The 59,122-nt window shown below is 38.2% G+C and overlaps 1 long non-coding RNA gene across 1 annotated transcript; it reads right to left on the minus strand.

The window, feature by feature from the left end:
* Positions 1 to 23,985: 23,985 nt before the first annotated feature.
* Positions 23,986 to 25,281, minus strand: LOC122837348. Its single transcript, XR_006371759.1, has 3 exons — positions 25,106 to 25,281; positions 24,957 to 25,037; positions 23,986 to 24,883 (listed from the first exon to the last, which is right to left on the minus strand). It is a non-coding gene; the product is annotated as an uncharacterized LOC122837348 (long non-coding RNA).
* Between the last annotated feature and the right edge of the window lie 33,841 nt (positions 25,282 to 59,122).

The following is a 59,122-nucleotide window of genomic DNA, read 5'->3' on the forward strand; positions in this document are numbered from 1 at the left end:
TACCACCACCACCCAAAAACTCCTTTTATCCTGGTGTCACATTTTTCTTTGCGTTTATGTGAATGTGACATTTCAAAATATAGCCCCAGGCTTAAGGTAGCTGTACATATTAGTCTTGAGAGATGCTTTTATGGATGTGTAGTGTGCCAAGGGGCAAATATTTCACACCTAAGAGGGAGACTGGGAATTACTAAAGCTTAGCATCTGAACTTTCCTGATTTATCTTCAGCAGAAACTTTATTTTATTTTATTTAAAAATTTTTTTACCCGTTATTCATTTTCTGAACGTTCATAAAGCTGCTTCATGCTTCTGCGGCGTTGCTTCCCCACTGTGACTGATAGTGAAAGGTACCGACTTCCGTCGGTTTCCAGAGTTTGTATTCTGTACAGATGAGCATTTGTGTTAAACATTAAAAACCACAGCCGTGTTAAAACACGTGGACAAAACAAAGATACATTTTGACTTTATCAGAACAGCCAGGAGTCGGCCCTGTATTTTATATGTTTACACATTGAACCCCTGATATTCATAGTTATGACTTCATCAACAGGTATAAATCCTCCTATTTGTGGGATCATTCTGATTCTCACAGTTCATGATTACAACCAATGCAGCCGTCTGGTTTTATGAAGGTGAAACATCTTCATCAAACAACAGAAGAGTAGGAACCAGATGGTTGCACTTTTTTTAGGAGCATCAGAGTAAAGAGACTGAATCCATATCGGTGTGACACCTCTCACATTTTAATTTGTTAAAACTCCTTTCAACAACCTGTGTATTTTTCTTTCCTCTTTTCAAATAAGCACATTTAATTGAATTTTATCAGATAAAATTAAATCAAAACACATGAAAGTTTGGAACTGAAGACAATGTAAAAACATGTAGGGGTATGATTCCTTTTGGAATATTAAACAACAGTACTGAATATCATTGTTATCATAGATTTCTCCAGCTCTGTGTGTTTTACTTCAGGACTCTCTAAGCACTAGCATGAGCCATGAGGTCAGCAAAAATAAAATCCACAGCCTAAGGCTGAGTTGTAAGCTTTGCAAATGGGCCCTTTTATAAGGATTCACTTCATTCTAATTCATGTAGTAAACAACAGGCCTTTTATCTCCAGAGTAATTAAAGAAAGGCCCTGACTCCTGATTAGGTTTATCTGTAGCAGAGTAGAAAGAGAGGACAAGCACTGAGCTCTGAGCTGATTATTGCCATTCAACCTAATATTTAAAAACTGCTCACCCTGCATTAAACTTACTGTCAAACCAGACGTTCTGCTGGGCCAAAGCCACATCTTGCATAACAAAGACTCCACATATATGAACAACAGCAGCCCACTCAGAATCGGACGCAGATTAAGATTTGAACCGAAGCTGAGGAGCACATGCGGCCCTTTTAAATAGTTTCTTTTTACTGAATGACTAACCAGGTTCCTAATTTGGTGTGACATAATTAATTACAGCCAATTAGGTAAACAGATGGGACACAGAGTGAGTGGAAAGGAAATGAGTGTGAGATCATTAAGTTGTGTGGGTGGGTGGCTGGATCAGGCTTCACCACGGGCCCACCGAGGAGGCAGGAAGAGCTGCAGCTTAATGTGAGACGGAAGAAAACCGAGGCGTAAACAGATGAAGGTGGGGCAAAGATTAGGTTATCTTGACACTAAGCAGCAAATATTGGTGTGAAAGAAAACATCTGCCATATTGAATAGACGTTAATGTCTGTTCCACTGCGGAACAACAGAGTGCACCAAACTCCAACCCCTCCCTCAGAGTTAACGTGTTACCCTCTGAATACGATTCATGCAATCAGTCAGTGCTTTGTGACAGATATTAGAGAATGCTTTAGCATTCTGTCTTTTTCCAACTGTGAACCATAATGGGTCTTATTTCCATACAGGCAGACCAACATGAAGGGGCACATGATGGTGAGCTGGAAATAATCTGAAAAGTGTTGCGTTTGCGAGCCTGTGTAATCTAGAACCTCTTAATCTAATTAGTTGACAACAAATGTTGTGTTGTTTGTAAAGTTACACAGTATGAAAAAAAATAACAGCAATAATTCAAGTTATCAAGCCTGTCGGAGAGAAAACAATTCATGTTTTAAAGTAAATATATCCATTTATAAATGTCACAGTTTGAAGTATTTAGCCACCTAAATTTTCAGCATCAGGCTAAATATTTAGTTTGTGAAGTAAATATTTAGCTACAAATCAAATGTTTAGTTAGCAAGGTAAATGTTTAGCTTCAAGATAAATATTTAATTTGCAAATTAATTATTTAGCTTCAACTTAAATTCATTAATTAGTTAAATATTTAGCTTGCTAAACATTTAGCGTTTGTTTACAAAGTTTACAAATATTTAACTTTTAAACCAAATATTCAGCTCCAAATTAAATATTTAGTTAGAAAGCTTTATATTTATCTCCAAGCTAAACTAGCTTCAAGCCAGGAACCCAGTTAGTTTGTTGTTCTGACAGCATGAGCAGATGTTACTTTAAAATCATGTTTGTTGTGAGGAGGACAACTGAACTATTTCTCTCTACATTCAGTTTTCTAAAAGCAAGTTTTTCAATCCAAGCCGTTTGTCTCAGTATTAGAAAGAAATATGTGATAAAGTGGATAGTTGCTGGAAATGTGTCACTTCCTTTTTTTAAATAGGAAGGTGGCACAAGCTGCACGTTTTTGTGAACTGTACATTTTTTTTTAATGTGAAATAATTTTTCTCTGCAGTGTCTGTTCTGTGTAAGAACTGAAACCATTTTTGTAAAATGTTGCTCATCTGCACGACATCAGATCAGTGGGGGTGATAAGCAAGTAAAGATTCTGATTTGTTCTCTTTTTTTTTTTAACAAAACTTTGAATAAACTCTGGGCTGGAAAAATATTAAACTAATTATCCTGAATTCTGCAGTGAACTAATTGTGGCAAATTGAAATAATTGCTTATTTCCATCTCTGCCTCCTGCAGCCTTGTGGATTAGCATGACTTTTACATAATTGCTAATATCTCTGCACTCTGTGTACCATCCAAAGAAAAGGTCTCTAACCCGACTCCGGTCTTCTACGTAACGGTGGCATTAATGAAAAAATCAGGAGCTGCAGATACATGTTGATGATGATGATGATTAATCCAGACAAACCAATGACTAAATCATTACTCGTTCCTGATCCTGCAAAATCTGCCTTCACTGTCTTACATGCTGAATGGAGCTGTGCACGACTGCAGTGCTACAGAGAGTCCATGTTACCAGGCTGATGCATAATCAATAGGACAAGCACTCTCCAAATAGGGTTTTAACTTTTATTGAGCACGCAGAAGAATGAGTGGCCCACTCTGTGTCCATGTACCGCCTGGATCTCCGACCTAACTGCATTCCGTCTGGGATTCAGGCCTTTTTAGTGCTGACTTCTGCCCACTATGGTAAAAAACTGTTGGCCGGAGAGTGTAGCGGTCTCCGATCGATCCGTGACTGAGGAATCAATCTGCTCTGCCCTTAAAACCAAACAGTTCTCAGGTAGAATTGAAAGATCCTGCATAGGAATATTTCAGAGATTGGTGAGCTGCCGCTTGTTCTTCACTCATTATTTGGTTAAAATATAGATTTGATTGTGGTCCAAAAAAGTAGGTCTGTAACAATAAATCACAATTTGTTCTGAACACAGCTCTGTATGGATTTGCCAGAAAAATAACAACATAGAAATGAAAATAAAACCCAAAAACAGGCAGATGTTTTTGTCAGTGCGTCACAGAGTCATAGTTTAGCAAATCACAAATAATTCTCAATTCTTTCTTTTCAAGTACGAAGTCACAGCACCCAAGTCCTGAGTTTTCAAAGTTTTATACTTTTAGTCTTCAGTCTTATTCAAGTTAATCATCAAACTAGTAATGGAACTAGGAAAGTTTTTGCCATCTACTGTGTGCTTGTTTGTCCACAGTAATAAAAGAAAAATCATGGTTTGGTATCATTTCAGTTTGTTTCAATCAAGAAAATAAATTATTATTATTTTAAAGTTTTTACTTCAGTCAGCAGTAAACTGGGATTTTTTTTCAATTTCTGAAATTGTTTGATCTTATATTCTAAAACTTTAAAAAGTGAAAGTATCCAACTGACTGGAGAGATGACTGAATATTTTAAAATGAATAATACAAAAATAAAGAAAGCAGACATATAAAATATTTGCAAAAAAGAAATTATTAAACAACATATCCTCTAAAAACAGACATTGTAAATGCTTAGCAACTTCTACATATGAATATGAGAATATAAACTATTTCAATCACTTTGGAGTTGTTTTGTTGTTTTAAATCTTCCAGTGTCCCAGCTGTACCTGAATGCAGCATGAGCAGCTGTTTGGAAAAACACTCCTAAATAATTGTTATTTTGTTTGCATTTCCTTTTAATTCCTGTAAAGCACTTTGCATCGTCTTGTTGCTGAAAATGTGCTATATAAAAAAAATTACCTTTCATGAATATTTTTCTGTCATGTATTTTATATGTTTACACATTGAACCCCTGATATTCATAGTTATGACATCATCAACAGTTAAAAAAAAACAAATATGCTTTAATGTGCAATATTACACACAGCAAATATGCAACTCCTTCATAAAACAACCAATCAGAGCCAGAGGGAAGGTCTCAGTGCTGTCAATCACTCTAGTGTGTGTGTGTGTGTGTGGGTGTGTGTATTTGCTCAGGGAGTCAGGCTGTAGCGAGAAGGCAGAGCAGCTCAATTTATTTTTACAAATTATCTGTTGTACATAGTGATAGTTTTAAGAAATGTGTAAAAAAAAAAACATATATTTTTAAAAATAAAAAGTACATATTGTAGCTTTATTAATTGTAAAACATATAAGGAAACAGTAGCTATGGCAACACATTAGGAAGCAAAGGATTCAGGTGAAAACTTTCAGGTGAAAATTTGTTGTGACAAACACCCCAGTCAGCACATTGGGCTCACAGTGACAGTTACTATAGTAACAATCACCTTCTTCATGTTACCATGGTAATAGGCTCAGACTTTTCCCTCTGGAACTTAGAGCTCCTTTCGACTGTCAGGTTTACCTCTTAGTTTTCTTCTTAGTCTGAGTTGGAGAACTTGTGAGAATATTGCCCAAACATGTTGATCCTGCGACTGATAAAGAGTCACTGCTCATGGGTAACTTTTATGTACACTGAGAGGATGAATAAAAGAAAAAATATATATCCAATGAGGTTACAAAAAGTTGTAAAAATTTGGATAATTTAGTTTTTGCCATTAAATCCCCCCAAAATTAGAAAAAGTTTAAAATTTTTCATTGGTCTTTCAAATCATATTTCTGTCAGAAAACTCACAAGAATACAAAAAACAAAAAAACAAAAAATAAAAAAACTATGTTTGGCATCACTTCCTGTATCCTTGGAAACACATCCTTCTTTTGGAACAACTTTGCTAATCCTAATGACATTGACCTCTGCACAGACCTTCATTAGGCTTTAGTAGCTGCTTCAATAGCAGTTGGTTCACAACTTTGTGCCTTAAGACTTCAGATTTTTCCCAGATCAGGAGATCTGGGAAATCAGCAAATCATAGTAAGATTTTTCCTGGGGTTTTTTGTTGGTTCTTTTTTAGGTACCGATTTCATTGTTTCACCTGTAATTGTTGAACAAATGTGCAAAATTACAGCTTTACTTTCGTTGCATTTTATCTGACAATACCAGCCAGATATAAAGAAAAGGATTTGCATTTAATCTGAATAAATCTCACTTCTTTTGTCCAGTCTGGAAGATTGTAAATAACAAGTTTTACACTCATCAGCACTCTAATGGGGTCATGAATGGTGAAGAGGTCAACTCTTGTTCACTAATATAACAATGGCATAGCAGATATGAGTGGAGGTCGATCTCACGCCACACAAGTCATGCAAGTCATTTACAGATTGAAATCAAACACAAGTTCTTTCATATAAGGAGACTGGCAATCAGCCAATAATTGCATGAGAAACCAATCACACCCTACTATTTTTTTCTGCAACTATCTTCACAGGCATCCCCATCTCATAACATTTACGTCATTTCACTGAATAGGTGGTTAATCTTTGGGACGAGCAGGTCCTGAAGACTTTCTTCTCCCGACTTTCTTCTTGTCCCGAAGAAAGTCAGGAGGAAACCATCCTCACCACTTTTGTTCAATGCACAACTAGTCTCTCCCTGGAAATAATTTAAGTTATTTAAAATAGTAGTACAGTGCTGTCAACCTCCGGTTCTCAAGATCTGGGGTCCATCAACCTTTAGCCATGTCCCTGGTTCAACACACCTGAATCAAATGGCTGAATCACCTCCTTCCTATGCAGTCATCCTCTAGAGTCCTGCTAATTATTTGATCAGCTGCGTTGAAGCAGAGACACGTTTAAAAAGTGTCAGAACAACGGCCTTCCAGGAGTTTAACCCCTGTGATGTAGTGCATCAACTTACTTTTCCTCGTTTGGTATCAGATCCATCTGTCACTTCATCACTTACTCTTACTCAGGCCTTAAAATATGTACCTCTACCATCCAAACATATCTGTCTTGCAGAAATTGTTTCTTTAAACTGATTACAGGTATCGGTTGCTCATCCATTCTCCACTGTGATGTGTCCGTGCCTCTCATGTGGCTGAGAAAACAAGAACCCTCAACCATCACTCCACACCTTCCAGGGACATCAGATCACCTCAGTATTTGCATTATAATTTGGGGATCCAGAGCCTGCGAGCCTTTTCTGACTTCCTCTGAGTTTTCTCCAGCATTGTCAAAGTTTCATACTTCCTTCTATCTATGTGTTTGTATCAAACGAAATGACGAAATTCTTTCAAAAGATGACAACAGAGTTGAGCTGACTGAAGAATTAAGCAGTTTCATAGTGAAAAACCCAAACGAACACAAACAGCTGCACAAGAAGGAGATTGTATTAATAGACTTTTTTCTTTTTTTTTTACCATAAACTAATCCATGCTTTCCAATCCCCACAGCCTCTGTACCTAAAGCCCAGACAGATCTGCTGGGATCACCTCAGGATTCAGCTCCCTGAGCAGAGCTGCATCCCGGATCTCATCACTTTCTATCAGCGATGTCCGTTCAGCAGCTGCAGCTCGCTGAGAAAATGTCACCAGCAGAAACCCCTCAGGGTCTGGCAACATCAGCACACACACACGCACACACACACCCGCATACACACCAGAATGTAAGGCAACATCCTCAGCCATGACAGCCAATGTGCATTGCTACATAGTCTCACTGATCCGGCTGCTACTGTCAGTGTGAGCTTGTGTGGGTGTACAATAGGTATGAGAGTCGATCAGTAACAAACAGCAAGAGTCTTGATAAGAGTCAGGAAAACAGGAAAAACCTTCAGTTCAAACCAGCTCATTACTTTTAGAGATGATTTAGCCACAAAACGAGGCGTATTGTGGAAATTCAAGGACCTGAGATTTTAAAGCACTGTGTGTAAATTACACCCTGAGGGCTTCCTTAGCTCTTGCAGAGTTATTACAGCATGTGTAGTAATGAGGATTAAGTTCTGTTAGGATCTGTGCTGCTGGATGCTCCCAGCAACAATAGCTGAGAGTCGGAAAAGAAAAACAGTTATTTTGTAAAATGATAACGTACCAGACATAAGTAGATTTAGAGTCCGCCCTGTGCGATGAAAACCATAGTTACATAATTGTAATGCAGACGCTGATGTCACAGTTTAAAGTAGGACTCTGGAAAACCCCAACCACACATTCCTATTAAAATATTGCAGTTAAACATTGTTTCAGAACATTTGTGTGGAAATTCCAGGTTTTCTCAAAACCTTTAAATTACAGTAAAACATCTTAGCGCTGAATAAGACCCACAAAGAAGAAACTGTCTCTGTCTGTTAAACCATACTGAGCTGCAGCTTCTGTCGTGAATGTTCCTGGAGTGCGGCTATGTCGAGGTGTCAGCGAGGATGAAGAATCACAACGGAGTAATCCTTTCAGGGGAACCATCCAAATGGACAGAACCAAAGGCTTTAAATTCTCTTTAAGTTACAGCAGCAGCAGCCAAGGTGCCTCATTCCAGCCAGCTGGCTGCCAGTTCCCACAGTGGTCAACAGGGCGCTCAGCTGAGAGGCCGGGGGGATACAAGGGAGCAAAAAGGCAGTAAAACTCATTTGTTTTTTTAAAATCAGATGTGTGAGGCTGACTTCAAGTGGCTGGATATGAAATGCTGTTCTCTCTCTCGCTGTACATGTGGTTCTGTATTGCTGGCCTGCTGCCATGCCTGTGAATACTACAGCTCAATGGGGGACCAGTGGAGACAAGCCATGGAGACAGTGCATCTGTAGGCATTTTTGTTTTCCTGTCCAAATCAGCAAAGACAGGTGGGAATTTTCCAATGAAATCAGATGCAGCTCGATTTCCACAGACACTGGATCTGTGTAGGACTACGTAGATTCTCTGCTCTCTAAAGAGGCAGAATCGTGTGATTTCAAGGCACATAGTGCAGTTTTACAGCACAGTCAAGTAATTATGTTACATTCAGTTGAAATGCCATATATATCAAATATGACTTACAAGAAGGGCTGCGCAATGATGCAGTTGGTAGAGCTGTTGCCTTGCAGCAAGAAGGTTCTGGGTTCGATTCCCGGCCCGGGGTCTTTCTGCATGGAGTTTGCATGTTCTCCCTGTGCATGGTGGGTTCTCTCCGGGTTCTCCGGCTTCCTCCCACAGTCCAAAAACATGACTGTTAGGTTAATTGGTTTCTCTAAATTCTCCCTAGGTGTGAGTGTGTGTGTGAATGGTTGTTTGTTCTGTGTGTCTCTGTGTTGCCCTGTACAGACTGGTGACCTGTCCAGGGTGACCCCGCCTCTTGCCCAGAATGTTAGCTGGAGATAAACATCAGGTACCAGCACCTCCTGACCCCACCAGGGACAAGGATCTTAGAAAATGGATGAATGGACTTACGAGAAATTTTATTTTGATATTTAACGCCAACAGTCCAGGTATGTTTCTGATGAAGGAATAACACTAATATGGTGTAAAACCCAAAACACTTGATTTTATATAAAAATACCCTTTAAAACTTAAAAATTCATAAACAACAAACATTTTCCTTCTGCTAGCAAATAGTCAACATTCACTGTGTGTAATCTAAATATCTTAGGCAGTTCAGTTTGAGCTCTAGGACAAATCTAGACTGATGTCGACCCATTCTTACTTTTTAGGACTTTGCTGTTCTTTTACCACTTTACACCACTTTGTCTGGATGTTTGGAAGACCCTAAAATAAAATGCACTTCATCACGTACCTGTGTCAAATAAAGCGCAAGTTACATATGGAATTTAAAAAGCTCCCAGAAAAACTACAACAAATACAGCAAATCATAGTAAGATTTTTCCTGGGGTTTTTTGTTGCTTCTTTTTTAGGTACCGATTTCATTGTTTCACCTGTAATTGTTGAACAAATGTGCAAAATTACAGCTTTACTTTCATTGCATTTTATCTGACAATACCAGCCAGATATAAAGAAAAGGATTTGCATTTAATCTGAATAAATCTCACTTCTTTTGTCCAGTCTGGAAGATTGTAAATAACAAGTTCCCAGAGCGAGATCTCCGATCCGACTCTGGGAAACAAGAAATTCCACTGAACAAAGTCACAAACCACAAACAAAGAACAAACAGGAAATGAGACAAACACACAAAGAAGAACTGGGAAGGTAAGAGAATGAAGCGGATGGGATGGAGAAAGTGACAGAGAGAGATGCTCTCCAATAAGATTTTTTTTCTCCATTTCTTTAGCTGGAAGTGGGTCACAAAGGGCTGGAGGTTAAAACTGTGACAACAGCACTCTGTTTGCGTCTTTATTTTTAGCAGAGGAAGAAGTTTTGTGAAATTAGTTTCTGGGAAGAGAGAGCCAGGCTAAGTGCAGCGAGAAAGAAAAAAAGGAAGAATTAAAGTATAATAGGAGAGAAAGTCACAGTGCAGACATTATGTAAATGAAAGAGTTTGGGTCTGTGAAATGACTTGAATGAATAATAGTTTGCTCAAGCCCAAAGCGCTCCCATGCTTTCTGTCGCTCTTCTCCCTGGAACTATTAAACGTGTTTAGCTTCGGCTTTGTGAAGGTGTGGGCCGAAAAAGCTTTTCATAACCTGGATGTTTAGCATTTCTGAAACCTTATATTACTGAGGAGGTAATCATAAGCAGACAAGAAACCAGCCCCTGCGGCTGCACATTTTGAATTAGAAGCCAGTTTTCTATAGAATCTTCATTAACTTGGAGACAATTCGACTCAGAGGTTAGTCGGGATCAGATGTGTAGGTGTTTAACTACCGGCAGGAAGTTTCACAGCAAAGGAAAAAGTTTCAATAAAACTAAGAGAAATATGAAATTGTTATGTCCTGTTCATTTATTTTGAAACTCTGTCACTCAAGATTCCATCTGACTGAAGCCAAACTCAAGCACAGAATTAGAGCTCGGATCTCTTTGGTTAGTTAAAAGAAATTCCACCCAGTAAAGTGGTTTGTAAAAAAATTCCCCTTAATAATAAACCCAAATGTTACCTCAACTAACAGGCTGAGCAGGAGATGCTCACACTTCCATAGTGAAAAACATGGAGGGTTAATAAGCTTGGTGAGCAGATTCATTCAGTCCTGATCTGAAATATTGACCTCTACCAACATGAGGCATTCTGATTGGTCACAGTTTGTTTCAGAGAGTAAAAGAAAAAAACAATGATGATGAAATTATGATGTATTTTATCATAATTATAATCGACTTACTGACATCAAATGACCAAATTATTCAATGATGAGATCTTAGGAAAAAAAGTATCAATATTGATATTGATATCGATATCAATACCAGCAGCGTGTTTACTTGATATAGGACCAAGATCAAAAATACCAGCATTCCACAGCCTACCACCTGCAGGGTATAACTGTGGGGGGTTTTTAAGAGCCTCGCAGCAAAAACACAGAGACACTGAGAAATTGTGTCTCTAAAACTACATTCTTTGAATTCAGTTTTCCAAAAACTAAATTGAAAAGCGTTTTGAGTTGTACTACTTCCTGCCATATTTTGTTGTCACATTGCAAATCAAATATTCTGGTCTCACTGAGCAGCAATGCACATTCAGTCCTGTTTGTTGTCTTTGTTGCAGGTATAGAATACATTTTAACTCATTAAGCACAGCTGTAGCAACAGGAACCCCTCAAATATTGGCAGCTATAAATATCTGTGTAAGTGGCACCTGCAGGGGGCGAACGGTGTGGACCATCAAATGGAAAACAAAGACGCAGCAGCAGAACAGTGACATGTAAAAAGGCTGAATTGTGAATATAAATGATTGTGTTTACCATGCATGACTCACCCCTGCTTGTTAAACTCTGACAAATGTTTTGAGTGGTGAGCGGATGACATTCACTGCCTGCGGTAATCAATGGCTGGCTCTGATGTTGCCACTGGATTAGACTATTATAGATCACTTGCATATTCCTGAATATAAACTGGCAAACCTGCAATCTGAGTCCCGTGCGTCCCCACGTCTCTGCTGTGCAAGCCAACATAATTAAACAAAGAGTAATCCTTCACGGTGGCCAAGCCAAAGCTAAACCTTTCTCTGGTTTAATTCAGAACTGTTTTAATTAACGTGATAAACGCTTAAATTAGCTCCTGAATATGTGGGTTTTATTTTATGCTTTAGTCTGTCTGTTGGTTGTCGACTCATTTAAACTCACATTTTCTGTTCAGGCCTGTTTGACTCTGACTGATTCCTTATCTTTGCGTCTTTGTCCGTCTTCCAGAGGTGAGGCTTAGATTGTTCCCAGTCAGCACCATATTTGCCTCAACAATAATGACTCACTAAGGTTGCCGATTAGCCGCCGCAATATAAATTTCAATCCCTTTCACTATTCTCTGACTTTTGAACCCCTCTCCAACGCTAGCCCTCCACCCCTCCGATAAACATTTGCTGATAGCAGCACAGGCCTCTGGGCATTCACCCAAATCTTCTGTTTGAGCTAACACTGCTAACGCTGCATATGTCCTCCCATGCTGCGGGATTAGAGGGGAAATTCCATTTGGTGTCAGAGGAATGATCTATCAGAGGCCCCCACGCTGCTCTTGCCATTCACAAAACACATCTCCATCGATTGCCAATGTGTTTGCTGTAAGGCCAATGGTACCAACTCTCCAGTGCTTCCAGTAACAAACAAGTATTTGTCCCATTGTGTTTTCCTTTTTAGTCTGCAGATGGAGAAACTTCTGTCAGCTGTTTGGAAATCAGATTGGCAGTTGATAGGAAGATTTGTGACTGACACTTCCACCTGGCCAAGATCACGCAAATATCAACCAATCACTTAAATAACTTTCTAAGTGATCCCTGAGATGCATATAAAAATGGTAATGAGTCCCATAAAACTTCAATCAATGGAGTGTTTTTAAAGAGCATCAGGATAATCACCCCATTGTTGACTACAGAGCATTTACCATCTGACTAAACACATTATCCAATATATTTTATGTTGATCAAGTTGCTTAACAAGTGTTATGCCAGGGGACATTATTTTATCACAGCCCTAGAGGATAACATTTGCATTATGTTTAAGGATATTTTCCCACCTGATAGCCTGCTGGACTAAATTACAACATTTGTATTCTCAGTTGGTGTGGTTTGCTTTCTCACTGTGTTGTTCTGGTTCACCCCTCACTAAGGAAAGAAACACAAAAACCTCTGAACAAGACAAAGTCCTTCTTCCCAAAAAGAAGATAAAAATAGAGGAATTAAAAATAATGTAATCATTGTTAAGTCGATCTTACAACTAACTCAAAAAAAATCTATTTCCATTTTGACTTTCAAACTAAAACTCATGCTCAAGTTAAATGACCAACATCTACTGAGTTTTCTTGAGCAGTAACTAGAACCACAGACATCCTGTACAGTGGGCAAGTGAAGTTGTTAGGAAGTTTGTTGTGGGATTACACATCTTTTCTAAAAGTAGATTCAGATTTATTTGTAAATTGGGCAATTGATGTCGCAGCAAATATAAAGACTAAAAGATTAAGTATCAAAGATTAAAAAATAAGGAACAACAAAAAATTATGAAAAAGATTATAAAAAACGTCTGTTTATTGGAGCTTCAGCTTGGGCGTCAGCAACGGAAACCTCTAAAGCTAGAAGAAAAAATGTTTGACAGGAGAATGTGCACAAGTAAAAGCAATGTAAGAAATGATCAATCCTCCAGTGGACTCCCCACACCAGCTGAGCAAAACTAATCTGGCTCGTTGTCAGACGTCTCTTACCAAAAGACAAAGTCCAAAGTGCTGGAATCATAAGAAACCTGCTGTTCATTTACAAGTAAGAGTTTCAAAGATTCCAGACAGATCAAGTGATGTTACACTGTGACATGACTTGGATGTTACGTTATGTCCAAAAAGGCAGACGAAAGACTTCCTGACATGCTACACTGTTTGCATGATTATTTTAAACAACGCAGTCTCAGTGATATACTTCCAAACCCCAGCGTTGTGTCAGAGTGGTTCGGTTCACGCCACATCGTCTCCTTTTAGCTTCAGATGTTCTCATCTGAGATGAAAGAAGGTGGCTTTGGGAAAGATGGGGTAAGATGTTTATTTGACTGCTCAAAGGTTTCTAGCGACCCCTGAGCTGCTGCTGCAAGGCGAGTGAGGATGCAGAGGGTTGTAACAAGCAAGGAAATGAGGTCAGTGTGTGTAAGCAAGAGCAAGGTGGAGAATAACACTGATGTACCAAAGTTAGTGTGGTGTTCTCTTTTGGAGAGAAACAGAATGGGTGAAAAAAGCTCAACATGAACTCACTTTGTTGAAAACTACACAGGGGTTTCAAGGTTGGTGTTACTTGATAAAGGAAGCCAAACAACACGGTCAGCACGCTCTCTGCCCCACCATGTGAAAAACCTGCACACTTCCAGTGAACAATGCTGTCTGACTGTTACCACATCCTTCAGTGGTTCTGTTTCTTCTTTACTTCCATGACTGAACCATCCTAATTGGTCTTCAGTTTTATGACTACATTCAGAGGGTACATGTTTTTCCTGGCATGTTTGTTTCCCTGACAACTCATTCTGTCAGTTTGTTTTTCTCTCCTCAAGAGGTCAGATCCTTACGATTCTGACAAGATTGAAAAGCCCCAATGCTGCAATCCTTCCGAACCCATGATTGTGACTTAATGCTTTGTTTCTATACCTGATTCCATTAACCACAGAATGCACAAATTGAAACACGCCAGTTTAAAAACAGTTGTTGCTGTACAATGTTTTTCAGCTGGATTGAAGTAGATATACTTCATAAAACTCCAATGGAAACACTTTTTTTGTATCACGAGTCACACGATCAACTGCCGAATGATACTAGTGATTAAAACAATAAAGAAGATGACAGGAAGTAGGAAGTAGTATTAGGATTGTGGTTTGCTTTTGTTTTATTTTTAATTTTTTGGCCAACGTGCAGCTGGCTCCACCAGAGCTCTCACAGCATCACAGTTCATAAAAAGTTGTGTGTCATTGCAACGGATTGAATCCAGAACTCTTCTGCTAAAAATCTGACTACATTTTCCCCAAAACGCTGCACACATATCAACTCCACCGCCTGAATAAGAGCTGGACTGCTCTGGTTTGCTGACAGATGATGAGCGTTAGCGCCATGGCTGAAATCTGAATATATCTCATGCAACTGTTTACATCCATTGCTGCCATGATTTTTAATGTTTGTTCATGTGTGATTTTAATTTTGCTTTCTTTTAATGTAAACACCGCAGTTGCTGAATTGTGTTTGTGGGGTTGAGGGGCTGACACTGGAAGAACAGCGACAAAGATTTGTGCACATTTGTGATGGAAACACAGCTAGTGTGATCCATCAGTGGATACTTCCTGTTATCCTTCAAACTCCATCGTTACCTAAGCTTTACTGTCTAACCTCTGCACACACGTTTGGTTTGTGTGAGCTCTCAACAGCAGCGGCTCTGCTGTTGTTCCTGCCCATCCTGCCTCTGCTCCACCATGACAACGGAGCTTCGAGAGAACAAGATCAAACTTTAAGTGTTCTTTGCTGCAGCTGCTGTCCTGGGGGGAGAGTGTGGCTTTGGAGGAAAGACAGGAGCAATTTGTATTCCCCAACAGAGGCTACTCGACTTGTTGTCACTGTTTTATCCTGACTGAAAAAGGTTATATATGAGAGCAGAGTACTTTGGTGCATCCACTCTGGTCATTTGGGTTTGCCCACAGGCTGGGGATATATATTTTTTTATCTTTGTTTGAGTGTGAGCACGTGCCTCTGCTGCTCTGTGTGCATCTGTCACAACAACATGCAAAGACTTTTAGCATTTCACAACTATTCACAGCAATCGCTTTGGTGTTTGGCTACTTTACACACCAAAGTTTGTTAGGTAAAAGCCTTTAACACATGGGAGAGAAAAGAAACATCCAGTGTGGCTGAGCTGGAGCAGGAAGTTTGTAAAGTCAGATTATTCCACTGTGTGATTTAACTGATATCAGGATTGGTTGATGTTGAGGGCAAGGCTGAAAGTAAAAGAAATTTGAGTTCTTGGAAGCCAGAGTTTGGCAGCTCTGTTTGATCAGTACTGAGTGATATTCAAACAGTGGGCATGCACTCTTCACTGTACAACACGGTGACCATCTCTATGATTAGAGAACTCAAAAAGGTTCAACAGTCTGATAAAGAAGGCTGGTTCTGGTTCGGTTCTGGGAACGACTATGGAACCCTCTGGAGATGATTAGACAAGGAAGGATTCTTAATAAAATCAAGGAAATTAAGGACATTTCTGACCATCTTCTTCATGAGACTGTCTTGAGAAAACAGTATCTTCAGTCAGAGGCTTCTTCAAATTCACTGTAATACAGACTGCTACAAGAGATTATTTTCTTGGTGACAGCCATCACTATATATAACAACTCTTTGAAGACTTTGAATTAATGAGCTACAACAACATTTAATTTCCCTTTGGAGTTAATAAAGTATTTTTGAATTAGATTTTGAGTTGGTCATATTTAGGCTTAACACCAATCCTAAAACCTTCGTCCATCCTCCTGTGCACAATGGCTGAAACTCACTCATATGGAGAGAACTGGTCTGGGATCAACTCAGACATGGACGATTCTCAAACAGTTGTCAAACACTAGAAACTTGATTGTCTCATAGAGACAATCTAATTTGGAGGAACACAGAGAGCTGGTAAGTGCCTGGTGCAGACCTTTACTGTAGCATTTGCACTAAAGGGAAAATGGGACATGTGCCATGAACCATATGCAGGCTGGGTAAAATGAAACAAATATATTTTGAACACAACAAAAATGATTACATGTTTCTGGAGGGAGAAGTATAAACAATTGATCATACCCTGCAACTGTTACCCAGGAGATCATGCTGCATAAGAAGTCAACACTCCCCCTTTACAAATAATGGAAGTGGCTAAATACAAGCAACATAGTGAGTCAAGAGTCCTTGACAACACGGGGCGTTTTTTGCTATTGAGGTCTCAGGACTCAGTAAACCACCCCACTCTAAAAAGAAACTGAAACAAAGTCATGGGAAGCAGGTAGGAGGATAGCTTTAAGGTGTGATGTATGGATAGAGAGGCTACAGATTCATATGTCATCATAACTTTGGCTTCTCTAATGCATGGGAGCTACTGTGTTGTGTGCTCCCAAAGACAGCAGTGAATGTGAGTCTCACTGGTGCAAATGTGACTAATAGCAGATTGCAAAGAAGGGACCATAAGCTGCTGATACAGCTTCTCTATCTTATGTAAAATAACATAGCAGACTTCTGATTCATGGTCAGATCAAATCACAAAGTGCATTGAAACTCCTGCTCAGCAGGGGGCACAGCCGCCTGAAAGAAGAGACATACTAACATGGAAGCTAATGCTAATGCACTAACCTTAACTAGTGTTGTTTCAACAATTTGGTTACAGTTTACATGTTCAACTGGAAGTTTAGAAAACATTTAAGTATATAAGTGTTTTAGAAATGATCTGGGGCGTGTTGTGGTGGCTTAGGGGAGGCATTGAGTCCTCGATGCGGATCTGTCGACATTTAACGCATGGCTTCCCCGCTCTCCTTTCCTGTTAGCCTACTTTCAAATAAAGGACACTAGAGCCCACAAAAGACCCCCTGGAGGGGATGGAAAAATATTATCTGGAAACACGTATTTAGGGGAAGCCAAGTGCACTAAACATTTTCAAAGGTAGCACAATGCTAAACAAAACATGAGCTTCGCTATTAACATTAGTAGATTAGCGGAAGTGTGTTACACCACATTTTTATTCCATACCAATATTTAGAAAAAAACATTTAAGGATCTTGATGACCTTTAACCTTTTTCAAACTGGAATTTACTTTCAGCATTCATTCATTTTCTTATTCAAATGTTGTTTGGAATCAGAAGACATTTTCCATAGAGATTCTCCAGTGCATGCAAACAGATTAGTGAATAATATATCTACATTTTCTGGCTCAACAACCTTCACAATTTGAAGTCATCCTCTTTGTTGCCATCTATAATTCATTGTGTTTGCTTTTACCTATCCTTCTTCTTCTTGCTTACTTAGTCATCAATTCCTTCTTTCTGATTTCTGAGTGTTTGTTTCATGTCACTGTTTCTTCTTTCCAAACTTTGCTTCCTCTTTTTTGGGTCAGATTTGCACCTTGAAGGATTTGCAGCTTTTCTTTGATCAGTTGTTCCTTTTGATTTTTCTTTCCTGTCTTATGTGTCACATCCCAGCCATTAATCAGTCAGTGGAAGTAAAACCACGGAGGCTGTTTGATTTTGCCTTTCTTCTGTGTGGTATACGTCCTGAGAAGTTGTGTTCACACCAACCCTGGACAGAAATGCTGAGTGGACGAATTACTGCGAGACATCAGGAGAACTGAGGGGAGCTTTGTGCACAAGTGTTCCTTGCTGTGAGGACGTTCTGTGTTGCTAAAGATTTAGATGTGATTAATTAGGTTTATTTGCTGTCTATAAATACAGAATTATGGGCGGTCGACTTGTGAACCTTTGGGGTTTGGTGAAGCTAGCAAGAGGTTTTGGACGACCAATACCAAGACTGTTTGGTCGTAACCTGTCACCAACAAAATGTGGCAGACTGAAAATAAAAGCGGTGTCCCTGATACGTTCTTATGCTTATATCCACACTTTATAGATTTTTACAGTAATACACTGTTTTAATAACAGTACACAGTTTGGTTGCAGGTGACAATTACAGGATCACATCTGCAGTATAGATAAAGTGCTAACCAGAATCTAATTTCAATGAATCAACATGCTGCTCGGTGGTGGTGGTGGTGGGTCCATGGGAGGAAAGAGGAACAGGTTAAAAATCTGTGTTAAACTGAGAATCTCCCACAGTGAACAGACTCTTCAGAGCCTGCTAAGCATATGGCCTGATTAATATTCCTTGATGTGGTAAAGTGTCATAGTTGTCCCATTTATTATTAACAAGATTCTGACCCTCAAACACTGTGTCCTCTCTGCTTCAAACATCATCATGTCGTTTATTTAGAACCTTAAAGTAACAGAGCCGGCTTAAAAGGAGTCTCACTAAAAATCTCAGTGCATATTTTACCCATTCTGTATCACTGACAGTTAATACACGATTAATGGCGGAGCACGCAATCATTTCTGTTGAGCAGACTGATGGTCTTTGGATCTTGTAAATCCATAAAAGCCAGAAAGGAGTTTCCCATCAGCCTCTCTGTCTCATTGACATCAGCGTTGTTGTTTTTGTCGTTGTCTGCAGTATTTTTGGAGATCTGTTCTACATTTTTTTCCTCTGGACCCATCTCTCATTTTCTTATTGCTCTTCCATTGTTCTGTCTTTCTTGTTCTTCATTGTTAGTCTTTTTCCTGTTGTTAGTATGCATTTCCTTCTGCAGCTTTCCCATGACTGAAAATGGACAACCACTGAATTTTGACTCAAGACTGATAGAACACTTCTGCTTTAGCCTATGTTGTGAACAAGTGTGAAATACAGCCAGACTACACCAAAAATAATCATTATTATTATTGAAAATAAATATTTTTAAGCGTGAAGTGCTCTAATACTTCCTGATAGTTCACCCAGTGGGCCAAAACTAGTAGATAACATGCCCCCCCACCCAGCTTGTTCCAGATTTGTGGTGCATAGAAGCTGAAAGCTGCTTCTCTCTACTTAGTTCTACTTCTGGGGAAGGCCTTGTTTCCTCAGTGTGCTTCTGCATGTCCTGAAGTTATCGCCCAATGTGATGATGTGTCCAGTCAGTAGTCTTCCCCATTGTTTGACTGGGAGGTTTTTTTCTACCAACATGGTTGGCAGACTCCCACATTACTGTCTGCCTTGTGATCCACGTCTCAAATGGCAAAACATGACATGTAGATCCCAGGAAACTTTGCAGGTCTCTTGAAATAATTAGCTTTTCAAGGTGTGGAGTCACATGTTTCTGACATTTAACGTTTTGAGAACATTCTAGTCTTCTGAGACTCTCAATTTTAGGTTTTCATTGTCTGTAAACCATGAATATTAAAAAGATAAGAAGTAAAGGCTTGAAATATTTCACTGTGTTGTGATCAGTATGTAAAGGTTTCACTTTCTGAATGGGTGACAAAATATTTAAACTTCTAGTGGGTTTTTTTGTGCTGTATGTCCATACTAGCAATATTTTATTATTATTATTATTATTATTATTATTATTATTATTATTATTATTATTATTATTATTATTATTATTATTATTATTATTATTATTATTATTATTATTATATCTCAAATTTCCCCAAATGTTGTGACCAACTCTAAAAACTGCTGCATTTTCCCACCAGGACAGAAAATATCTCTGCCGTCTCCTGGTTACTGTCTACTTCAACATTTTCCATGAGCTAACTTCGGAAGACCCCCTCAATCAATTTATGTGTGCCAACCTTGAGAAATCATCTTCCAATCCTCATCTACCTGGCTCATTCTGTGTTGTATTTTTTAAATTTATTTTTCATCTTCTCGCCCACTCTGTCTCCCTCTTTGATATGCAGTACCTCGCCCAGATCACCAACATAGCTAATGAGCATTTGAGGCTTTTGGGTGACTGAGTGTGGCTGAATGAGACACCTTCCCATCCTCGCCGCTGTGCTCCAACAGGCAATTATTCAACGACAGGACAGTGTAAGGGCTACCAACACTTTGCCCTTCCTGTGTGTAATTAATTCTGTGCGCTGACAGTGCAAATTATACCCTTCCTCTGGCGCACGCTCACACATACAAGCTCCAATAAAGCCATATGGATGGAGATCAAATTGTCGAAAGGCCCACGCACTTTCTGGTTTATAATGGATTAGCGCTATCTGTCATGTGTCATGACACCGATTATGAGAAATGAAGTCTCCACTTGGGGAAAAGCAGCTGCCTTCCATGGGAAATTTGTTCCTCTGTAAAATGATGGAAGGCTCCAACTCCTTTCTAATCGACCCTTTTTTATCCTTCATATGAAAAAGTTTAGCCTTTCCAATCTGACTCCTTATTAACATTTGGATCTATTTTTATAATATCTATTTACTACTACCCTGCGTGTAGATTCCTTGGCATGCTTTGACTTCAGTCTCTCTGTACAACCTGTGGATCCACTAAGAAAGGTTTTTGCTGGGAGGAAATGCTCGGTTTCTAACTAATGCCAAAAAAATCGTTTCTCATAAGATTCTCAGTTAACATCGATTAAAAGTATAACACAAACCCTTTTGCTGTCAGTCCTCCATTTTTTAACTGAGCGGGACGTTCTGACATCACCACGCAGTCGCTACTGGACCACAATATAGACACACTACAAAAGTTACAAATGGAGAGATTCAACCGGCCTTTATTGAAGGCCAACATTTGGACTCACTTCTTCACTGAAGTCGGAGCTTGACATGAGCTTCACCTTGTGGAAGGCTCCCAAAATGAAGGTTAAGCACTTTGGGAGCACCACAAATAACAGCTCGATATCTGGGCAGACGATGGTCCACAGTGACATGTACTGGATGACGCCGTTACACTGTAAAAGAATGAGTTGAAACTACTTAATTGAATTGCTTCAACAGGTAGCAAGTTATTCAATTAAGTTTATTCAACTCAATTAAGTCTTTTTTTTAACTGAATTCATTAAGTGTGTTTAAAATGACAAATTGAAGTCAAATAAGTTAGTTTACTTCAAATGAAGAAGGAAACTAATAAATTTCTTTTTTTACCATGGTTTTTTGGTTCAGGCAACTTTTATTTGACAGCAGTTAAACAAGAAAGTAGGTAATGACAGAAAGGGAAGACATGAAGCTAAGGTCATCAGGTTGGAACTGAACTTCATAACGGCCTCATTGAGGACTGAGGTCTCCTTATGCCAGTTGTGTTTTTTTCTCTCAAAGGTTTTGTTGGCTCTAGTGGCCTTTGTTTGACAGGAAACAGGGTAATGAGAGAAGGGCAAGACATGTAGCAAATGTCACCAGGCTGGGAATTGAACCTGTGACCGCCACCATGAGGACTAAGGCCTCAATACGTGGGTGGTGTTATGCCCCTGCACCACCACAGCGCCCCGGTGGGAACAGGATCTGTCCTAATGAAGGATGCATCATGACGTCAGATATAGGATACAAACACAGCATTGAAATCTACTGTTTCAAATACACTTTTGAGAGTGCACGCTAATCCATAATAACATATTATATTAATCTAGAATAGGATTCTAAATTTGTTGCTGTCTCTCTTCAGAGGTGGGTAGTAATGGTTACATTTACTTGAACAACTCTTTTGGAAAAGGTTTCAGAGTTGTAGAACATTTTCTGTCCTTTTTACCGCTAAAATAGAAACAAATAGATTTTGAGGCCTGAATGTAAAAAGATTAAAGAAATTGACTTCAGCAACTGGGCACATTAGGCTCTTAGATTTCTGTGACATATGAGCTAATGTTTATGACAGAAAAATAGGTAAAGGACCGAAGAGAGGATTTTGGACACAAAGACTTTGTCTTTTCAAATGCCAACCTTCAAATATGTCCTCCACCTAGATATCTTCCCCTGTAGCCTCTTGTTCTGTCACCTTCTTTCGTTGCTCTCCCCTATGAAACTAAAGAGGTCGTATATATTAGAGTGACTGAAATATATAGATTTGTTCACCAGCGAGTAACGGCCTCCATACAAGGCTCGGGTACGGCGAGTGAAAAGATCTCCCTGAAACATTTATTTAAGATGGAACTTTAATGAGAGGAAAGGGTTGAAGAGAAGTGGCCATGCTGTTCTTGGTGGAACTGAATGTGTGTGTGCGCGCGTGCGCGGGTGTGTGTGTGTGTGTGTATGTGCCTGTAAATGAGTGAGACAGAGAGGGAAGCAAAGAGAGTCTGGCAACATAGACAAGGAATCATACAAAATTCATAGCCAGGGTAAAATCTGACACTGCTGTCTGGGGACAGGAGGTGAAGAAGGATGAGAGAGCTGTGTAGTGGAATGAGAGCGAGATCAAGCGGAATGGATGGAGGATAATGTGGGTGGAAAAGCAGAGGAGGGAGAGTATGGGGGGGAGGAAGGGAAGGAAGAGGGCCAGAAGCAGGGACACAGAGGATGAAATGTACAGTGTGAGAAAGGAGAGAACAGAAGTTGGTCTTTCATTAATATCGCTCCAACAGAAGGTACAGGAGGCATTAAGGAGCCAGAAAAATCATAATTAACATGGGCAGCCTTCATAACTCTGGAAATCTTCCTGGAACTCCCTGCAGAGCTTCAAAACTTGTTTGCTTTCACCTCACAGAGGTTCTGATACGGAACGAGGAGGATCTGCGGTTCCTCCTACCATCCAAAGAGACGTAGGCAGGTAGGACAGGACCGCAAATCACAGCATATTCAGCTGTGAGAAAGGCCTAGTCAAAGTCCATATCTAAATCTGATTGGAAATCTGTAGCTGCATTTCCATTACAAATGTGGGGAAAAACTGATGCTGTTGATTTTGAAAAAAGGAAACAAAAACAATTTTGTGATGTTTCCTTTAAATAAGAATCACAGTTAAAATCACACATGAATAAGTTTGTTCATGCTATAAGTCATTAGAAAACATCATCTTCCTACCACTGCCTGTCATCTTCTTTGTCTTTTCTGTCAGAACTAACATCTGGTTGTTGATCACGTAACATGTGAAATCCCCAAAAAAAAAAAAAAAAAAGTGTTTCCATTGCAGTTTTTTGATACAACTGACAAACCTTCTGGTCCAAGCACAAAAACTTTGAATTGAAAAACGTGAGTACCTTTGAAGTTGAAGTTTTTTTGTGTTCGGAATGAAAATAAATTAATCTTCGTAAATCCAATTTGTGCAATCTCCTGCTCCAACTGGAAATGCAGCTTGTAGAGAACTGATGCTTTCAATCAGACTTAGTTTCCAAAACAAAGTGTTGAGCCTTTTTGTTCTCTAATCCAACTTTGTACATTCTGAGAAAAATCTCAAAAGTTGAAAAAGTTTTCAGATTTATGTGAAAAGTGTTACACTTATAGATGGTAAACGAAGGGGAAATTGATTGGTCCTTCAGCTTTACAATTATGGCTGAGTACATTTTGTCATGCAGTGGATCTTCAACTATTTCAGGTTCCGTATCACAAACTCGCATACTTGAATATTTTTCTGTGAAACAGAACTCCACAATACTCACTGAAAATTTGCCTATTCATGATTTTTTTTTTCATAGAGCATGTCTAAAATATTTGAATAAAAAAGAGCATCCTGGGAAGCTGGAAAACAGGCTGTTTACAAAGCAGGAGTGACATTTACTCTCCTTGGCGCTGATTGGCTGTACCCTGAAGAACAGAGACAAGGAAGACTGTACTAGCTTCTTCAGTAGCGCCAAGATGGTTTCCATCTTGTCAGTCACATTTCCATGTGAATGTTACTGACATTAAAGTGTATTTAGCAATTAAGCTGTTAAAACGGTCAGTTATAAAAGTCGAGTTTATTTACATTTCTGCAACAAGGCATTTCAAGAGCTTTATATAATAAAAACGTAAAACACTAACCGGTTATGAAACGAGCAATAAACCTTACATTACATAACATCGAATGTCAAATATTTTAATCAATGTTCAAGTTAATTATGAATCAAAATAATGTGGCGAGACTAGGTTGAAATCGGGAAATTTAAATTTCTGAACCCAAATAAAATTGCTTCACAGCGCCACCTTGGGAATTTCACCCAAGGAATATTACTCCCCTTTTTGATAGGACACACAAGTTCGCTCATGCGTGGATTAAGACATCTGAGACAATTTTAAAATGTACAAACAGCTTTTTATTAGATGCTTCTTAAAATATTCTTTTTAAAACCAATTCTTTATAACACTAAAGGGGAAAAAAAGAAAAGTAACTACAGTAGCTGAGGTTACCGGCGGAAGGGGGCCACTATAGGACGGTATCCACCCAAACACAGCAAACAAAACCCCTGTAAAGCACCAGACGCAGTGAGACAACCCAAACTCAGGAATCACGGCACACACAAAAAAAGAAGACACCGTCACCACACCAACACCGCCGCCGGGCCTCAGCACTGCCAACAGAGAGAAAAAAACAATTAAGACAACAATCCAAAATATACAACAAAAAGAAAACAATATCAGCCTAACTGTATAAATAGTTATATCAAACCAAAAAGGCTGAAACAAAAATAAAGAAAAACAAATTAAAATGTCCGAATCTGGTGCGACCCTCTGGCCACGCCGCAACAGGAGGTGAATTGAGCGCGCCGGTGCCGCAAGCCAATGCGCACGCCAAACACCACTTCAATTAGGGCGTGTAGCCGCCACCACAATCCGAGGTTGATGATGCGCAGAATCCGGGATATCAACAGAGCAGCAATGGTAATATGGGGAGACCTGTAAAGGTTAATTAGTCACTATTTAACAGAACTGCAACAAATTGGCGCTAACAATGAGCGTTACTTCTTACCTCCCAATCCAGACAAACTCAGGTACGCGCGCACACACACAAACCGACGACGAGGAGGAGAGCCGCACAGTAGCGTTTTGCCTATCATCACACCTGATTTAGATCTTCTGTGAACAAGCAGCAATAGTGCAAAGAGAGGGGAGACCTACCACCACAAGATCAGAGCAGCATGCACCTGCTGTTATGCCTTTTGACTGTCAGTCCCTGAGACGCGAGTCACAGCCAAGCTTGAGGAAGACATGTGTGTCCGATTGGGCGCAGCGGCTTCTTATATACCACGCCCACTTTGCCCAACCGGAACCTCGCACCTGAAAGCTATTTGTATAGCAATATATGTATTTCTATACCACTACAATAACAAATGTTAGCCATGATTTAAATGAACTCAGTATTTCGGCAGCTTTGCCTTTTTCTAGAAGTTTATTCCAGATTAGAGGAGCATAAAAACTGAATCCTGCTTCCCTAAATGTTTTTATTTGGGGTCCCAAATTCTGATGGTCCATTGTATCACATGTAATCCTGATATGAACAGAGTTTTGTTGTCCTGTGTCAAAATGTGTGAAAGTTTAAAGACGCATAAATATTTTTGGCGAGCCCCTGCTTATTGTATCCACTTTCATCAATTTTAACAGCCATCAGTCCTGATATGCAGTGAAACAGGGGTCCCCAAAGTGGGTCCCGGAGGGCCGGCATCCTGCATGTTTTAGTTCTCTCCCTGGTGGCACCAACAACCTTTTCAGCAGGTCAATGTTCTTCTTAGGCCTTTGATCAGCCATCATTTGATCCAGGTGCGTTAAACCAGGGAGATAACTAAAACATGCAGGATGCCGGCCCTCCAGGACCAACTTTTAGGGACCCCTGCAGTGAAACTTCAGATTCTTACCGAGTATTTTGTCAAAATCAATCTGAGCAAAGAAGATAGAAAAATCAGTACCCGCACTATTAAAGTTAAGAGGAAGAAAACTTTTAAAAGGCACTGTTATCATTCATTTTCAGGACGCATTAAATGACAGGCACATTTTTACAATACTCTGCAGTTTCTCACCTTGTCTGACTGAAAGGTGAGCAATAAATCAGGAAGAAAAAAAAGGCACAAATAAAGGCCTGTAGTGCTAGAGAAACCTTTAAAACAAAAAAGACCCAGAATAACCATGTATTTTAGTTCTGCCGAGCTGCAGCAACACATATAAATTGCAACTTGATAAGAATGTAGAGGAATGTCTTTATGCTATTGTGATTGAAGGTGTGTGTGTGTGTGTGTTTTAAGTTGTAGTTTGCATTTGAAATGGGATTATGGTTTCTCTTAAACCAGGTTTTCCTCCAGTACCATATAATGTGAACCCAAAAGCCTCCAACACATCAGTTCACTGAGGACTTAAAGGAAAAAATGAAGTCTGTTTAGATCGTCATGTACATATATACACACACATATATATTTTAGTTGTGTAACAACATCATATGTTATGAAGTGAAGAGGTTTTTTTTCCCCACTCTGCCCTGCCTAATGGGAGGGGGGAGATACAAATCATGTGTTGGCAAAGAAGATACATTTTTTTAATGAATGAATGAACGCTCAAATCATCTCATTAGTGTAACAGCAATGTTTAATGTGATTATGGTTATTAAGAAGCTAATGTGCCTCACAGTGAGTAAGACTTAAGGCTGTGAATATGTTGGAATTTGTTCAGAATACACACACGCACACACACACACTTTTTTTTAGACTTTCTTTCTGCCACGTCTAAGAGTGACCGGACTGGACATCACTCAGTGTTCGCTGTGAATCGGAGCTCTTGTGCATCAGATCTAAACTCAAAAACCTCAACAAACTGTGCCTGTTGTGTCCGGTAGAATACATTATAAACTTTCTTATGCTGTTGGCCAAGTTCCATATGCATGTCTGCTAATTTCCTAAACACAAAACTAACCTCAGAGCTTATCTGACACACTTTTTAGACCCTTTAAAAACTGTAAAACTTACAACCTTAAGTGATGAATTTGATTTGTAAACTTTTACTTTTTTCTCATGGACTCATATGGATTTGTTATTCCGGTACATCGAGCATTCTACTATTGCATAATCTTTATTTGTAAATAAAATTGATCACAATTTTTATTGTAACCACGGCAACAAAATAATTCAATTATGTGACTTTTTTGGCCAGCTTGTACATCATGATAACTCTCACAAAAGAGGAGGAAATTAAATTAGAGACTAATTATTATTTTATTACAGGAGGTAAGAATATTTTTTCCCTTTAGCTTTTATTTTCCGTGGTCATTTCTGTGACCTTTTCCACCGTGGAAACATTTTGTCCCAACGCAGAGTGAGTATTCTCACCACAGGAACAACGTCTGCAGATCACATTGTTGAAAATAAGTAAAATAAATGACTTCTCTTCTTTTAATTCCTCCTTTTTCTTCTTTATATATCTTGAAGGCCTGAACAATGCCACACCGTTACCAGTAGCAACACTTTCAAAAACAATATCATGGTGTTCAGTAAACCAACACAATGCAGCCTTAGAATACATCAAAGCGTTGTTATCCTGCCACATACAGGCTCACTAAAGACACAGACTCTGAGAATATCATATGTTAAGGAAGGATAAACCTTGTTGGAGAGATAATCAAAAATTCTTTTTTATACTCAGTCTCAAAAGGAAGATGACATGAAGGAAGATGTCTGAGTTCAGCTGGAGTTCAGCCTTTTCTGTTCTTCCCCTCAGACAGCTTTGGTTTACATCCTCTAAAAGTTCATATAACGATTGTTATGGAACAAGTAAAATGAGCTGCTAGACTGGGAACAACTGTACCAAATCAACAAACAAAATAATGAGGAAGTGACACCATGGGGGGGGAGACGGGACGGTTCAAGGATTCAAAACTTACAGTTCAGTTTGGCTCATCCATTCTCTATTTCTATTTTGAAATGAGTCATTTTGGTATTGCCAAAACCAAAAAAATAAAATAAAATAAGAAAACAACAAATATCAACAGAAGATATTCCACCACTGGGAGTTTTTCTGAATAGAATGTCACCTCTTTCTATGAGGTTCAAGATCAATTCTTACTTACAAAACTGGAAGATAACTTTAATTTCAAAAACATTTTTAACAGACTTGTTTTGTTTTTTTTATTTGTTTCTTTTCATATTACTCATGGTGTTTACCAGTAGCCTTGTATTTATGTCGACCTGTTTGTTTCGTGGGTTTATTCAGTTAGCCGTGGAAACTTCCAATTAGCAATATTTATCTTGCTAATTTGAAGCAGATTATATAATTTGGTTTATAGTTTATATTTAGCTCCAAACTAATCTTAGTTAGCAAGTTAAGTATTTGGCTTAGCATGTAAAAAGTTTAACTTAAATGCTTAAATTGGAAACTAAATATTTAACTCCAAATTAAACATTCAACAAACAGGCTAATAATTATGTCTGTAATATGATCATTTACTTATCATAGAAGTTTTTAAAGAGGCTTGTGAGTCTCTGCTTTAACACTTCCTCTTATTAGCAAGTGAATTTGGATATTAGCTAAATATTTAGCTCAGGGCTATTTATTTAGTTCATGAACTAATTGAAGCCTGCCAACTACAGACTTAGCTTAAAACTGTGACATTTGTAAATAAACATACAATATGGTGAAATTATAAATTCTTCAGGCTAAATGACCCAAATTATTGCTGTTAATCTTTGACTGTGTAACTTAATAAACATCAGCCCACATGAGGCAACAGTCCTAAAAATGTAGTCATTTACAAATTGAAAAATAACTGTAGAAGCTCTCACATTGATATCATTAGATTACATCATTATTTCAAGGGTGCAAAAAAACAAAAATTCTTTTGGAACCTTTTCCAAATCTAATTGGAGGCTGGCTTTGACTTTGCTGTGTATCCTTCTATTTCAGATAGATAAACATGGGGACCTAAAGAAAAATAAGAGTCACATCTTTTCGGTTACTGCAGGTCAGGAAAATACAGAGTAGCAAATAAAAAAGTAGCATTATTACCAAGTAATTATCCATGGTTTCCATGTGAAATGAATGGGATGTGAAGCTGGAAGAGCATTTGCCTTTAAACTCTGTCCTGTCCTGATCTTCATCTCTGCTTTCTCAGATTCTTCACCTCATGACTGATAAAACATGCCTCAGTCACAGCCGTCCCTCGGCTCATTCAGATGTGTGATTGGCATTCAACCAACCAGAAACAGTGCTGCCTCTGTATCGCCTGTCTGAGGTGACACAGCTTCTGGGTTCTGGAATGTCAGCGTGCCAACTTCAAGATAAGTGACGAGAAAGGGACTGAAGCAAGCTTTTATTCTCACAGAGCTGGTCTCTGTGGCCCAAGTGTGCTGTTGGATGGAGTCGCTATAAACTATTTATTCTTATAACATGCCTTAGTTGTACAGGATCGGAAATCTTGAGCCATTTTTATTCTTCCATGCATCCTCGTCTGCCGACTACAACATTGCATTAGGAGACTTTTTTGCAAGAATATTGCACTTGTCATATTGATAAAATTACAAAATTACAAAAAAAATTGAGGTCTGACATGACCAGCTCATCTAGTCTGTGATTCATTCTTTGAAGTAGACTCAGAGGTTCACGCGGTCGTTTCAAAGTCCTGCTACTGATAATAACTTGATGCTTTTGTTGTAAAAGACTAAGTATGTCCTTATTGGAAAAACCTTCACAAGATGTTTAGCATTTCTGATAATACTTTGTTTACTATTTTTTTGTGTGTGTGTGTTGGAGTTAAATCTTAAGACTGAATAAAAAGTGACAAGAAACAAAATGTTTGTTTGTGGTTTTATATGATTTTTGTAACTGAATCTTTCTAAAGATGTAAATAAGCTCCAACCTCGACTGTGACAGCTCAATGTGCAAACACTGACTTGTTCATTTCAATGATGAATGGTGGGAAATCACATGGAAACCTGATCCAGGTTCAAATTTACACGTTTTTGATGTAGTGCATCTTAAACTTCTGATGCACAGCATGTTTGAGTATAAATGAAATTTTGCATATATCATACTGTACTTGTAGGTCTCAGAAAATTGCATTAAAGTGTAGTTGGATGGAGCGAGATGATTCTCACTTTCCGACTCGCAGCGGCTGGGAGAATATGACTTTCAGCCATTCAGAAGGCGAGGTGATAGAAACACAAAGGGGAACAGAAATCTGGTGGATGTCTACAGACTATTGCCAGTCGGCCATGTTTGTTTGCTCTGAACTCACGGTTCTCCTCTGCCAGAACCGGTTCTCAATTCCCATCCCTAATCACAAGTCAGCTCAAGTAATGGCAGCCCCTCATTTTGGGTTCAGGAGGAACCTCAAGTTATTTTATAGTTCTAAACTTCTTCAGTTGTGCTTTTTAGTTCAACAAGTCTTAAGAACTAAAACTAAACATTTTCTTCATTTATTTGGGTAGGTTGTAGTTTTAAAGTCCATTAAAGTAGCAATAAAAATAGGTTGTAGGGTTAATCTTATTGTTTATTTGTCATTGTGGAGGTGAACAGCTCAATATGTCATGATTCCAGTTTTGGCCCTCATTGCCCAGCCCACACACTGTATAACTAAACGTGTTATCCCTGAGGTTTTTGGTCGTCATGTGTGACCTCTCTCAGGTGTTAAAACCAGGCATAACGTCCATTGCAGTCGTGGTTCTCAAACTTTTCAAGTTTTCCCACAACAGAAAACTCTTTTCTCCACTGAGGAAATAAACATCTCCCTGGTTGCTACTTATGTCCTTCAGAATTGCAGGTTCCACCACAGTAAACATTTACTGCATATTGCTGTTATATATTAGGTTTGGTTCAACAGAACTTACAACCTTGGACAGCACAGTTACCCAATGTGATATATCTTCTTTGTCTTCTTCGTTACCAAAATCACTGTTTAAAATATTCGTGAAGCACTTTGAGATTTCTAATAGGATTGATCAATTTCACTGTTTGTATTGCCATTTTCACAAAAGAACAGGTTTTTTCACAATAATATCACACTGAATGGAACCAGAATGATTATTTAATTAAGTGGTTCATGTAGTTAATCAATTAAATTGAAATCATAGGCCTTGCTTCTTAATCTAAGCAGATTTTAATGGCTCAGGAATTTTCTTCTTAAACCTGAGAGAAACCACAAACTATCCAACAAAACTTTTATTTCTTAGCACCAAGACAACAATTCACGAATAGAAGCCGTTAAACTTTGAGATTTTATTGTAAATGACTGATTTTATCCAACTAAGGACATAAACGGGTTAAAAAATGTTTGCAGAAATAAGTAGGGATTTGTGCTACTCTTCCATTTGATTAATTTTACAAAGAGATTTTGCAGAATCCTAAAAAAACAAAAAAAACAAAAAAAAGATAATCTATCTGTCCATCCACTGCATGAATACTTATACTTACTTATTCCTCACCATTGGGTGTGGGCCTCTATTTTAATGATTCTTATAAAGTTATTTATTTTTTACATTTAGATTGCACTGACAGTTCCCCACTATGAGCCTTTACTAGCTCTCCATATATTTAGCCTATATTAACCTTCCATACAGCAGGCGTAATGACAAGGAATAATAGGTGTTCACACTAATTACATTCATTTAATTTGTCCCTAGAGAACCTGTAATAATGTCATGAGTAGTATGTGTTTACCAATAGTGCTCAGTCACGATGGCCGCTGTGAAAGATTTATTTAAAGCTACCAATTAAATACCTTCCATGTGTTTGGAGGCAACACAGGAAAAAAAAAACAACAACCCACCTGAATGTAACAAAGGAAGTTCCACACAAGCTGTTTCCATTGCAAATTTGCCCCAAACTTAGTGGATATTCTGGTACTTTTGAATAAACATAATTTTGCAATTAGGGTGTTTCCATTAAATAAAAAAATAAAAGTAAAATAACGCAAATAAGACTAGTTGTCTTAGATTAGACATTCCCTCTGTATGTTTCTGCCATGATTCTAGGAGTTTAGTCCAGAGGAAAGATCAACACAGTTTGTCCACAGTCGTAGCCTTTGGTGTCAAAACCCTGTTACTCAGGAGGGGAAATGGAAGCTACATCTGTTTCCTCTCCTGTTATATTTTCTTTGGAGTTCACACCTTGTGTTTCTCTTTTGACAAAGATGACAAATAAGAAATTGGACTTTTGGTCATAGAAGATTGATGACTTCCTCTTGAAGCCACTGCCTGTCTTGATTTTCTGTTCTCTCTGTTTTGTGCTACGCTGCCAACATAACGTAATTTCCTTTGGGCAGATGGCTGACTCTGGGAGGGGAAAAGGAGGGGGATTTGGGGGGCAAAAGGAGTGGCTGGGGGGGCTAAATAAATCAAAATCATCTTGTGAGCCATAAACAGAAAAGTAAGAGGAATCATAAAACAACCATCCACAGAGTTATTACAAACAGAAGAAAACTCCCTGAAAAGGTCAAGAATTCATCTACAGATTAAACTCAATTGATTAAAGCAATGAGTGAGATCAACTGAGTTATGGACAGTACATTTATGTAAAATGGCTGACAGTTTGGTATGGTTTCAAGATATTATGATGTCTAGGATCATAATGAAGACAAAACGAACTGTGTTAGAGATGCAGCTTACCTACTGGTCCTTTCCTTTCTCTCAAAGACTGAGTTTTGTGTGTAATGGAAATCCTAAGCTCCTTTATGATTCTGCCCCAGTGCTGACATGAGTGCCAAACTGCTGGTGAAATGCCATCGCATTGTGGTACAGGTTTAAGTAGACTTGCTTCTAATAAACTTGCTTCTAGTAAAATCCTAAAAGGCAATTGATAGTTGTTTGCACTTTGCCACAAGTCAGACCCAGCAAACAGAGAAGATGAAATAAATGCTTTTTGTGAACATTTTAGTCAGTCCTCTTTTGTGCTTTCTGAATGAGAGTAGAGAGAGTTTTAGCAAGAAATATTTTCCAGCTGCTAGAACATTCTATTAATAACATCTTGTTTCTTTGACCATCAAACTCTAGTATCTTAATCTTCTACAAATGCCACCAATGGAATTATAACACCTTGAAAAATCCATCCTGTTTGGTCTCAACCTATGTGTCTTCATTTCCTGCCACATTAGATTAAAGTGCTTCTGGTCATGAAGCATCATACAGTATGTATCTGACTTCATCTGTTATGTGTCCCGTCGGACCTCGTTCAAATGGAATTCTGCTTGCTTTAATCTTCTGAGTTTTCTTCCAACATACTTCTTGTCACTTGCATACCATCTTCCTCAGTCACAGAAGCTACAGCACACTGAATCAGTTAAGACCCAATTACATCATTTTGTAGCAGTAAAGTTCCAGAGTTAACAAGAACTGACTGGCTAGAAGAAATATATTTTAACTGCTGAAGTTCAAATTCAGAAGTATTTCATTAATCCCAAAGGGAAATGAAATGTTGTAAGTATTATTTAAGATTCTTCAGAGTTGTTGAAGATGGTGAGAGCTGTTGGCTGGAAATGTGTCTTGTAGCAGTCTGTGTAACAGTAAATCTGAAGAAGCCTCTGAGAGAAGAAACTCTTGTTTTCTCAAGACAGTCTCATAAAGAGGATCAACAGTTTTGTGATTGATTTGTGCTCATCCCGGTTCAGAACAGTGTGGTTTTGTTGACATGACTCAGTGTGTTGTACTGGCTGCAGTTGCGCGTCACTAGCTGTCGCTACTTCTGTGTTTGGCTCCTGGAGGTTTTTTAAAATTTCTCTGCATTTTAAAGCTATCACTGCAGGTTAAGATGCCATTTCACATATCTTTTTGACAACTCTTTTGTCTTGTTTACTGCATTGTAAGTCCTCCAACAAAATGCAGGAGGATGGACATGAAAGAACCCTTCTGGTGAAACGATGTTATCTTGAAGTCCTGCTGAGCACATCGAGCACCAGGACTATTTTTAATCCTTTTGCCTGTTACATGTATCAAAATGACACCATTTAGAAAGAAGGCCATACTGCTGTTGTTGAGTCTTGTTTATGGCTTGAAAGTCTATCGATTTGCTTGCTCAGATTTTATTTTTTTCTTTTAAACAGGATTGCCTCATGCCTTTGTCATGAGTCAATCTGAGTTGTAGCAGATTGTGCTGGATTAGGACCATTGACTCACTGTTGTTTGCACTCCACCCTAACATATGCAAATTCGGCTTTGAGAACACTGTATAACAGCAGCATCAGCAGAGCCATCCAGATGCAGTTTTCATTATTGACGGAGATATTAATCACGTCAACTTAAAGTTAATGCTCCCCAAATTCCATCAACATGTGATGTGCACCACCAGAGGACTCGATACATTGGATAAGATCTACTCTGATATCAAATTGGCTTATAGAGCCAAGCAGTTACCACACCTGGTGCAATCTGACCACATGTCACTGTTTTTGATCCCTGCATGTTCCCCCATGAGGAAATCTGAACGTACCGCCGTCAGAGCCATCACAAGCTGGCCTGATGATGACTGTTTTGAAAGAACAAACTGGGATATTTTTGAACATACAGACCTGAAATTATTCACTGATAGCGTTCTGTGTTACATCAAGACCTGTACTGAAATGGTTAAAGTGAAAGAACTTATCCTGATTCCCAAACAAAAAGGCATGGATGACCGGAGAAATCAGCAGCTGCTTAGAGGAAGGAATGCTGGTTTCAAGTCTGGGGACAAGAATCACTACAGATTGGCATGGAGCAACCTAAAGAGAGGGATCAGAAAGGTGTCAGGCATCAGCACTGGCTCCCCACAGGGCTGCATGCTGAGCTTCCTGCTCTTCTTGCTGCAAAAACACTGTTGTGTTTCAGTCCATCAAATTTAACAGTGGTCATCTGTCCAGAAGACCATTGGCTGCTCTCATCATGTCTAGATGATGTTTAAATTTGTGCTGAAATCCTTTTTTAGCAGCATTTATGTTTGGTACATCAGCTTGGGGATCTTCCATTTAATCCTTCGCTTTTCTTTGATTTGATTTTATTCCTCCTGGCTGATGTTTTATTAGTACGACTGGAAAAACTGTTATCTGCCAAAAAAAAAAGGTTAAAGGCTGCTGTTGCCAAAAAGAACATGGCGATAACATCAAAAGCAGGAGCACTAATTGCTTGGTTAGTTATTTCAGAAATCATCAGAGCAGATAAATCTAATTATCACCATGTCACGAAGCAGGGAGTTTTAATTTGTCTCTGAAGGACAGCATAACATTCAAACGTATCAAAATTAATGATTTAAAGTCCAGTTTAAAAATTTACTGTAAATAAACTCCTGATTGAGTTTGTATGAGCGTGCTGTGTTGTGTGATCTATTTAAAATGTATCTGTGGGTTTACTATCCACAGATATCTATTGATATATTTATAGGTGTTAGCAGTCTATACATGTATACATATATATACTTATATATACATTTTTCTAACATATTTTTTCACTATATTTTCCAGTGTTTGAGCAGTTTGTTGGATTCCAGTCAAACATATTGAATAAAAGATGCTTTGCCAGCAGGTGGAATAAACGTTACCTGCACCAGACGACACTGTCTTCCAAAAACCCTTTTAGCTTTGATTCAGTTTACTTTCACATGACATTTGCTTCTTCAGCTTACTACTGACGTTTATCAGAACGACCTGAGAAATTGTTGAATTGTTGCAATTTTTGCAAAGAAAAGAAAAAGTGGCATGTGTCAAATTGAGCCTTTGTGTCTGTTTTTATTCTTAATTTTTGCATATCCAGTCAACAGAGATGCAACTTAAACCTCTCCCCTGAAAATTAGTGAAGTCGGACAGATCCTAGTAAAAGTCGTCATGTCATTAGTGGTTAATATGGCGAGTAATAAAAAGTCACATTTTACCATCATACATCAACGCAAAATTCTTTGCAAATATTTCTGAAATCCTGGAGGGACTGATTAGTTGTGGTTCCACCGGAAACAGCTCAGATTTACTCTAAAGGAGCTGCATTCCCTCTTACAAACCTCCAAACCTCTACTTAAGGAAACCAACATCTACTGACAAAGTAAAACAACTCAACTCCTCATAATGTTTTCCAGAGCTGTTCAAGACACAAGATAAAATGCATTTATTCATTTCCAGAATCACTCACAGTTGGAATCGTTGTCATTTTTGTGTTGCTTTTTGAGAAATAGCTTCTTCCTCCCTGAGAGACCTTTCAGTCTATTACTGAGCATGGCTTGCTTTGCTGTGCATAAAGACGTTATTATCTGTTTTATTGAGAATGGCAGTGACATTTGTGGTGCCTGAGCTAGCTTAGCTCAACTGATATTGGAAAAATGTGCATTCCCAATATCCACATTCTGACTCTTTTTTTCAAATGTACTGTTAGCCCCAAAACAATTTCCACAATGCACAATTTTATTTATGATGGCTTTTTTTTTAACATGTTTGATAGATAACTTAAAAAATGGCTGTCTTTCATATCACCTAGCTCAGTCTCTCTTACTCCATTACTACTAAGGTCACACTTTCTTTCTTCAGTTTCTCCCAACACCTCCCTACTCATTAATTTAGAAAGAAAGAGAATAATTTCTTCAGAACAGAAATGTAAATAAACCTAAGTGCCCCAGTTCTACCATTCTTCATAGGAGAAATGAATCTTCCAACTATTCCTCAGATGACTTTCCCTCTTGGAGTGCAGCCTTGAGTAAATGTATTCCATTGAGGGCAAGAGATGTTTTATTTATCTGAGACTGATTCCCTTCAGTTTTTTTTTTCTTTTTTACTCCAATGCAATACATCATAATTCATTAAAGTGCCAGCCTGGAAACGTGGTGCCACCAGACAGAAGACAAAGCCAATGGACGAGACAAATGTATGTAGGAGACACCATGGAAACATGGTTGTGTTTCTATGCTCCTTTATGGTTTTAACAAAAAGGCAGATGCTTCTGCAGCTTCAGGAGTAGGTATTCCAGCCATCCAAAAGTTGCTGGCACAAATCCCATGGATCCTGAGGGAAAGGCATTTACTGATGGGTTGAAAAACTCCCACAGTGCTTTGCTTTCTGTTAATACAAAGCACACCAATCAGTACCAGAGTCACTATAGAGAGAGAGAGAGAGAGAGAGAGAGAGAGAGAGAGTTTGGATTTTCTTCAAACTCGCCGATACGCAGTCATGTAGCTCTCAATAGTTGAAACTCTCATAGTTCCAAATATCTCAGTTCTCTAAGTCAGTTTGAAGGGCTTCTGGCGCAGCATAATGCAAGTAAACAACTTTTCCTACTTTCTTCAACAACTTTAGGTAGTTATTGTGCAATAAAGATCTAATTAATTCTTTGTTTACTCAAAGCATTTTTAGGCATGGCAGGGACATTTATCAGTGTTATAGATTTCAGAGGGAAACAAGACTGATAACACATTGTAGAATACATATGGGCTACAAACCATATTTGTTAAATAAGTATCTATGCAGTACACTGATTAATACAGGTATGTCTACAATATTTCATAATGAAAATATGCATGTAAAAAGAAAACAAAACAGGAGTAACAATACCCATTAGAAAACTGTTTGATTTCTTCTGTATGCTAGCATGGCAATGCTATACCTTATCGTCTGTGTCAGCAGTTCTGCTCCAACTTACCTTCAGAGCTACACCCTACAAAGAAATGTATATATTCCAGAAAAAAATTAAGATACTACAGATATAAAATGAAATTAATGGCAGAGATAAATTAAATTATTTAGATCTAAAAAGTTTTAAATTAGCCTACTGAAGAAAGAGGGTAGCTGTACATGTTTTGACTGAAGAGCTGGGAAGAATTCTTTATTTCTGTAGAAGACTATCTATTTTTTATGTGAAGTGAACATTTGGGTCTATAACAGAGATGATTGTGCTTGTAGCCTGACAATTATTATAGACTTAGGATTGTTGTCTCAGTGCTCGGTACTTTAAATTGGCCCAAATTTTATAAGAAGTTGTTTTTTCACTTAAAACAAAGAATGTGTCTTTGCTATTTTCTTGAGTGTTAGAATATTTTTATTGTGAATGGTGCCAGCCCAAGGCAGGAGCAAACCAAGCAGCTGCTTTGGCCCTCCAGAACACCAGAGGGCTCCACTAATACTTGAGTTTTAGCACAAACCATAGATCTAGAAATTTTGCATTTGTTCATTGAGAATCGTTTCAAGATAAATCTACTGAAATATTTTAAGCTGCGTAATATTTCAATTTAAGGTTTAAAGAAATTGTCAAGGTTACTTTTAAGAAGTGTGAAAAACACAAATATTTATAATTTGAGTGTTGTATTGCCATAGCTATAATTTAATGAGTTTAATCTTTGTGTTTGAGGTCAGTTTGTTCAAAAGTATGTCTCATCAAATAACAAGCAATTATCAGTGATTGTTTCTAAGTTTAAGTTCATAATGTCTTTTTGTGGAAATGTAGAGCAGAGTTATATGCTATGCCATGCAGATTGGTAACCAAATATCCAATCATAGCATTTGGCTGACCTTTCCTCATAAATGTCTTTACTGACAACTTTTTGAAATTCTAGAACATTCTGATAAAATCTAATTGTATTTTAAATTATTTTGTTCACAGCTGAATGAAGTAAAACAACAAAAACTTTATTCCTATGATTTGAACTACGGCTTTAAAACCTAACAAACCCTCGTTTTGTGTACTTTTACACTCCTGGCATGCAATGTTTTCCCAAGGCAATGTATAGTTACGATTCAAGACATAAAAGCAACTACTTCAGTAGCTTCTATGATCCTGTTTAAAAGCATCATAGAAGCAGTGGCCTGGAAATAATCGCTAGTCTTAAAGGACAAGAAATCCTATGACTGAATAATATCTTAACGTTAAGGTGTTGAAGTTTGGTTCATGTCAGCTTAGTGAATCCTAACTTCTCTTTGGTTGAATCCACTCTCAGTTAAGCGTGTACTCAGCTTCCTGCTGTCATAGTGCTCTGGTATATAAGGCACTCTATCTCCGCTGGCATCTCTCTATAAATACAGTTTTTTTTCCCCCTGAACAGCTTTATCCGTCTGCACTACTCCGTCTGTTTATTGATGCTGGATATCATTTCAGCTGTCTGTCTGTGTCTTATCTAGTCTGCTGAGTCGAAGTGAAACCTTGAGAATGAAATGCTTTGTGCTCTGAGAGTAAATGTGACAAACTGTTCAAAGCACCACTTGTGATCGATATTTTTGTACCTGCTGAGATCCCTCTCAGTACTCAATAAGGCTTTTTACCAAAGAAATTATGCCCTGATTGAAGTGCTTGTGAGAACATGTGGTGAGCATGGTGGTGGCAGAACAATGCTATGGGACACTTTATAACTTATAGCTTGCAATGTTGAGTTTTCTTTTTCTTTTTCAATTTTTTCTTTTGGAAATTAAAAATTTGGGGATTGATAAACTTTTTTTGATTAATATATATATATATGCACAGTATATGCAATTTGTAAATGTATGTTCTCTTACAGCGGGCTGCACAGTGGCGCAGTTGGTAGAGCTGTTGCCTTGCAGCAAGAAGGTCCTGGGTTCGATTCCCGGCCGGGGATCTTTCTGCATGGAGTTTGTATGTTCTCCCTCTGCATGGTGGGTTCTCTCCGGGTTCTCCGGCTTCCTCCCACAGTCCAAAAACATGACTGTCAGGTTAATTGGTCTCTCTAAATTCTCCCTAGGTGTGTGTGTCTTGTTTGTCTTGTATGTCTCTGTGTTGCCCTGCGACAGACTGGCAACCTGTCCAGGGTGAACCCCGCCTCTCGCCCAGGACGCAGCTGGAGATAGACACCAGCAACCCTTCCGACCCCATTAGGGAAGAAGGGTATTCAGATAATGGATGGATGGATGGATGTTCTCTTACAATATTAATAAAAAAGCATTATTTGCCCAGTTGGGGACCCTCAGCCCAATAAAAATGTTTTTTGCTGTATTACATGGCATTTGGTTGACCTTTCCTCATGAATGTCTTTTTATGTTTTTAAAATGAAGAACCAGCATGTCTGAAACATAATGTATTTGTATAAAAGACACATGCTTTGAGCGGTTACTGGCTTTACATTTTCATTTTTATAGCAACCTGAAGTTATAGTATCTTGCATATTTACTATATGAAAACAAGAGGGAGACATATAGAAAAGACAAAACACATAAAAAAATGTTACAAGAAAGGAATCTCTGGATTACATTAGCTCAAATAGGTTGTTAATAATAACTAGATATAGATTAGGCTTTAAAGTTATTGTGGGCGGCTCTTAAAAGAGTCATTGTGGGTCAATCCTGTGGAGGACATGACTGTGATGTGGGCTGTTATGTCACTGCTCCCTCTTCACAGAAGTGGGTCATGAATGCTTCTCTGGCATTTGTTGCTTCACTGGTAGCACTGTTTGCTCCCATCCGCTCCACACCTGGAAGTGGTTCTTTGTGTATTCTAGTTCCTTCATGTAGGTGCCTGCCCATCTGCCCTCATGAAATTGTTGAGAACACAAGTGGCCTTCACACATTTCTCCACAACTTCTAGGTAGATTTCTAGCTCACGGCGAAACATCCTCCACCAGCAAGATGCCGAACGCGTCTTCCACCTCCAGACGAGCCCGTGACAGTCGATAATTGAAGACACGCTGCTCCAGCGTGGGGCTGCTGCGTCCAGAAAAGGGTTGCATCAAATTTCTGCGGAGTGGAAACGCCTCATCTGCCATGATGACATGTCTTCTGTGGAAAGCTCCGGGGAGGTGATAGTCGGGCAGATGAAGTGTGCAGAGCTGGACCAAAGGTGGAGGTGGCCAAGATCCCACCATCACTCGTTCTGCCATATCTACCAACATCGATCACCCAGAACGTATAATGGGAATCAACAAGGGATAGAAGAACCAATGAGTAGTCTCCCTTGTAATTAAAGAAAAGGGAGCCAATGTTGGGGGCACTGTCAGCTTCACATGTTTCCCATCCAGAGCTCAAGAGCAGAGAGGGAAGTTCCATCACTCCTCATACTCCTCAGCAGTAGACTTCAACTCATCTGGCACTTTATGCATTTGGTGTGAACGCACCATATGAAGAACACTGACATGCTAAAGGGAGGTTGTTACTACCACCAGGGAGAGAACTAAAACATGCAGCATGCTGGCCTTCCAAGACCCACTTTGGACACCACTGATCTAGTGCTAATCTAGTATCTGGGGCTGTCACTCGGATGTTCTTTTTTAAAAAACAAAAAATCATTTAATGCAATGTTTTACTTTTTTTTATGAACATATTGTGCCTACCATTCACATTTGTACTATGTGTTTAGATTAAGACCTCTTATGTTGCAAAAAAGAGGTGAAGTTATGGTGATTCTGATTATATCGGGATGACAATTATGAATATTCCATTTCTTCTATAAAGTTCTAAGACTAAATGTTTCCACATACTCGGCCATACTGTGAATATTTTGTGAGCCGGTTGAGATTGCACAGTCGAGTACGGATTTCCTACATTTTTTGTGACAAATTCTTTTACTTCCCACAATTCTTTTTAAAAGGTTTTATTGGCTCTAGTGGCTTTTATTTCATAGTTAATTGACAGGAAAGTGGGTAATGAGAGAAGGGGGAAGATATGCGGCAAAGGTCACCAGGCCGGGAATCGAACCTGCAACAACCGCATCATGGACTAAGGCCTTCTTATGTGGGTTGTGCTTAACCCCTCTGCCACCACAGCACATCCCAAACTTCCCACAATTCTAATGGGTACTAGCAAGTTTCTCAAGAGCTAGTTCTCTGAGAAAAGTGTTTTATAGTTTGGTGTTTTATAGACCACAAAAAAGAGGGGAGGCCAGTGTAGCGATAAAGGAACCGGAGTGATCTTATAAGACCAGGATATTGGCAGCAGCATTTTGCAAAAAAAAAAAAAATAATAATTAAACAATTCTATTTTTAATTTGTAGGAAATTCAAAAAAAAAAAAAAAAAAAGTTAAGCATTTTTTTTAAAAAATAACATAAAAGAAAAGCTTTAACATTAATAAGATGAGGATTCACCAATGCAATGCTGTGAGCTTATCATATCCTACCTTCTTGTTTATTTTAATATCACCCTCAGGTATTGAATGAAGTTGAGTGTCCCACACTGAGCTGTGCTTACAGTGGCTGTTTCCAGCTGAAGGGATGTTTTCTATCCTGCCCCTCAACACTCTCTGGTTTTTTATTATCACCAGGTAGTGCATTTTAATTCTGCTCAAATCAGTGTGTTTATAACTCTCTTCTGCAGCACTGCTTATGAAGTGCTAATCTCAGCAGGTGGAGAGAGTAAGGACATTCACAAACGCTGACTGTTGTTTACAACAGTGTTACTAAGTTATTATAGTCGTATAAACACAACTGTGAGCGAGGAATCATAATAAATAAGAATATTTTGGGTAATAAACTTCCTATCTTTCCCATATACAGGCACACTTGCTAGAAGGAAACAAAGACACCCAGTATAACACTTGCATTCTATTGGCAGAGAGGTTGCCAGGCGACAGTACATTTTTGTTCCAAAAGCAAGCAGAGAATGTTTTGTAAGCGAGCAGAGTTCTGTAAGAACATGAGGAGAAAGGTCTGAGTGCAAACATGACATGTTTTGAGAAGAAAGACATGAAGTCCTGCTTTCAAAATGAAAATATAAGCACCAATATTATGTTTTGAAATATCTTAGATTGAAGTGATCTCCTTCCTGACAAGACAAACTTTCTCAGAAAGAGGTTTTTACGTCAGAACATATCTCAGTAAGATATTGCAGCTTAATATTGAGAAAATATTACTTATTACGAGGAACCATAATTTTTTTTTAATTTGAACTTGAAATGAAAAATATTTACTTTGAAAAATAAGTTCTAGACTTGAAATCTGCTTTGTAACTATTGATATTCTAGTTTCTAGCATATATTTCCACTTAAGTCAAGTAATTAAAGTCGGAGCAAGAAAAATTACAAAAATGTTTTATCACTGGCAAAGATGTTGTTTGGCTAAACTCTTCTCTCATCCCAGTGAGGGATGGCTGTTCACAGTTCAATCAATTTCCTGTAAGTTTCGTAGAGTAGCCTCCTCCTCCTCGGTCAAGCGAGCGCAATACATCAACATTAACAACTGGATAAAATCAGATCCAATTGTTTAAAACTTTAACAGAGTTTACGCCTCCAGCAAGCAATGCAAGAAACAAGATTGTATGGGAGGGAATTTTACTCTAGTTGTGAGGTTAAACGGAAAAACCTAAGATTGGGGAAGGTGATTACAGGTGAAGCAGCTGCCAAATCCACAGAAGCTGTTGGTTCACCAGGCACCAGTACATGGTTCAATTGCCAGAAAACCCTTTAAAGAAATAAATAATGGGATTTAATTGAGGTTAAACAATAAAGCAGAAGAACATCAAAGTGGTGCCCCTGGTTACAGAGAAGTCACAGCCTACAACAACAAAGGCTACCAGCAGCAGGGGGCAACCTCAACAGAGCCAGGTTCTGCAATACACCCCCTGCTGGGCCTTATTACTCAGCCAAAGTCTGAACTCCTTCTGAGTCACACATCACACTAACAGTCACATCCTAAAAATAAACCTGCATCTCACCAATTTAATGAAATCCTGCACTGTAGATTTACTGCTGGTTTAATGACAGGGCAGTGACTGACTAAGTTATTATTCATCAACTCCATGTGAAACATTTTTAGTACATTTTCTTTATGCCTGTGTGTCCAATAGGCAGGAAGGCAACATTTGGTATGTTTCTAATTGATCTTTTGCTTCTTGTCAGATTATTTTGCTTTTGTTCACATTTTTATAATTTATGCCTTTTAAATAAGCACCTAAAACTTTATTTACGTAGTACATTTATGTAGCAATGTATAAAAACAGAAGACATTAAGGATATGAGTGTTTAGAACTGGCTTTGAAACAGGAGTGGAGGCATGACTTATGTCACGGCTTAACGTTAATAATTAGGTAAAATCAGATCCAATCATAGTGAAAAATTCAGAAGAATCCACGACTCCAGTTTCTAAAAATCCAAATATCCAGACCCTCCAGCACACAATCATTCCAAAGCAAAGCATAAAACAAGGGGCTGTTTCAAAGGGAGGTGAGGGTCAGGAGGTCTGTACCAATAAGTAGCCACAAAAAACTGCTGCCATATAGGCATAAATAAAAACACTCCAAGGCAAATCCCAGTACAACAACCCAGAATGTGGTGGTCCAATGAAAATCAGAAAGCAGAGGTAAAGTCCAACATAAGCAGGATAAGCATTCTGCATTAAAGTCATTACTTTCAGAAGGTCTGTTCACTGGGGATCTAGGAAAACCTGACTGAAAGTGGTCAAAAGTGCAGCACTGTTTCCTAAACATATTCAAAGCCAGAAAAAAAAAAAAAAAAAAAAAAAAAAAAACATCCCTGGTCTGCTAAATTTCAACTGTTTTCTCTGAATATCATTGGTAGAGAAATATTCTTCTTTTCTATATCAAAAGTTAGTTTTGAACATTTGAACTTTAAAAATTAAGAGACATGTGAGAACAGAATAGTCATTTTGTTTAACAGTTACTGTGTACAAAAGAAACCACAACAAAATAAAAAAGATAGAAAAACTCTCAAAGGCAAGCCAGATAACTGAATGAAATAATTACAAGTGTCAGGGTTTTGCAAATAGTTATCTCATGAATAAGTTTGTCTCTGGAAACAAGGTGAGGTGGAGCATCCTGTTCTTGGAGAAACCATTTTCAGCCAGTTCAGAGAAATCCAACCACCCCTTATCTTTAAGTTTCTGTTTCATGACCGACTCCCACCCCGCTTTCAATAAAACCAGACTGCTGCAGGGCGACGAGGTGGTTTTATCCTGAGGCTCCACTGAGACTCTCCCTCTATGCAAAGGCTGAAGTGATTCTACTCTCTGTGTGGTTCTCTATATGTACAGGTTAAAATACCCAACAATAAGTATATCTCAATGAATATAAAAATATAGTAGAGACATAACTAGGATGCTAAGGATAAATAAATAAATAAATAAATAAATAAATAAATAAATAAATAAATAAATAAATAAATAAATAAATAAATAAATAAATAAATAAATAAATGATGATCAGAGTATTCTAATTGATTTAATTTCTGTTTTTGAGGGTTTCATGAGCTGGAAGCCCAAATTATGTAACAATAAACAAACAAATACTTGAAATTGTTCAAACTGTGGGCCCTGGATCTATAACCTATGAAAGTTTAACTTTTTGAATGGAATTATGGGAATTAAACAACTTTTCCATGATATTCTAATTCTTTGGAAAGTGTCTGTACAACCCTGTGACAATAGTCCCCAACACACAGCCAGCTCCTCTACACACATCTACCAATTACATTCAAACTCATGTTAAATTGGAGTCAGAACCTTTGGCGCCTTTGGAATTGTCACCTGTCACCAATTAAAGTGACTCTGTTAAACCAAAATAAAGTTCAGCTGTTCTCGAAGGCTTTTCCTGACATTTTTGCAGCCACATCTTCCAGCACAAGCCATGATCCTCAGAGAGCTTCCAACACATCACACGGATGTCATGATTCAAAGATATCATTCAGGTGAAGGCTGCAAAAGAATTTCCAAGGAATTAAATATACCATGGAACACAGTGAAGACTGCCATCATCAAGCGGAGAGAATATGGCCCAACAGTGACATTACCAAGAACAGGACATCTGTCCAAAATTGTTGATAAGGTGAGAAAGAAATTGGTCAGGGAGGCTGGAAAGAGGCCGACAGCAACACTGAAGAAGCTGCAGGAATTTCTGGCAAGTACTGTCTGTGTAAATGTGCATATAAATAAAAATGTGTTTTATACCTGTTTTAACTATTTTAACTGCCATGGCAGCTGGCTGTTCTTCCACTGTTTTATGTTGTTTCCTCTATTTTAAAGGTTTTATGGAGAAAGAACATATTTTTGCTCTTTAAATTGTTTTATAAAGAGAAGAAAAAAAAGTATTACAATAACGTAAAAAAAACAAAAACTGATGGAGACTGTCGTGCAACTGACACACACACACACACACACACACTAGTGGATTGACTGTGTGCTGTAAATATATTTTAAATGAGGAAATATGCAAGGAATATTACATGACTGTGAAAGCACATTTAGATAATGAATATGACATGGAAAGCAACTCAAAGGCCGACTCAAGCAGGTTTGTGTATAAACACGTATAATAAAACACGTTTTTTTGATTTTTGTAGGCGTTAGACAACTAGTCAGTGAAACTATTTAGATATCTTATGGGGAGAGCAATATCCTCAGTCTGGACCTGCTTTGCTTTTTGAAAAGTGCAGGTTGTTTTAACCAGATCAGTGGAATGGCAATCAAAGAAAACCTTTCCAATCGCTTTCATAAGTCAATATAAAATTTCAGTGTAAGCAGTTTGAAGAAGGTGTTCACTGGCCTGCAGCTTTTGCTGTTGTTGTTGCCATGGATTTGGGCACAGCAGGAAAGCTAATATCCATTCATTTGCTGCTTCAGTATAATCTGCTAAAGCACTTCCAGATGCCAAAGCACCTTTTAAATTTGCCGTAACACAAATTTGAGTCAATACTGTGAATCCATTCATGATGTTTTCAAAGCTTTCCGTCGTTTTTAGTCTGTTGTGCATATTTTGACATTTGGACACAACTAAAAAATGGCTACTTCAAAAGATTGAATGCCAGAGTGGAGTCCTAAGAAGTCAGCAAACGTTATTTAGCAGATTATGGATCAAACAGACTTCTACAAACCACAAAAAGATACTTTACTCTGCAAATGAAAGCAGCAGCAGGTTTTTTTAAATCAAGGGAAAATGAAGTCCGCTATTCTTGCAGAACACAGTCGGTGTGAGGAGAATGGGAGGATTACATGGACGAATGATCACATTAGTGATCAAAGAACAATTTGTGAGCTTCTTCTATATGTTATGGTGTGATTCTCAGCATTTTGCTGAGAAAACTGTGCTGATGTGAATGACTTAATATTTCAGAAAGTGCAACTGGAACATTTTACAGCTAAACAACACAAACTGAAGCCAAGATCAAATGTGAGTAAACAAAATATGTTGGGTTAATGCAATTGTTGCAGGGTATAATACTCATTTGGTCTTGTCAATATTAGATCTAATTGTTTTGATTATCTGGATTGATTTAGTTTGGTTTGTGGTGTGCAAGGAAAGTAGTTGGGTCCTTTGTCTGAAAGAGGGGTACGTTGGAGCCATAATCAAAAGAGAGGAAATAGAAAGAGAGAAAGAGAGGGACTAGTGTGCTCTTCTCTACACTCAATACAAGAGTAAGAGTAAGTAAGCACTGATTTCATCGTGTGATCATTTCTTCACTTAGATTTTTCCTTCTATAAGGGCTATCACAATGACATTCAGAACCATATTCAATATATTTTTGTTTGTGCCATTATCATTTTAAAGATAATGTCCAACAGTATTTAAAACAGATATGTTGCTCTGTGCAGGGATAGTTTGTCACAGTTACAGCTTGAGGGAACTTGTCTGATTGGACACAGACCTGTACCACATCTCTGAAACAATCCAATCCAAAACAGTTTTCTCTGAGTGAATTCCCATCTACTCTGCAACTTCAAGGAGAGGAATTCACACTAAAAGCCATCATTGCATTTCAGCAGGGTCCAACATCTGACACACTTGGGTATTTATTACATGATGTTTAGTAATAAATAAATGTTTGTGACCTCAGAAAGGAAGTAACCACACCTTCAGAAAACATCAGCATCTGCCCTCACACTGTACTCTACACACGGGAATAATGAACAGATTTCCATAAAAAGAGTAGTTTTTTATTTTGAGTTAGATGATAAAGCTGTTATTTGAGTTATTGTATTAAACTTGAGAGGATAAGATAGTGTAAACTTCAGACCTGTCACGATACAAAGGCTTCAAGATGTGTTTAAAATGGAGGAAGCACTTTAAACACAAATGACCCATCTTTGAAAATAAAAGATACTGGAACTGCTTCCACTTAGCCTGTTTACTCATACCTAAAAATAGACACCCAGCAACAACCATCAATGACATAGACAGAGGAGAACGTTCTGGACTGTGCAGCTAAAAACTGGAGGAGGTGACCAGTTCTGAGAATTAAATAGCCTACATGTTTAAGATAGGTAAATAATAAGCATATATAATAAGACACAAATATTTTCATACTTCTGGAAAATTTAATACCTTCGTCAGCATATTCTACACTTAAAAAAAGTTTTACTAACAAAGTAAGCCAGAGGAAACTTGATATTGTGTATATATAAAGTCAAATGTCAACTCAAGATAAGTCACAGGTTTGCCCACCACTACTGCCAAACTTATGATTCTTTGCATCTGCTTAAAATACAATGCAAGCTTTCACTGTAGCCCACATTACATAGCATTAGGTTTTGAGAGTATTGCAGAGTAACTGTTTCCCAACAGACCTATTGTTACCAATTGGTATATTTCACAATCCAAAGATCACTTAACATATCCATGACCTTTAGATATATTCTTCTTTATAGATAATCAGTATTCTCTTTCAGAAGACTTGGGAATAAAAGCCACATGAGACCCATAAAAAGGTATTACTACGAGCTTTATTGCAGTCATTTTGCTTTGATCTCATTTTATTTATTGTGTTCCTCTGTGTGTGTGCTGTAAAGAGCTTTAAAGCATTTCTGTTGTGTGTTGTCTGATGATAAAAGGGCCAGAAAGGTATGCTCAAAAATATTCACAAAAAGATGACTGAAAATATCTGATCTGATGCATCCAATATTTTTATAGTTCTGTCAAAGAGGGGGCAAAATATTCACTTAAACTTCACATTACAGTTTAGTGAAAAAAATAACTAGGATCTCAATTTATATAACGTTGGCCACCTAAGATCTAGTAGTAACAGCCAAGACTGGTCTGAATGTAAACTCAAGCAATAAAGTTGGAGAAAAAGTTTCCATGGAGGAGTAGTTTAGAGATTATAGGCTTGACATACACAAAGCGCCAGCTAAAGGCAAACATTGGGGTGACTCCAAAACGTGGGCGCAACGGCGGCGACAAATGTGGACCATTCTCTAACTTTCTTGTGCTTCACCACCAGCCTGCATGTCACTGCATTGTTCAAGTTCCACTGGAAATTAATTGAGTGGGAGCAACGTTGCCCAGGGGTGCCATACTGACCCTTTGCACGTGACGACACGCTCTCCAGAGCTCCACCCACTCTGCTATGACAAATGTCAAAAGAACCAATGTGCTCCTTTAAAGCTGGGCTAAAAGCAGACATCTGTAACATTCCTCATGTCGCTTCTATTTAGTTGATTTCACTTTAAAAATGGTCACAGGAGGCCGTGCAGCCAACTGCACAAACAGACGACGATGCAAACCAAACTTGTCATTTTTTTGTGTAATTTTTAATGAGGAAAGATACGGTGGGGAAGGACAGCATCTGTCAGTCATAAGGACTGTCAGCCCAGGGTGTAATCACAGATTTGCAGTGAACATTTTTTACAAGGTAAGAAGCCTAACATTTATATGCTTTATAAGTAAGTATAAGTAGAAAGATTTCAAATATCGTATTATGGAGAAGGTACTCGTCTAACATAACCATGAAGTCAATGCCATAGTCATGTAGTTCAACATGTATGGAAAAAACTGGGTAACATCTTTTCTTTTGTATGATATTAAGTTTTCTCTGGCATAAGGGGAAACACCGTTTATGACAGTGATATAAATCATGTGGTGTGAATTACAATTTAATCAACACAAAAGAGGAGGAACGGGTCGATTTCTAGGCTAGTTTTCCGCCATCTATAAAACAGGTGTGTTACGTTCACAGACAAATTAGCTTGACTTGAACAAGTAGAAGCCATGAACAAGCTGGCAAAAACAATTTAGAAAAGCAATTTAAGTAACTATGTTCAAAGCTCAAATCCAACTCTGTCATGGAATCTCTAATGACTAAGTGACATAGTTGCAAAGAGTCAATAGAGGGAAAAGTTAGGATGTTGGTGAATCTGTCACTCGAATCCCAACATTCAACGCTCCTGATCTGGAAATTGACGGTTTTCCTGGAGCCAAGTGGCAGCTTGTGGAAGAAGAAAGATAACTTTATGTGCTGTGCTGTTGAAAAAATAAATAAAAATCCTTCTTTCTTTTGGCATCAACAACAGAGGTCAACAGTTGACAAGCACAGCAATCCAGGAGTTTAAGGGGCACAAGTGTTTGTGCCTGAAATTAATTTTAGCCGCTTTTAGAGCAGGCCATGGTAAAGCACCAAAACCGTTTCATTCATACTCTTAAGGCGTGTCTGCCTGCCCTGCCTGGGGGCTTCGAGACAGAGAGCAATGGTGTCCACTGGACTACCATGGTAGCTGCCATGATGCTGTCCCACTGGTACAATCTGGCAAAATAGAGATTCCCGCTAGCAAGAATCCTTTGGAGGGGGATCAGACAGTTGTGGAATATTTCTGAATGTTTTTAATTTGTCTGTTGCTCAGTTGAACTTATTAAACTGAGGTTTAACGTCAGCCAACTCAAAGTTGTAACAGCAAATGGTTGAAGCTTGAACGCAGGTATGATCTTCAACAGTAAGACAGGAAGCTGAAATAAGCTCTGATTTTTAGTGCTGATCCCAACAGGAAACCTCAGCCTTTTACTAGCAGATCTATCTGGTCTCTATCCAAGAATTGCCTCCCGAAACCAAAATGTTTATCAGGAACGACTTGGACTTTTTTAAGAATAACTTCAAATTAGATAGGAGCCCAATTTATCTAATTTGAAGCGGAAATTTCAGCATTAGAGTAATTAATTGAGAGTGACCAAATTGCCATCGAACCTGCAGACAAAGGGAGTGCAATGGTCATTCTGGACAACTACTGAGATCTGCAAGCAAAGGAAGATCAGATAAGTGGAGCTGAACACATTCTTCAACCGGTTCAGTTCAGGAGCTCATCTGCCATGTAAATGTCCCATATTAATTGATGAAGTATGGTTGTCACGATTATGTGACTTTTATGGTTTGTCAATGAGAGGAAAATGTCATGAAATGTCGAGAAAGACCAAAAAACTGGCAGCTTGTTCTACAATGATCGTTGACATGGTTTATGTTAGACTTAACTGTTATCTGATCGGCTTCAGTAGATGTTTCATCATCTTATGTCTTTACATGAAGATTTAATATTCAGTTTATCAGGTGTGTAAAGTAACGTGATTGCATATTTTCTATTGTGAGAAATTTTACAAGTTAAGTAAAAGGAGTTGTTTCAAAGTCTGAAATTATTTTGGATATTGCTGTATAGCCAAAAACAATACAAACATTAATTATAAAGATTGGAAGCAGGATTAAAAACTAATAAACTAACATTAAGTCCTCAGGAAACATGGAAACATTCTGATTCAGCATGGTGATATTGAGTCACAACTTAAGACAAATTCCTCTTGTCGTAGAAAAAATACTATTTCCAAGCTCTGTTCAGGTGAAATCACTCATTCAGGTTTATTCATATATTGTGCACAATACAGAGAGCTTGTAGGTTAATCAATAATGAAGCAGGTCTGGATGAAAAAGCTCTGCTAAGCAGAGACAACACTTGAGTTTTATACCAAGGATAAAGAATTAACAACAAATATATATATATATATATATATATATATATATATATATATATATATATATATATATATATATATATATATATATATATATATATATATATATATATATATATATATATATATATATATATATATATATATATATATATATATATATATATATATATATATATATATATATATATATATATATATATATATATATATATATATATATAAAGGTTACATATGGTAAATGTAAGTAATTTCTAGGACTTTATACTTGTACGTGCTTAAAAACCTGTTGAAGTTCTTATAACTCCCTCCAGGTTGAAAAATGGACACAAAGCGTTTTTGATGTTAACTGACATTTAATTAGACACAGGTGTCTTTAACGATGTTTCTATCACCAACTTAACCTTCAGAATAGTGTCACTGAGTTACTTCACAATTTTACAAAACTTCCTGAAAGAGGATGAAAAAACAATTGAATTGATGTTTTGTTCTGATACAAGAAACAAAATAAGAGAAAATCAGAGAGGATAACTGGTAAAAGTCAAAAGTGTAAAAGAACACAAAGGAATGACTGATGAGGGTAACAAAGATAAAGAAGGTTGTCTCTTAGAATAAATACTTTGGAGCAGAGAAGAGGAGAATGACAACGAGGTTGAGACGAGACAACACTGACAAATCTCCCAGAATATGATAGTGAGCACAAGTCTAATATTCTATCAACCAGGGACATGTCTCTAACAAATCACTTAATATGCAAATAGTGCTGCATTTACGCCAATGACAAATCACAGTGTCACACACAGGCGCTAACACACACACACACACACGCACACACACACACATGCCCAGGCACAAGTGGGTTATTCATCTGTTGCAGATATTAAATCCTACAGTGCATAAATATGTCCTGTGTGAAGGAAAGATGATGTAGTTCCACCTGCAGTGCAGCTGTTTGTTCAAATTCATATATTTATTGATACACTCATTGAACAAACAATTGAGAAAATATTAAAAATAACAATCCCAACAGCTTTGAATTTTTTTAAACATAATTTGGAATTTATCATGACAGTGAGAAATACAAATTCTTATCATGACAAGAACTTTATCACACTAAATGATAACAAACAGGAAGGGAGCACACTGTCCCATAACTCAACGTTACATCGTGGTCACCGCCATGACACATTTCTTGAATTCTGCGTATTTGTCAATTAAATAAAAAATAATTCTAAATTAAATACCAGAATAGTAGATACTGCAACGTGTAGAGCAATACAGGCAAGCAAAGTTGTAAAAACAAAGAACGCTCTCAGTGAGACTCCAGTCCTGTTGTTTTTGGGAAGGAGCTGTTCACAAACAATGCTTTGTGAACGTCACGTCAGAGAGGCAAGAGGCAGAGGAACAGAGACGAGCTTCCTGGGTGGAATAGCTTTCTGCTACCTCTCAGTGAATAATGGTCTCTATCAGTGGCAAAAATCCAATTTGAGTTTTTTTCTGGGCAGGGGGCGGTGTCTGTGTGAAAATAAGCAGGAATATTTTAGAGAGTAATTTTCGGCGGGCCATGAAAAAAAGTCCTCCCCCTTTTGTTTCCTGCTCCTTTGCTTTGTAAGACTGATCCCTCATCTTGTCAAATAATTTTATTAAAAATAAACAGTTAGTAAAGCATTATGCTGTATAAGAACATATTCTACCTATATACACTTTTTCTATGTTCAATCAGCAATGGTAACAGGTGGAAGGTGGCGATGGTTCACCTTTGATTAGATCCAACAGAATGTATTGGCACCCCACTCTAATTTCCACTGTAGTTTATCAAAGCAGTTTCACTCAAAGTTGAAGTTCAAAGTTTCTGAACTATAAACAAAAACCTTGAAGAATAATTCAACATCAAACTACTCTTAAAAAATGTACACTTACTGTCAACAAATTTAGATTCAACAAAATTTTACAGCCTTGTCTCAAATTATGGCAACTCAATAACTCTGACTAAATAATATCTGTGTTTAACGTCCACTCATTGGGGAAAGCTAGCAGTTATCATTGTAACAGTGTGCCTGCAGTCAGGCGTTCTGACCCGGTATACCGAACCTTTTCTTTTTCAACATCCAGTGAGATCAAAAATAGATACCTATAAATGAAAACTTGTTATAAAGAAACAGGAGACTCTACTTCCAGATGTCGTGAAAAGGCCTTGTCTTTGAAGAAGACGTTCTGTCTGTGTTTGGACAGGTAAGTCTGGACCCCTTGCAGCCTGACATGTGCGGTGGTCGGGTGGGAAAAACAAGGTGGTCTGTACTGGTGGGGCGTTGTAAATAATTTCATCTGCCTAATTGTGAATTGTAAAAGTAATCAGAAAGATGTTTTGCCTGTCTCAACAGGCAGAATCCCTGGTGCATGTAGCTCCATTTTTATATTTTTATTTTTTATTTCATTCTCTCAATAACAGATATGATGTAGTTCATGTAACAAATAATTTGCTTATTGGCTTTTTCACGCACATATTTACATACATTTTAAAATTTGAGAAGTTTCAATAAGTTTAACTGCATACATTTTGGGTTTGTCTTATACACCAGACATACTGTATGTTTCCTCTTTGACAAACCACATCAGGTCAGACTTTGAATGTTTTCTTACTATCTGAATTTAACATGCTACCCTTGCACTAAGTTAAGAAGTTTAAAAGAACAAAAAAACTCATTACAGTTGTCATATTTTAAGTTGCATATTTTTATTTGTCACTGTGTTGTACAAATCAGCTTTCACTTTGACACTACAGAGTGTCTTTTCTACTATATTTGTCAAAAAATCCCAATTTCACTGATGATTGATTTGTAAAAGGCAAAAAGTGTAAAACGTCCAGGAGGTGAAGACTTTTTATAACCTCAGAATCTCAGTTTCCTGCCACTATCTTTCTGCGTTCTGTGTTTGTTGATGAGGTTTAGTTACTAAAACTTCCCTTTGTTTTTATTTTTCTTTCCCCACTCTGTCACCTTGTTAGAGGTAATGTATTCACCACTATGGTGTCAGCTTACAGTAGATAAATCACTTTAATCCAGCTGCATTTGGCTGTTCTCTTTATTCTAAGTGGTGCAGAACCTTTTCTTACATTTATCTCTGAATGAGGTAAAATAAAATATGTACAACAGAATTATATTCAGAAGACATTGTGCACCAGAACTTGTTTATTCATCATCACTGAACAATGCATTATAGAGTCAGAGCTGCTGTCTGGCTGCTCTGACTATAATGCTCGGCCACATTGACATTGTCTTTCAGCATGCATCATTCTGAGATGATATAGCATTTCTATCACATCACTCTGTGACAGAAAGTGTGTTTTTCCACACAGAAGTTTATATAGTTGGTCTCACACTCATTGATGGTGTTAATGTTTCTCCATGTGGCTGGAATGAAGAAATCCAAACTATTACCGCAACAACCCTGCAAATTTGGACATACATATTTAATATACATTTTAGCATAACTGAAAAATTCAGTTTTAAATAAACATTTAAAACAGACAGACAAAGCCTTTAAATGGGTTCTTTTTGGTCAGTGGTTGTTTTGACCTTGGAACTCTGGTATGATGGAAAACATTTTTGGCCTTTTTCTTTTTCGTTGTTGAATCTCAAACTCTGAGCTGAGTAAACGAGTAGAATTACTGAAATTAACATGTCAACTATATTCTTATTTTTTGAGATGCACTTGTGCTGTTCATCTGCTGTAGGCAGCTTCTTTTGTTTCCTTTTTCTTCTCAGGAACTTCTCATTTTTGCCTCCATCTGTCCATGTTCCTCATTTTCTCCACATGCACCACAATAATCTGTCTTTGTCAGATATAAAAACTGGAGAGACAATGAGTGCAGCCAAAGCCAGAAAAGAAACTGTCAGAACTTCAGGAGCTATTTATCAAGATCATTTTAAAACATTCTGAGAAAGCCTGGCTCCCTGGAAGCAGAATTCAGCAGTATTATTTATTCTTTAAAAGTTTTTCTAAGTGTTGTTTAGTCCTGAAAAAAAATAAAATAATCATATTTTATTATGATTCAAAAAAGACCTGTTGACTTTGTTTGATCTAAAAATTAAATATCCCATTAGCAAAGAATTAATCAATTTCCAGTTTTAACCATTAGCATAATAACATTTCCTACAGTGACACTGAAACTATTTAGAGAAGTTTGCAGTGAGAAACAGCTCTCAAAGTCTACAGTAGGGCCATCATTTTACATTCCCTGAAGACCACCAGGTATGTAGCTGCATTCGTAAGCAGCTTATAGTCCACTAGTCACTTGCAGAATTATAACAGTCTGACTCATTTTTGTCCAGTATAAAATCATAAATGTAGAGCAGAGAGAGAAAGTGGAGGTTCAACTCATCTCTTCCGTTCTGGCTTCCTAACCATACAGCCAGCCTGTGATTTAAAGAGGAGTGGCAAAAGCAGATGAAGTGGATTAGCAGATTACATGGTGAAATATATTCTCTGCTAAACATCAGCTATGTTTCCATTTTGAGCAAACTCTTAAAATGTCTCAAAGAAGAAAATGTTTCCATTTACTGGTTTAGAATAAATCAACCAGGCGACACAAAGCAGGATTTCATCAGACGTTGATGCTGCATTTCATCTCAGAAGAATGGAGAGTCCTCCTCGTCCAAGACGGAGGCTTGGATTTTTTGGGGGGATTTCATTTTTCTAACAAGGCACCAGCTGACTACAGGGTGGGAAGGTTTGCTACTTCAGAACTTATTCAGTAAACATATTTCCATCTCCCCTTTTTCTAAAAGACCAAAACTAACTCAAGTGAGAGTCAAAATTTGGTTGAAAGATTTTGGGGATTTATTTGGAGTTTTTCCATTTTCGTTGACCATTTCTAATGCTGTGCTTCAAAATCTGCATTAAAAATGCTGATGGAAACCCGGCATGTCATACAGGAACGGTTTTCAGTCAGAGGCTCCTTCAGATTTGTTGGAAGGCTGACTGCTACTGCATATGCTTCCTGCCCACAGCATCGCCATCTACAACATCTCAGGATTCTTGAATGATATGTGCTATGATATTTAATTTCCCTTTTGGATGAGGTATTTGAAAAGGTTTTGGAATTATTACTTACTTAATTCCAAATTATTACTTTCTTTCTTCTGGATTAAGTTTTAGTGAAATAACTTAAGCATTTTATTAAAACTGCCACAAATGTGCAGACAATAAAAATCATAAAAAATGTTTCATAGAACTGCATGCCAAACCCATGCGACATGCTGACAGCTCCCCACAAATTGCTACATAATGCATCTTTTTTAAACTAATGAATACATCTGCCAGTTGGTTGAGAGCGTGCTAGGATTTTCTCTGCGCCTGTTCACACTCACCCATGAGTGCTTCCTTTCTGGCGCAGCCACTTAATCACTGTTCATGTTGTGATACGCTTTTTAAAAATCACCTGTAGTGATTTGCTGCCTAATTTAGTGCTTTCCACCCCCCGTAAAAACTCAGTGCCATTATCAGCCCTGCAGAGGTGAGGAGCTGCTTAATTTAGCATCGCAGTGTGATTGGTACCAACTGTACGCTCTCAGGAACCGTTATATGGAGAACGTGAAGACCCTCTGTATTCACCGCGTTATTGCAGCCAGAGGACGTTGATATACTGGGAGCAGCTTGCCGCAGGCCTGATCTATAGCTCCAGCTGTCGCAGCTCCTTTCCCAACCTCTGATTCATTTCAGAAACAAGCTACGTATACGATGTTCATAAAAAAAAGCTTCTTTTTTCTTTTTCAAAATGCTGCAGTCTATCTGTATGTTTTCCAGCTTATTAAGAGCCAAGTCTGTCAGCTGTGAAGAGAGTGAACTGGGGTGAATGATCAACTGTTAACCACCACTGCTACTTCACTGATTACACTGGCAGACCCTCCATCTGTCTCGCCCCGTTCCAAGCCCTCCCCCAGGATACACAAACAATTCCCCCTCTAGATATTTGTCTCTCAGTCTGCCCAACCCTCTCCTCCGTCTCTCTCTGACCTACAAATCCCTTCACACATGCTGTCTATCCCGGAGAATTGCTCTCAATCTCCACTTCTCTCCTCGTCCGCTTCATTTCCATGAGAGCCCATAGAGAGACACTTCCACGCTGAGAGAGGAGGAAGGAGGGAGCGGGCACCGAAGGCTTTGGCAGTGTGCGTACTATCAGAGTCAAAGAGATGGGGGGTGGAGGGGCTTTAAGAGGCCTCTGTACATCCATTCGTCTGCTCCGCAAGACAGCTCTTGTGGAGAAGGAGGACTTTTCCTGTAGAAATCGACCCGCGCTCATTGATTTGTCTGCCGTTGTTGCATGGAGGGAAGGGGGCCAGTGTGACGTGGCCCCACTGGGTCATGGGGAGGGCGGGCTCTTGGTAATTGGCTTGTTTCTATTTAGGCTCTGAATGAGCTGTGCTGTTCGGGTGATGGGGCTGGCGGTGGGGGTAAGAAGAGTTTAGTTTCAATCGATTTCATGATGCATATTTTTGAGAAGTTCAATGACTCAGGGAAATTCATGCATAGGAAATCTGTGTAAACATCCCTACGCTTACTTGGATCAATATCTCTCATGTAAGCTTTCACCAAAACATAATACACAGAAATATGATAACTTATCATGACACCAGGAGTAGAATACAGTCATATTCAATAAATGACAATATAAATGACTCCAATGAAGCTCATTTGTAAAATTGAAAACATTTAAGCAGGTATTAAGCATACTTTTCAAAATGTCCACATTTTTGCATTAAAAGTATATAGTTTTTTTATTGGTCTGATTTGATATTTTTATGTTAAATGCCATTTTTTTATCATAAGAATAAATAGTACATTTTAATTGAATTGCCTTTGTCATTTTGAGATTTCAAAGGGTAGAAGATTTTACTGTTGCAACCTCACTGATGACAAATCTTTTGTTTGGCTTTAGTGGAGAGTTGATTGGGCAGTCTTAGCTGTGTTAGAGATTCAAGAATTTCTCAAGCATGCATGATAGGATCAAAGTAACTCTGAAATTGTGTTTATTGAAGCAACTACATTGTAACATGACATAAAGCTCAAACAAGTGAATTTTACATAATGCCTCTCTTGACATCATAATCCTAACACCATAGATCACCAATCAATCACTGAAAAACAGGTCAAATCATTGTTACCAGGAAGTACCCAACAACATGTCGATGAAATCTGTGATGCAGATGAATTTCTGATAGTAACTTATCGTTGCTGTCAAAACAAAACAGATAATGTTCTACCTTTAGTTTCAAACAACTTCAAACTGTTTTAGTTCAGCGCTGCTCACCTCACTTCTCAAAGAAATAAGTACACAGCAGCTTCCCTTTTCTCACCTTTTTTCAGTAACCTGATTTTTCTTTCTTTCTTAGGGAAACACGTGACTTTTCTGCCTCCTGCTCCTCAGTTGGATTGCTCTATAAGTAGCTCAGGTTAATGGACCAGGTGCAGCTGAGGAGTATTTGCACCATTTTAAACGGTGAATGAATCCTTACAGAACAACCATATTGATGTAATTTTGGTCTCTTAACAACTTTTTGAAAAGATGCAACGTAAAAAGCCATTTTGATTTGAAACGATTCCCTCCCTCCTTACTGTG

Source organism: Gambusia affinis, linkage group LG09 (assembly GCF_019740435.1).
Source record: "Gambusia affinis linkage group LG09, SWU_Gaff_1.0, whole genome shotgun sequence".
Classification (NCBI taxonomy): Eukaryota; Metazoa; Chordata; class Actinopteri; order Cyprinodontiformes; family Poeciliidae; genus Gambusia; species Gambusia affinis.